We start from the raw sequence: 70,933 nt of genomic DNA on the forward strand, positions 1-70,933 counted from the left end.
TGCTTTGCTTTTCAATGCTAGCATGTTTGATGGTAAAGAGGTGTCCAAGACTACTGGTTCTTTCCTTCGTAGGATGATTGTTAAAATGCCCTTTTCCCCTTTTTCTACATCTCAATCAAGTTAGAGATATAATGTAATAGAAAGAAAATACATGAAATATACATAGCAAGTTTTCCTGTGTTCTCCTTCTCACAAGAAGGCCATAAAGGAAAGCTCGAAAATCTCTGGGTTGTTTCACTTAAAGAAACCAACGAGAGGAAAGGACACAATAAAATCATGTAAAGACATAAAAGAAGAATTAAATAATCTAGGTTTTCATGCTTCTGTTAGGTGTAGGGAGAAATAACCAGCTAAAAGTGAAGTAAGAAAGGCTGATTACATAGTTTGAAAGCCTTCTTGTGATTTAGTTTCAGGCAGGTAGGTCAGATCTACTTTGGTGATACCACAGTAGCAGCACATGGTTATCAGTAGTCTCAAAATGGAAACTAAAAGCTCAAATTATAAAGTAGAGGTTTCAGTTATTTGAGTAATGATTGCTATGGGAGATAATGCTTCAGGGAGTATCTATAGAGCTTGGATTGTTCCCTGCTAGCAACTTTCATTCTGATATAATCCTATGGAAGAGGTATTTCCAGAAGAGTGTGCAGGTCTATTTTCTGATGTCCTTCATGTAATTATTTTTTATATAGTTTTATCTTTTCCAAAATCTCTTCTGGACAGAAAAAAAAAAAAAAAACAAACACAAAAGCCAACAAAACAAAACCAAAACTTATCTAGAAGGTCCAAAATGTCCAATTTCCCTTAAACAGATTTCAGTGACACTCCCTCATTCATCATCATTATTAACCAGGGACAACAATTGTTGTTCATTCATTCTCATCTTTTTCCAGTGCAGGGATGTCATGTTTTCCTTGACTTTGAATTATCTGGTGCTTCTACAACAAAGTACGCATCACTGCACACTGTCACTTTTGGAACAATCACCTGATCAGCACCGAGCAAGCTTTGTACATCCAACATCATTCACTTGGGAGAGGGTTACTATCCTTATGAATTGTGTAGGTAGTTGGAAAGGAAAATGTATTCTCACTGTTAGATCTTGCTTTAAAGCAATCATTGTCGAATGTTGGCTTTAAAGCAATCACGGTCTTGCACTGATCAGTGTAACGGAATGTAACACTCAGAACCTCCAAGCGAGTGGGAACAGGGGTGATCCTGGTGCACATAAAGTTTTGATTTACCCTCCAGCCACATCTGGAGTGGGAATACAGAGATTTCCCAAGCAGAAGCCTTATGGAGGTCTGGATATATTTCTTGAGTATTTTCTGGGCAGCCCTTGTTCCGCAGGTGAAAGGCATAAGTAGTTCAAGTGTTAAATGCATGCACTGATAGGACAGCAAGAAAATTCCTGCAGTACTACCAATGAAGCTGTTCCACTGTTAACAAAGGATTTACTTGATTAGAGTTTGGAGGTTTTTTAAGAAGTTCCACTAGCATTGCTATTTCTTGTATTACTTCTGCTTATATTTTTAAAAGAGTTCAAATAAAACGTGCTACTACATCTCTTCGGAAGGTGAGCTTCAACAGTGTTTCTCCTTTTTTCACCAAATGCCCATGCCAAAGTGTGCCACAGTTTTGCTCCTTCATCTTCTGGTGGTGATCAATCATTTACCAGTGCAATTCCCATATAATCAGGTCTGGTTAAATTATTTTCCAGAGCAAAATCTCCTGCTGTCCAGTGGGCCTGACTTTAACACCCTTGCTTTCTCCAAAAGGATTCCCTATGGAACAGGCAGCTGAGCTTTGGGAACCGCATGTCGGAAAACCTGTACTGCAGTTGGTACCTAGCCCAATGGCATCACTGCCTGCCCACAACTACTGAGCAGCAGAGCCCTCCTGTCCCACTAACCCTCAGAGGCACTTTCAGATTGAAGTTTGTATGACACTGATCTACACACAGCTGTTGGATCTTAGCCTTCATTCCTGGCAGCTCAAGCAGGTGAAAGTGTTTGGCAATCTGCTGTCAATTAACCTAGCATGCAAATCCACTTCCTCTTTTCCCTTAGAATAAGAAGAGGTTGAGGTGCTTGGGTTTCTTTCCATTTCTTCTAGGTTTGGTTTGGTTTTTTTTTTACTTATAGGTCTTAGCACATGCATGGTCATGATCTATATCCAAGTGTATAGTTTTCAAGAGGGTGAAAGCATCTGTAATGTACGTAAGCTTTGCGTACCAGCCTCAAACTTAAGACTCCTGGGTGGGATACAGGTTGACTAAAAGTGCTTTTTCTTCTAGATCAGTTAAGTGTGTTCCTGAACATGCTGTAAGCCAGGCTCTACTGCACCAAGAATTAATTTGCACAGGTAAGGCATGTCTTTTGTACGGTGTACTGCCAGGGTAAGACTTTCAAATGAATGTATTCTGTAACTTATATAATAGGGAAATACCCCTAATAGTACTTAAATAAAAACAATTCTCATCTTTTCCTTGCTCTTATGTTCTAGAAAACAGTCATGATATGATTCATTAAGCAAGCAGAGTTTTAAGTTTAATGGATATAGCTTTCCATTTATCTAACTCAACCCATTTGTAGAAAAAGCAATAGCAAAAAATTGAGCCTTCCTATCTTCGAATTGTAAATTGTGTCACACACCTGATCATCTAAGAACTGGGAACAACTCCAGTAAACTAGGGCTATTAATTGGAACGTCTGAGATGTTTGTTTCACTTTACTTTGTTTTGCTCTTGTCCCCTTTTTAAAAAGCAAAGGCGAGAGAGATAGGATAGAATACAGGTTGTATGCATCATTCCCTCAGATAGTCAATGGCTGAGGTATAAAACATCAATTATTCATGAAAAATGAATGTCTGCTGTTAGTTTTGAATCCTACATTTGGGTCTGTGAACACATCGAATCACTAACAATGATTTAATCCAGGCCCTATGTTCTGGGAAGTTTGTGGTTAGGGCCATAGCACAAGAACTACACCAGGAAGCATGTTGGTTTTGGGGGTGAGTGGTCGCATTTAGCACTGAGATCTTCATGACTTTGCTACATTTAGCAACAGGAAGGGAAAGGGGCTGTGAGAAGAACTCCTGGAAAAATAGGCTCCTTTCTTGACTTTAGGTAAGGTGTATTTACAAAGGGAAGCGTTTCAGAAGGCATGCTAAGGCAATACTTGGATAGGCCTCTTTCAGACTTCTTCTAGCTTCAGGGAAGGCTTTCCAAGGAATAAAGTAAAATCTTGGTTTAGTTATTTTGCATGTTTATACCACAATTTGGATTTTTCACAGAATGTCATTGTGTTAATGGAGTTTAATTTTAGTCCTAGTCAATTTTCCCCCTGTCACCCTAAAGATACAGTAATGTACTTTGTCCGTTTATTTGGTGTACAATGAAGAATGTTGTCTTTCTTGTTCTTTCTGTTTGATTTTGTTTGGGTTTTTTTTTTGCTGGAAATGGTAATATTTGTAAAGCTGACCTGCTTGCTGAGGTGTCCCTGATGAAGAGTTACATCAGGTTTTAAGCATTCCTTGGTGAAAGCTGTGTAGGGGCAGGAAACAGGCTTTCCTTTTGACAAGTCCAACTTGAAGATGGAACATTTCTGTTTAGCTGAATGTTAGCATGTGCAGACGTACTATCCCACCAGAAGGTCTAACCTCATAGTGTTATTTGAGCCGAGGACTCTGTCCCCTTGTCCTCTGTTAGCGGGCATGAGTGCATGTACTAAGTTACTAGCATGGTAACTATTTTTGTTGGGTTGAAATGCTTCCTTTATTTGTGTATGCTGCCCAGTGAGACTGGATAGAAGCAACCTGTCCTTAGGTGTTACAAAAGGAGACAGGGTCTAACTGGCCTAAAATTACTGGGCTTATGGGGGAGAAGGTCCTTTTGCTTGTAAGTTTCAGGAACAAGCTTACTTCTCCTTCCATAATTTAGCCAAGATTTGTTGGCTATTAACCTTGTGTAAGAAATCTGAGTGGTTAGCTTTGTATCTGTTAGGAGTAAGGGAAACCTTGGGTAGATTTGCAACATACAAAGCATAAAGTTGGTTTCAATTTTCAGGTTATTTCTAATCAAAATAAAAAAGAAACAAGCTGAGAAAACCTATGCCTGAAATGTAAATGGTTTTGAGATAGTATTTACATGATGGTTCTGTAGGGACTGGTTTGCAAAACTCTGTAATGCTCATATCAAGATGATTCTGATCTCTGTAGTACTATAGGTGTGTAGGAGGAAATTGTAGTGTTCTCAGAGGACCCCAAGTAGTTTTGATGTAGATCAAAGATAAAACCTAGCACACTAAATTCTGCGTGAACAAGATTTATGTGATAAGCAGCATAATGGAAACTTAATTCTGTTGTAAAGCCAGTATCTAGGAACCTGGCAGATGGGTATGGAGGGTTTGTCTGTGTATTAATGAACTATATTGGACCATGCAAGGAGGTGATTGTGAAAGGGACTAGTAACACAGGTGAACTTAATGAACAGAAAGAGTAGCTTACTCTCTGCAGTGAAGAGCATATATCTGTTTAGGGCATGAAGGCGGTTATCAGCTCTAGATACACCTCTTTCAGAAGAGTGTGAGTTTATTCATTTGCAATTCAGGTGCAAAGCAGCTCAGTAGCCTTCTCAGGCTCGGATCACACCCTCATTAAGAAACAGCTGCATTTAATTGATGTGGTAATCCGTGTCTCTTAAGCTAAAGGTTTCTCTTCCCGGGTAGATGCTCTGAATGCTGGTTTAACCTTTCTGATTAATATTAACAATGTGGTTTATTCATAAAAACAAGGAGCATTGGAAGATGCTATAGATCTGCAGAGTTAGTCAGATATGTCAACTAAGCTTCACACAACCAATTTATTTGTGTAATTTTTAGCAGTTTCTTATGAAAAAAATGCTATTTTGATCAATTTATCAGTTGATACATCTGAAATGTATCAACAGCAGCTGAGCTGCAGCAGCTATGTTTTCTGTATGACTGTCTTCATTTCAATGCTAACACTTATGTCTCCTGTATGATACTCATAGTGAAGTATCTGAAACAAAACAATCTCATTAAGCAAAATAAGGTAAAAATAATACTAGGAGTATACTGTGTGCAATGTAGTCCTCATATAATGGAGTCTCTCCATTAGGAGAACCTCTCTATTTAAAACTGTGGTGATTGAAAGTTGGAAGCGAGATCAAAACTAGACGGAGTTAAGCTAAGCAATTGAAGGTACACTTATGGGATAAGGATAATTTGACTGCAAACTGCATCTAGTAGGATTTTCAGATCTCAAGCAGGGGCTTGAATGCTGGCAAAGCCTTTGGCCACCAAGCAAGATATGTTAGATCTCCATGTGCTAGAGTTCTGGTCTAGACAGTTACTGAATGTTTCTTAATGACTATCATTATTATCCTCAATCAAATTAAGAGTCTCTGATGTAGTAATTAAATGAGACAGATTATCTCCAAGATACACTAAGCACTGCTTTGGATTCTGTTCTCCCCCTGCAATGGTTAATAACTGCAGACAAGTTATAGAACCACATCTTACCATAAGCTTGAGAGTTGCTCTGAGCCAGCATTACTAGAAGGATGTACAGTAATACCCTTTTTATTAACATGACTGGAGGAGCCTTCATTCTTTGAGCATGGTAGAGTTCTTGTGGGTTTAAGAAGTGCAGTTCAGATGGCCTCTTGCATCCTGTTAGGTTTACCTGGGGTTTATGTCTGAGCTGATTCCCTTTTTTGGTTCTTCTGTCAAGACAGTGAAGAAAAGGGGTGGGGAAGCAATGCATGGCCAAAAAAATATGATGGGTTACACCGCTGTCTTTTTGTGTGGTTGAACTATGAACTGCTTGTTCACTTCATGTCACCTCAGAACTCCTCTGCTATTCAAGGTAAAACATCTTTCACGCTTCTGTGGCTGCAGCGTTTGGGTCTTGCTTGTTTGTTTGGGGCTTCTTTTTTAGGTTGTTATTGAGATTCTGGATTTAAAAGCAGCAATGTAGCAGAGAGAAGGGATGTGGAGCAGTATTTTGAGCCTGTCCAGTCCTTGTGTATTACTGTAAATCAACATTAACAAATTGGGAAGCTGAAGCAATTCACTATTCATAAGGTGGTCTGAAGAGTTTTAATTTGCATTAGATTAATTTATGGTAATCTGCACTATAGGAGATGATTGCTTCCACTATTTAGCCTTAGCATCCTCATTACCTAAGGCTGAGTGATTTGAGTTTGGATTTTGTAGGTTCTTTTTAGCACATCCACAACGCATTCTCCCCTAAACATTTCTAAAACATTGAATCATTTAGCTTGAGACAAGGAGGCACAAAATGCAATCAGTTCTAAGTAACATTAAGTTTTATGGCTTTGTAATGGAAAATAACTGAGGTGCTTGAAGATAAAGCTTTGTAGTTGACATAGTTTTAGGTCCTTAGGACCTTAGTATAAAAAGAGTAAGAAAAACAGGATAGCAAAACAGGACCTGGGGATGGGGAGTATCTGGGACTACCAGAAGTCCAGGATGGGAGCAGTTAAACTAACTGACAAGTAGAAGGACAGGATGATTGCTATGTCTGTAATGTTAACTAAGCTGGTGCTTCAAAGGCTGCCAGAAGTGATGAAGATTGTTGGAAGAAGTAAACAACCCTCAGAGACCACCCCCATGTTTGTGTACCCATGTGGGAAACTGTCTGGAAAATGATGTAATTCATACATAGCCTCATGAATATGTATGCCAAGGGACTATATAAGGACGGCTTGTTTAGCAATACAGTGATGCACGTCAGGAGGAGCTATCCCCTATGAATCCTGGCGCTGCAATAAAGAGTACCTGCTTGCCAACTTCAACACTTTGTTGGCCAGTTTGTTCCTGGAGTTCTCTCTCAATCAAGCTGAACCTTCCAAAAACATTCTGCCAATGCAGAGTTTCTTCCTGAAGTTAAAACTAAGGTTGAACAGGAACTTTATATCTAGCAATTATCACTTATGCTTACAATGCAAATAGAGCAACCACAAATAGGAGCCAGGGAAGAAATTAATGCAGTTATGAAATCCTATGTTAAAATGGGGTGGTTTAGACTTGACATGAGGAAGCATTTCCTTGCCAAGAGGGTGGTCAAACACTGGATCAGACTTCTTAGTGAAGCAGCCGATGCCCAAGCCTGTCAGTGCTTAAGAGGCATTTGGAGAATGCTCTTAATAATATGCTTTAACTTGTGGTCAGGCAGTTGGACTAGATGATCATTTTAGGTGTGTTCCAATTGAACTATTCTATTCTAAACACTTAACGCCTTTTAGACAAAATATATGCATATTATGGTCCAACAAAAATCTAAATGATCAGGATTTTTTCCAAGTAGTACTTTTGAGAACATAATCGAACAGCTTTCCAAAATTCCGTGGTTGGAAGGCTCTGGCAAAGCAAGCGATGATCATGAGAATCCCACTGATGTTCCTGAGAAACTGGAATAGCCTTACGAAAGTGACAATCCAGCCTAAGTGGAAAATACGTATGGAATAACTCCTAGAGTTAACTCCACACACAGCATGCTTCCACTTGAGACAAAATACTAGTACCAGAGGGCATTTCTGTATAGTGAAGCCATCTAGTGGCTGAATCCATAGCAAGCTTAGTAAAGGTGGTTATTAAAGGATGTGTTTCCTGGCAGTGTAATTCCTGCTTGTGCAGATGCTGAGTTATCTGAAGTTTATGCTCGAAATGTAGTATTAGTAGTTGGTACTTGATCTCTGTATTCTTATGAGAAGAACTGTTTGAGGCTGTGCCCTTTGCTACTGTCTGAAGCTTTTTAATAAGATCAGGTTTTGTCTGTTCTCTGCGGTGTTTTGCGATCGGCCTTCTAAGTGGGTAAGTCCTTGTTGGTAACTATGTGGAAGCATTCTGAACTGTAAGAAAGACGGGTACTATCCTGCATCAGCCTTTCGGAAGAGGTGAGGTGGGTCAGAGTGGCAAGAACCACATAGTCCCTGCACTGCATCCTGTGTGTGGCTTGTGAGGTTTCCTTACTTTGTACTTTTAATAGCAAATGTCTTGGATAGTTGTCTATATTTTGGAGCCCCTTTCTTAAAAAGGTTTGGGCAAATGTGGCCTCTATCACTGCAGACACTTCATTACTTCCTTTGCCTCCTTTCTGCTTGCTCTCACAAGGGTGTCAGCTTATTCAATGCGAAGTTGGTTAAGAATCTACTCAGGCTTTTGCTGTATATAAGACACTTGATTAAGTGTAAGCATGGGTATCATAGTCATTGGATTTGTCTTAAGGTAATGACAAGCTTCAGAAACAAGGGGAGGGATGAAGTGATTTAAAGCTAATTACAAAGGAATTAAGGCAAGGAGGTCTCATCCACTGCAGTAAAGTCTAATACTGAATTTGCCAGCTATTCTGTACGCTGAAGAACAGATTAAAAAAGCACTTGAGGCAAACCAATACACATCCCTCCCCACACACCAAGAACCTCTAAAGCTCCTGCAGAACTGCTGATTTATATCCTGTCCACTCCATCACTGTAAGCTGCTGTTGGTTAGGAGGAAATGTAAGATTTGGTTATTTTCCTCAAGGACACAATAGTTCTCACTGAACAGAAACATCAGATAGGAAGGCGAAGTAGTAGTATCCACTGAAAGACAATAGAAAATTCCTAATGAATATGTACTTTTATTTTAGTGTAGTTGTGAACCACATAAGAGGACTGGTTATTTCACTGCTCTTCAGTAATCCTCTGCTTTTACTTCCCTTTCCTGTGCACCGCTAGACGGGAGAAGACACAAAGTGAGCTAAACACTTAGATTAATGGCTTTAAAATTTGGACTGAGATAGTTATTCAGCAATTAGTTACAGTTTTTCTTATACTTAATACAGTTCTATAAAGTAAAAAATTAGGTATACCTAATAGGTAGCATTTAGCTTCAGGACAACACTGGTCTTGAGGCTGCCCAATGCCAAGGCTAAGCTGGAGTAGCTCTCTGTATCCTGTCCACAGCCTGCACCTTGTATGTTACGTGAGCTGTCCTATCTGCTTTCAAGTATGAAAGAGGTGGCCTCTACCATGAGAAGACCCACATATTCCAAAACCCTTGTAGAAAAAGTGAAGGGATGGAGAGAGGAAAGAAACAAACCAAACACCACAAACAAATCCAAACCCCTTATCGGACTTAAGCAGAACTGCACGGATCGTCTATCCTCCAGCCCCTGGTGTCCATCCTATGTAAAGGACAAACATCAAACCTAATTATCACTATAAATGTGGCCTAAAAGCAGTTATGTATACTTCATCCTGCTGCATCTTGGATATGGGTTAAACTGCATCATTCAGTTAGGAAAGTAAAATGTCATTGCAAGAATTTAGCATGGCCCAATTGCTAGACTTGAAATGCGTACTTCACCCAGTTCTTCCACACAAATCCTGATTCTGCAAGTACACATATGCTGTTTCACAGAGATATTGTCCACACCAGAAAACTTTACAAAAGGACATGTTTATGTCTATGCTGCTTTTCCATTTGATATATGGGCAACAAAAAGCAAATTGATCTTAATGTGCTGTGACCTGAAAACGAGAGAGTAATGATTAGTGAGTTCATGAGTCAAGAGGTTACACTAGCTTACCACTGATCCATCATGAGATGTCGAGTGAGGTAAGAATTCAGGGAAAGGAAAGTGTAAACAGTCAAATCTACACTTGATAATTTTGATGGACTGATGCTATGTGCTCACTTTCCATTAAGTCCCTAAGGAAGAAAGAGATCAAGTTGTGACTCTCTTGCAGATAGTTTGGAAAGACCTTCCACATTGCAGAAGCTCTTCCTGAAAAGACCTGAAGTATTAGGCAGCTGCAAGATCCTATACCTACCAGTTGTTTACTGCAATGTTAAAAGGCATAACAATCATTTCACTTGGTGTTCACTTGCCAGAGAAGGTATAATTAGGGAATTTCTGTCACCATAAAGGAAGCCACGTACTCAACAGGAAACAGGGGTTCTGGTTAACCAGTCCTGTATAACCAGACTTGGGTGTCATAGTACAGATACATCAATGAACTGCTTCAACCTATAGTTCGACATTACCTTTCGTTACAACAACAGCATGTAGATTATTTTTTCCTGTCACCATCCACTTCTGCAATCTTACATTATCATTATATGTGAACTACGCAGGTTCTTTATCCACTTCCTTGTCAAAATAAGAGATCACGCATAAATTGTATGAAAAAGCAATTCCTTTATTATTGTTAAGAACCATTTTTCCATTACCAAGTGAAAACTTTACAAAGTAAAGTATTTATCTTCCAATAATATTTTAATATAAAAACTTAAATCACTTACTCTGGTTTTACTGTTCTAATAGGAAGTCTTGTGGCACTGCCGGATCCAGGCGTTTTCAGCCTCATTCTAGTATCTACTCACAAGTTCATGACTTGTTTAAATAAAACCATTTCTGTGGCCACTTTCCATCCGTGAAACATCCCTACTACCAAACCAAAAATAAAGCATCTTCACTAGCCCAAATGAGCCTAAACTTTTAATAGCATTATTCCAATGAGAAGCTTTGTTTAAAAGAAAAAAACAAACAAAAAGAGATTTATTTAGCAAGTTAGACACAATCTTAAAAATGTACAAAGACAACAAGCACTCAAATTACACAAAAAGATTTAGCGGGGAGCACAATGCGAACACAACAGTAATTCTTGCCTCTCTTCATATGTAAATATAAATAGAGATTATCCTTGCCAAACTTCCAGCTCTTTCCCCCCCTTCCCCACTCCTAAAAACCAGCTCATTATGCTGCAAAACGATGCAGGGAACATTTGCTGTTCAGCTCAACAGAACTGCTAAAAGGGGCTCTGGCTAAAAATAGTCCTATCATGAGAATATCTCATACTTCGCAGAACCAAGTTTCTCTCTCAACTGAAAAACAGCTTTCTCTTTCACTATGTCAAATGCTTCACCTCCTCTAGGGACCTGACAAATTACAGGCTTCAAAATGCTTAAAATCATTAGAACTTGCTCATGTTTGTTCAAGAACATGCAAGCTGAAACTAACTACGTGGTACATACATGTAAGTAGTCACAAAACAGAGAATGTGCCTGTTTGGATTTTACTCTTTGAAACTGATGAAAAGCACTTCGGAGTAATTTTAGCTGTCAGTTGGCTAAACTAATGTAAGTGCGTAGTCAGAGAAGAAAACATTTCTTCTTTTCCTTTTCTATTACATTTACAGCTTCATATATATTAATAAAACCACCTGGCAAAAGTATCCCTTATAGCTTGTCCCTCCATAAGCACGTAAAATGAAAAGCAGACGTTGCTACCATCCTCCTTTTACTTCTGAGAGTACGCTTTACAGGAAATACATGGAAAAATAATGCAGTGTTCTTGCAGGAAAAAAAAACCAACCAAAAAACCTCCAATGCATGGAGACTGTTCAACAACCACAGCCTCTGTTCTAGGATTTTGCTATTAGGTTTAGATACACCAGAAAACTGAGGCTGTAAATCTTCCCTAAGATCAGCAGTAATTAAACCAAGGTTATGCTTCAGGCAACTATAGCCACACTGGCTCTAAACTTCAGCATTTGCAAGTCTCTGTACCAAGACTGAGTGGAACTATTTTTATTTCTAAAGGAAATAAGGGTAACTGTCTTGTTGCTGATCTGGGTTATGTCCACAAATTAAACTTACTCATTATTCTTTCTAGATTACCTGGAAGTGTTTTATTTTTCATTGGTTTACTCCATTCTGAATCTGTTGCAATGGATGAGAATCTTGATCTTCAAAAAGCTTGGAAAATGCTGTGACTTAAACAAATAGAATAGGATTAAGACACCAGCATCCTACAAACTGCTGTGCATTGGAATTACATCAGTTCCATTCAGAATCCTTACGCTCAATTTTTGCTTCCAAATCGATGTAAGTTGGTAGCCTATGGCTACATTGGTAAGGTTCCTCACCAGACTCCCACCCTCTGCAGTAATTCTGCATTAAAAAAGTGGTACTAGAATAATGACTGACAATATTTACAGAACTGTATCACTTCTCTAAGTTGAGGCTCTGTACACAGACTGCTGCAAGTAGAGTCAAATTCTGAGAAACCAAGTGCTCTAATATTGCTTTGCCTTAATGAAAACAGCTGGGTTTCTTTTTTTTACCAAAAGCTGCTGATGTTGCTGACTTCTGGTTTTACGTAAGTGAAAGGAACTTGGGTTTGGTTTTCTTTCAGTCGTGTAAGAGCTTATTTAATGTTACCATGTAACTTTCCAAAATGTCTCTCAGTCTGCCAGTCCAAGGGAAAAATATACAGCATTGAATCCAATCTAAAAAGGTTATGGGGTACAGCCTCTGAAATCCCATGTTAGCAAGAACTGAGCTAACTAGTCCCAATTTACACCTTGTGATCATGCTATCTTCTCTAAATGCCTTTTCTATTTATAATAGAAGCCTCTTTTCTCAATACTTCGTTGTTTTCTGTTTGCTTGAATTCTAAGATAGCATTCATAAGGTAAGAAAAAAATATAAAGCAAGGCTGTTGTTTCACTGTCATGAAACAGCAGCCGTAAAAGAACACTTTCAATTATTGTCAGGGCAGAAAAAGCTATTGGCAGCGTACCCTTAAATTGGCTTAAGAAGAAGATCTATGAAACAGTTGTAGCCCAAGGCAGTTCATGATGTTAAGCTAAACCCAAGCTCGTGCAAGAGCAAATAGTATTTTGCAAGGCATATTTTGGTATCTAGGTTTAGAGGGGAAAAAAATTACTAACGTTATTTCTGTCTGTAGTTCTAAACTAGCAACCAGTATAAGTGATAGGATTGTTATACCTACATGGAGTCCTGCTATCATCAACAAGGACCGAAGGTGCGGCAGTGTACTTAGCACCCATGCACCAGAACATGTGGGTAAGCAGCCTTCTGCCTTTTAGTTTTGTCCATTTATTCAAAGAGGTCTAATAGCAGAAGGCCACAAGACATGATTATAATGTAACACAAGTGCATTTCTGTAGCAGATAATTGCACAAAAACTAGTTGGAACTTAGTATGTAAGTCTCTCTCAATCCAGCGGAAGAGACTGCTCTAGAAATAGCTAGAGGAAATAGCTAGAGAAACAGAATAAGCAGCTTATTTTGTCTCTTTTTAGGAATTACTTGGTATTGCTGTAAATATCTGGAATAAAGTAAATGCTGAGAAACAAATACTGTGAAACTCTGCTGGGGAAAAGAAGCTGAAAAGAACAACTGTCTCCACCTGAGGGAGTTACAGCATAGTCTCACACCACTGTATCCACTGAGCAGAGGAGTTGTGTGCTACTAGAAGATGCTTGGTGCCTCCTTGAACCTAGAGCACCTTGAGAAAAACTAAAGCAGGTAGAAGGTGGTCTAACTCCAGCACTGTGTACAAAGCTCCCTCATGCCACTCAAAAACTTTATAGAGCGCTTATATTGAGTGGACTACTTGGCATAGTAATTTGGAACAGCTCAGTAACAGTTTACTAGATTTCAGAGAGGGTAACATATTGAAATTCTTCAATTTCCCATTTTACTTTTTGCTAGTCCTTGCTAGCCTTTGTTGCCCTTTATAATAGATATGGCCTTGGCACAGAGTAAGAAATACAGCCCAGGCCCGTAACTCCAGTAGAGCTACAAAGCATACACTCTTTTCTGTTTGCACTTACAGGTATTGAATAGCCTTTCCGGTAACCATCTTGAAAACTATCTTAATTGCTTTACCTCCTTTGCCTAAAAGGCTGAAAACAAGGCCAGAGATGGAGAAGACCTCCAGGGAAAGCTGAAGGAGCCTCTTCTCATCTGCACTGTAGAAAAGCTTTCTCAACTCCACTATTTAGTGCCTCCACCACCCCAATTTAGATCTAGTATCCTCTGTCCTGCTAGTAAGAAAAAGGCATTAATCCTCCCTACTAAGATTTTCACCCGGTGTGAATTTCACTTGCCAGCAGCTGCACTGCAAGCCATTCTCAGTTACTGGTTTGTCAATTCGACTTTCAATGATTGGCATTGAAATTGAAGGGGACATGTTAAACAGAGACAATGAAACTGTGATTTTAGAAGAGGGGGACGGGTAAACATGCAGAACTCCTAAATTCATGAGAACACTAGAGTGCAGAGGTCAATCCAGGAGACCAGCTATTGCAGCCAGATAATGAATACATCCACAACTGCACCAAATAGTATGAAAGAGTATTCTAGAAGGAAAATGTTTCCCATTTTAGAACATAAATTGAACTTGAACAGGAACTTGCAATAATCCTCCTCCAACACAGCAGTTGTTTTAACTAACCATTCTACAGCTTCTTGCATTTCAAATGTGCAGCACTTCCTCTAGATCACTCATGGACCAGGATACTGGAAAAAGAAATCCACTGGCATGATTATCAATCTCCATCGTGTCATATTCCTTGTATATTTAGATGTACAGTTAGGTAAGTGAGGTCCTCCATCCAAGTGCTTTTTTCTTAGCGTCAGGTACAGCTGGACTGAACGTGGATAAGGTGTATGCCAGGTTATATTCCCTACATTCATCGTGAGTTCTACATCAATGTAGCTCGGAAGTCTACAGCAGGGTTAGCAACAGTCTGTGGCATACCACTAAGTTCACAAATAGATTGTCATTTCTACATTAATACAAAATAGCTTGTAAAACCAATATGTAACACTGTTTATATGCATGAATATAAAAATAAACCACACCATCAATATGTTAAAACTTCACAACAATGATGAAAACACTTTTCTTCTCAACGGTCTTCAGTATTGATGAGTTGGTTCTCATTGTCATACCCATCAGGCAGGTATGCTTTCCTTAGTTGGTCTGACTTAGGTATTGAACTGCCATTCTTGACATAGCGGGACAGGAAGGCTCGCACAGATGGATGGTCAGCCTTCTCAAGTGGAATATTAGCTTCCAGGCACATTTTCACAAAGTCCTGGATGACGCTGGTTTTCTCTGTCTGGGCAGTACTGTTGCACTGAAGGGAGGCAGTCAGAGTCCTTTGCTTCTTCCTGACATTCTGTTCTTCAAACTCTGCCTTCCTCTTTGTGTGTGTTTTAGACTTGAGGTGGTCGTTGATCGCAGACTTGCGAACGTGATTCAGAACCACATTGCAGGAAGTACAGAAGAGCTTTCCTCCATCTTCGTGCAGCTCGCTGCCAAACTCAGTTACGCGATCCTGAGGTGTTACGTACAAAGCGGTCTTGGAGCGGTTACGTGACGGAGCGGACTTCACTCCAAACCGTTCCATTGTGCCTTCAGTACACTTTACCTGAAAGCTGGAAAAGAATATTGCTGTTAATATGTGCTTATGATTTCAACTGAATAGTTCTGGATGCAGTCTAGCTGACAGCTAAAATATAATTACATGTAAGATACATATATGAAACTACTATTGAAAGGCTCTTCATCTTGAAGTCCAAAGAACATAGGAGACTGATGTTCCTCATGGATCAGTTTCTGTGACTACAAAGCTCATGAGAACTCTCAAAACTCCATCTGTTCATCACTGAAAGTCAAACAGAAAGGCGCTTTCTTGCAGACTGTTTTTATCCTTTGCTTTTTATGGTGAAGGGTACTTTCTTGGTATCTTCAATATGTTTGACAATTTCTTATGTTGAGTATTTTTCTCTTTACTTCCTGAAAATGCGTAGCAAAAACTTAGTTGTTGAAATTATCTGGCAAGAAGGCCCTTACTGTCACAAAAGCCAGTAAAAAAAAGAACCCAACCAAAAACCCCAAACTTGATCTTTTTCAGTGCTCCTCTGGGAACACCCCTCACTTCTGCCCCAGCTCAAACCACAGCTATTAGACTGAACCTTAACTCAAAGTCAAAACGAAACCATTTTGCCACAGCAGCTATAGACTGCTGAAACAGCCTGATGTGAACAGAAAATGGCAAATTATTTTTCAATGCAAAATAAGAACCTATATTTTCAAAGATGCCACCTTCTCTGAGGAAGGTAACTGATAGCTAAGAGAGCCGGACACTTTTTAACACCACTCCAAATTACACTGTGTTACCAAAGCAGGCAATAACTTGGCCAAGTGTACTAAAATCAAACAGGACTTATGTCTGTCTTAGCTGGTGAGAAATAGAGTAGTTGGTGTAAATCTCAGTCAAGATAATTAAAGTCATTTTCAAAGTAAAGCTGAAATCAAGAAACAGCTGTGTTCAGGTTTGCAGTTTCCTGAGCTGGTCATTACATTAACTACCCACTTCTTTAACTACCCTGCATTGGTCATTACATTAACTACCTACTTCCTTAACAAAAAAAGATACATTCTGGGATATATTTTGAGGGAAATATAATAGGTTGTCCGACTTTAAAAGGCCAGAATTTCCAAACTAAGTTGAGCCTGTCCACCTCTAAGGACTGAATTAAATTTTCCTGTCCAGAATGCCTTTGGCTTGCCCTGGAAATAAAGGCCCAGAAAATTCAGTCTTCAGAATTGTCTTTTTTTCCTTAAACCACTGCTAAAGTAAAAGACAGCAATAAAAAGGAATCAAAGATCTTGCTATTAGCTACTTTCCTAGTCTATTTTTTGTACTATCTGCTACTCTCCAGAACTGCAAGTTTTGACTGATATTGCATAACACCACAAACTAAGACAACTGATCTTTCTTTCAGCATCGATGCAACTTTGTTCTTTCTGTTGCTTTATACAATCTGTCCCCATGAGTTTCCTAAGTGATTGCTTCCTGCAACCAAGCAGAAAACAGTCCTTAACCTCCCATACACTTGTTGCTTAGGCTTCTGAAACGTCAAAACGAATCCCCCACTAAGGTATGTGGCTGCACTTATGCTATACCGAAAGCCGTAAGGATCCCGTGAGCAGCACAACTGGCAAAACAAAGGATTTTTACTGGGGTGGTTTTCGCCTCAAGTTTTGGGGTGGATTCTTTGATGCCTACTAATGCCTGAACTGCTCCTGGGTTCCCAAGCGCAAGGCAGGTGTGCGGGCATACCAGGCACCCAGGGCAGACACCCGACCTGCCCTCTGTCACGCACCGTAACACCGAAGCGGTGGGAGCCCGAGGCTGCGGATGAGCGCGCCGTGGGTAAAAAGCGCCACCGGAGACCGAGCCACGGCGAGCCTGAAGGGGTTGTTTTAGGTGAGGAGGGAAACAGCTCCGGACTTCCAACCGCTAACCGGGTTTCGCTGTTTCCCTACCGGGGAAGCACGCCGGGACCGACAGATCTCGATGCGTACCCCAAGGAATCCTGGGGTTTGGCCACCGGAGAGACGGTGCCGTTTAAGCCGAGAGGGCCTCCGAGGAGCAACGGAGTCCGCGCTCCGCCGGCCGCCTCGCTCCCTCCCGTGTCCCGGGGGGCCTGCGGGCCCGGCCCGGCGGCGGCAGAGCCGCACCCCAGGCCTCGTCCTCCCCATCCGCGGCGGCTGCAGACAGGTGCGGCTCCGCCCCACCCGCATGGCGGGCGTTTCCACGGCAGAGCCGGGAGCCGTCTCCGCAGGGGCGCCGGCAGCCGCCGCCCGGGCCCGGACCCCACCGGCGGCAGAGAGCGGCCCCGGGTTGCCCCCGCCGAGGCAGCGCCGCCTGCCCCCGCCCGCCCCCTGCCGGGCGCCGTTACCCGCTCGGCCTCTGCACGCACCGCCGCCGCTCCTCCGCTGGGCCCCGCGCCGCCGGCCGGACGCGCCCCTCCGCCGAGCCGACGGCCGCCGCGCAGCCAGCGCCGCGCCGCAGCCAGCCGGACCGACCCACCCTGGCGGCCGCGGTAGGCGGGACCTAGCAACCCGCCTGACAACCGCCGCGCCCGCCCGGCGCCACGGAGCTGCCGTGGGAGAGAAACCCCTCAGTGATTGGCTCCCTCCAGCCAGGTCGCCAGAGATGGACTGCACCTCTGACCAATTAGAAGTGGGAGGCGGGTGTAGGCGCCGTGATGGAGGTGTGCTCAGGCCAATCAGCGTGCGCGGCGGTGACGGCGACGTCTAGCGGACGGGGGCTTCGGCCAGTGGTCGGCAGGAGGCTAAGGAGGGAGGTGTAACGGGCGGAACGAGCAGCCAATGGCGAAGCGGAGACAAAGTAACGAAGAGACTTTTCCTCCAATTAGAGGACGCTGCGGCGGAAGGGCGGAGCCAGAGGTCATCGGCGAGTTCGCTCGTCGTCGCCCGTTGATGGTCACGGCGGCCGGCCCAATAGGAGCGCGGCTGGTGGGCGTGGCCGGAAGTGAGGCGGCAGGGAGGGGGTCGCCCCTTCCGGCGTGGCGGGGCGGGTGCAGGGGGGTGCTCGGTACGCGCAGGGCGGCCGGAGCAGCATGGCGGAAGACGAGAGCGATCAGGAGTCGGAGCGGCTCAGTGAGGAGCTGGAGGCGCTGGTGGCGCCGGGCCCCACGGCCGGCCTGCCCGCCCTGCTCAACAGCCAGTATTACTGCCGCCGCTTCTGCCAGGTGAGCGCCGTCCCGCCCCCCCGACCCGCTCCTCGGCCCTCCTCCCCGCGGGCGGGGGTGGGGCGCGGCGGAACTCGGGGTCCCCCGTGCCCTTCGGGGTCCCGGGAGTAAGGGAGGGGGAACACGGGCAGAGACCGGCGCTTCTGCTCCTCAGTCCTCCGCGGGGCCGGGGTCGAGCCGCTCCCTGCCTGGGTCAGTCCCTGGGCAGGGTTGAGAGGGATGCGGCGCGGCCCGGCCCGGCTCGGTTTAGCCCGCTCCGCCTGGGTCTTAAGGCGGAGAAGGGGAACGCAGGCGACGCCGGTCCGTCCGTGGGGCGCAGAGTGTTTCTGTATCGGGGGAGGGTGGAGGCTGCGAAGGGCGCGGAGCCGGGACTGGGAATGGGGCTGGCAGGGAGGTTGCGGGGTGGAGGGAAAGGAGGGGAGGCTCCCGGTGGGGGGGGCGGGAGCGGGCGAGGAAGAGCCAGGGGCGGCCGCGGGTGGCGGGGCTCCGCCGCTGCTGGGCTCGGCGGAGAGGGACACGTGGGGTCGTGGCGGTGTTGCGGCCAAAACAATTCCGGGTGGCATTGCCTGGGCTGCGGAGTTGGGTGGCGGAGAGATGAAGGCAAGGAGCGTCTCGGAAACAGCTCCCGTGGCGGTGGCCGAATTAAAGCAGGGTATGCGTTTTGGGTTTTTTCTTTCTTTAGAATGCAGCGTTTGTTTATGCGGGCCCGGGATTACTGTGTTCTTTGCAACCTTTTCATGTATCCCCTGCAAAGTAATGGAGTGACAACAGGTTGCTTTTCCTGGTTGCTTTCATCAGCAAGTGTTGGTGAAACATTAGTTAGGCTGGGTATATTTCAGCCATGCTACTTGCTGTTTCCTGAAACAAGGTCCAGAGGTTTCATGTATGGAACCATTTCATTTTATCAACTTCTTATCTGTTTATCTCACCAATGCGATTGTGGTTTTCCATTTAAATAAATCTGTATCTATAGGCTTAATTTGTTCTTCCTGTTCTAACGTTTAATGAAACATCTGCTGTGAACATTATTTACTGTAATGTACATTTCAGATGGTCTCGGGTAGCATACTGCACAAGAAGTCTGTGGGCTGCTTTTTTGTTTTATCTATCTTTTTATATTTCCTCCTGTTCATCGATTTCTCTAAACTTAGTATGTGTGAAAAGGGATGGTGAAACCAGTAGAAGGCGAAGTGAATGTTTTTGCAAGTATGGCGTAAAGTACAGTTATAAGAAATCACAGCCATATTTGATTAAGTTGGCAGGTTGGAAAGACATTTGCTTTTGCTAAACACAGAGAGTTTTATCCTAGATTTTTCTAGCTACAGTGTGTCTTGGATTTATTGTGTTATGGAGGAAGTGCGGGCAGGGTAGTAACTTCATATACTGATGCCAATCCCGTTTCCCAGGCAAAGATAGGAGTTCGTAGGGAACAGAAGAGGACAAGACCAGGGAAGGAATTTTCTTATAGAGCAGTTGTATCGCGGTTATTACTGGTAAAGTATCTAAATCATTTGACCTTGACTTCTCCTGCGGTTGCTTTTGTATAGGAAGATTGCCAAGTACTCTCCCCTACTTTGTTTTGCTTTGAGTTTATGAAGTCTGCACATGGGCAGCCAGTGTTCTGAGTATATGAAAGGTTCTGTTTCTTTTCTCTTAAATATTCTTTCTAACAATGCATAGTTTAAACAATCCTGATGAAAGTGAGTTAATGTATTTACACATGGTCTCCAGGGACTTTTTTTGTCGGTTTGTTTAAATTTGGCCTGGTGTCATCGACTATCACGTGCTCATTCAAAACATAATCTTCCATGTTTTGTTTAAGCTTGCTTTTTAGTAATGGTTTCTTCTTCTGATTTAATCATGTAGGCACAAGATCTTAACTGGTGTAATGTACTGGTATGGTAAAGCCCTTCCCTTTGCGAAGCCGAGCCGTCATCAGTTTGTGCTTTGACAACAAATGAAGTTGCGAATGCGCCAGATTAGCTGCCATTTATTCTCATGAGATTGATAGTGGTGTAATTATGCTGGTCTACATATACCTGTACATACAGAAGACTCATAGGCCTTCAGCCTACTTAATAAGTTATGGAGTATATTTATATTTCTTCAGAAATGTATCATGAAGTTTAGGTCAGCTCCTTCTCGTAACATTTGTTGTAAGAAAACTTCTCACTGTCAAATACTCTGCTGCTGTATTAGATTTAGCTGCTCCCCTCTGCCCCAGATGTGTCTGGTTTTAATACAGTTTTTATCTTTGACTCTAGTTTTTGTCTGAGCCTGTTGCTTTGTGCTTTTCTCTCCAGGTCTTCTAGAGGTCATATTAGGCTGTTGTGCAGATCAAGTCTCTTCACCTCATTCTACTCCACACTGTTAACACAGTTTTGCTTGTCTTAATGGTTATTTGGCACTTCTAAACGTCCTCGTTTGCCTCCTGTGTTCCTGGTTTTGCATTCAGAGTTGAACAGCACTTGTAGAAATAGTTGCTTTGTGATACCACCATGAGTTTGAGCTACCCAAAAGAAACATTTTTCTTTTCGCAATAACAACCTACTAAAATACATGGTTGTGTGTCAGTCGTAGTGAAGAAGCTTGGTGTCAGCTGAGAATATTGTTTAGATTGCTTATAGTTATGCCACTATGTGAAGTGTGTGCACATTCACATCTCTCAGTAAGAGCAGTATGAAGCACATTGTAAAGCCATTTCGGTTTGTAGAGCGTTTTCTGTAGATAGAAGCAAAGACCTCTTCAATGATCTTTAGGAAAGTGGCGTAGACCTTGAAAAGCATAGGTGTGCGTGTCCTTCATCCTTGAAAAATGTTAGAAAGGTAAAATATTGCTGTAAGCAGCCAGATTCAGTACTCCTGAGGCCTGGAGTATTCCAGCTGAACTTCACTTCCAGAGAGTAGATTAAATAACAGTTACAGAAGATGATTGGATTATCAGCACATTTTCCTTAAATATAAGTATAATCACAACCTAATGATACAAGATAAAGTCAGAATGCGCAGTCATGTGTAGTTTGTTTTCTGTTTTGTGTTGAAGGTGTACATGGTCATGCAGAGTCATTGCAGTCTGGATCTTCCATGGCAAAGTGGAATTAAATGTTTTCTTAGATTGTTATTTGAGATTGATGACATGGGGGAAATAAAGGTCAACATTTCTGTGGTTGGGGATGAAAAGAGGCAGTTGGAAGATAAGCGCTCAGCTTATGCATCTTACCAGCTGTTTCTATGTTACTTTCTAAAAACTGCTGACGTGGCATTTTTTCTTATTTGAGAAGTTTGCCACGAATTGAAACCACTTAGGCGTTGGGGGAAGCAAGTCTACCATTCCTGGCTTTGGCAAGCGAAAGAACAAGGCGTCTGTAACTGCTTTGTAGGTTTAAAGAAATTGGAAAGGTGGTACCTAGCAGAAACCCCCTGAGTCTAAACATTTGGAAAAGCTTTGTGGTTGCTTCTAATGCTAAATGCGGGATTTTACATTCTTTCATGATTTTTCTCAGGGACCAGAGCCATTGAGATGTTCCTGTGTGAGTGAAATATAAATGATGAAGGGCAGAGAAAATAGCCTAGATGGCTACCATTTGATGAAGGTGAAGGGAGTACTTTTATAGTTAGAAGGATGAGTTTCCAAATTTACTTGTTTTGAAAACAGACCTTAAGAGTGAGCTGGAAAATGGATATAGTTTACTTTCTTGCATTTGGAGTTGGTGTAGTTTTATCAACTAGCTTGAAATGGCATTTTCTTTTCAGCATCCTTTCTCATAACATGAAGTGCTACCAAAATATTACAGGTTACTCCCAGCATTTCTGTAGTTGTCCACATGGCTGCATAACTGTACTAGATGTTGTTTGGTGCTGACTGAAATACACACCAGGTGAGTCTGATCTAAAGGGACATGCTAATACTGTGAGGAGCTAACACTACTTGGTCTGATCTCACTGTGGCATCGGCTTATGGCCTCCAAGTATGACCTGACTTTCTGAAGTAAAGCTTACGTACTTTGCTTACGTGAACCGGTCGTATCTTGTGTCGCCAGTAGAAAAATAATTCTTGGGTTTATAAATGTGAAAGCCAAGAAGTAAAATTTAGTAATGTGCTAGAGAAGATAGTGTTTCCTGGATTTATTTTACTAGACAGAAAAAAATACAGGGGTGTATGACTCAACTTCTTGTCTGTCTGCCTTTGTGGGGATGATGGCAAAAAAATGTACACATCTTTGAATGTTTGTTCTTCAGATTTTGGGTTTGATACATTTTCACCTTTTTTGTGATGTGCTTAAATTGGAAGTACTTGCTTTTGAGTCTGAATTTCAAGTCAATAGTCATTAAGCTGCTTATAAAAAAAGAGAACAAAAACCAAACAAGACCAACCAAAAACCAAACCTCCCCAGACCTTTAGGTTTTGCCAGACTTTTATTTTACTACATTTTGGACCTTGGGATCCATGTTTGATCTCTGTACACTATTTTATTTTAAAGTTTGGCTACAGAGACCTTGCTGGCATGAGTATTAATAGTGGAAAGTGATCTCTTCAATTTCTTTGAAGCTGATTTCTCTTAAGAGGGTAGAATCTGTAATGTGTGACATTGCTAGTTGTGTGAAAGCTTGTAAAGGGAAGAGCAAACCATACATTGCAGGAACTAAATTTACCTGTGTATCAAAGAATACCATGACTACTTGAAACAGTTCAGATTATTTTTAGCCTCTTACTGTGTTCTGTATTTTACTGGGTCTTTTTTTCTGTGCTTGGCTGGTGAAAACAAGCATATTCAGCTTGCTAGTTGGTAGTTTAGTATTGTGCTGCTTGAAAGTCAAGTGGAGTTCAGGTTTAAAAGGAAATCCTTATAAAACAGCAGTGGCAAGCACCAGGTTGTGTTTACTCCCAGGATGAATGCTCAGTGTAGCCTTCAGTTCTGTTGAGGATTACCTGTCTTTGAAGATGGGTGTCCTGGCTTAGGTGGTGGCACTTTCCCTTGACCCTTGATGAGAAACCTGATAAGCCACTATGGTGCAAGACTAGGTAGGTGGTATAAGCATTGCACATGGCTGTTTTCAGTCAGCTTCTTGGGAGATTTCACAATAATAGTTGATTTTCAACCTCTTATTTGCAGATGGGTGGGCTGAAGGCATCAGTCTTCAGTGCTCTTGTCTTGTCATTAACATTATAAAGTCCTTTCTCATTTGCATATCTGCTTCTCTCTTCATAGTGGCTTCTCAGCTCTTGTGCCTGGGGTCCTTTTAGCTTTACCCTGAGAAATTATCTCCCTGTTTTAAAAGTGGGATTAAGGAGTTAGTATTTTTAAAAAGGAAACATTGCAAAAATGTTCACATACGTTGTATTCTTTTCTTGATCTTTGTAATGTATTTCCCCTCCCACTTTGGAACTTTTCTGTTTTGTGTTCAAATATCCTGGTATTGCTGCTTCTCCAGTTCTCAATGCAAGTCCTTTGGGGTAGCAGTTGTGCAGATGAGGTAAAGAAGTAATTGTACTTTGTACTTGAAACGCATCTGAAGTTGTGCTTTACTAATGTTACTGATGATCTGGATATACAAGTTGATGTGTGTGTGTGTGTTCACAGGATTGTCAGTTCCTCAATATACAGTCAAAACAATTCTTTAAATTAGTTGACTTTGGCTCGGTGGGGAGTATAATCTGAAAAGATGAGGAGGATAAATTACTTATTTTCAATATAAATATTTATCTTTCAGTCAAAATCTTACACAGGCTCATGTACTACAGTGCTACAAGTAACCAAAACTGCTTTTCTAGGTTTAGTATAGTTTTCACTATTGTGCAAGTGATGGACTGTAAATATGTGTGGAAACTGGCTCTTTGTGTGGCTAAATGGAATGGGTATATGGAACCCAGTCTTAGATATTTTTGCCTCGAGCAAGCTGAAGAGATGGATGAGATCTGAGTGATTGGGGTGGGGGGAAGCATTTAGCTTTAAGGGTAGAGATTTGGCAGGAACTTGTCTCATAGGATGTGTCATGCTGTTACTGGGTGATGTTTTTTCTTTTGCTAGAAGTGTGATTGTATGATTATGTTTGGTTATTCCTTATGTAATATTCACATGTGAATTGCAGTAAAGACATCGGGTGGGTTTTTTGTTGGTGTGTTTATCTTTTAGTTGCACCATATAAAACCATTTTAAACTTGTATCTGTTAAGTAATACTTAAAATCCTAAGGCCTTTTCTACTCTATTTGGGTAATGGGACTGTTTTTGTAGGAGTATAGTTAGCTTGTTTAAGGAAAAAGAACAAAATGCCTGTCATCCACTAAATAGGTTAAAAAGACAGTAATAAAAGGTGTGATTATTCCTCTGAAGTTTCCAGCTGGAGTGAATTTAGTGTTTCAGAAGTTCTCTTCTAGAACTGAACTTGGGTATTGAAGGTGCTCTGGTACCTCAGCTGAACAGGCAACCATGATTTGTGTTGCTTTTAATGATGGGTTTTAATTTTCAGGAAACTTTTTTAAGCCTGCCCTTTTTTTGTTTGGCTTTTTAAATGCCTTTTGGTTCATTTGATTTGATTCCTCAGTGTTTGCTTATTATAACAAATTACAACCACTGTATTTACCAACTGGTTTTCTTTTTCTGAAAGCTATAAACAAAGTACTCGCAGAACCGTTGTGACTTCTTTGTGACTCCTGTGGTGACTTCCTTTGCTGCTAAATCTCAAAAAGTTATGGGAGTAACTTCATTTAAAATCCCGGTCATGCATAACTTAAAAGTTGCTGGGATTTGTTTCTTTTTGTTGTGGGGAGGAATAGAAAAAGCTGTAGCGACTTCAGGCCTAGTACTGCATAAAACGTTGGTTTCTTGTGCCTTGCGTGTTTGCAATTGTAGTTATTAGCAATGCTGTTTCTCTTAAGCTTTTAGAGTATAGCCGAATGACTCTATATGTGTATATTTGGTCACTTAAAATATGCGTGTATATTTAATTAGTCAAGCCATAATATTAAAGGATTATTTATTTATTTATTTATTTTTACATTAGTTCAGGTCTTTAATCACTACCTTGTTGTTCTCAGGGTGAGATGCTTTAGCTGTGTTCTTAGAAACATCACATAGGAGACTGATAAGTCCGGTCTTGGTTTTTAACAGGCTATTAATAGGATGTTTCTGAATCACGGATTTTCCTATGAGTTACTCAAGCGTGTTACAGAAGGGGAAGTAGTGTATTGGTGTGGGAGAAAGATGGGGTTGAATTGCAGGCAGAAGGTCCAGAAAGATGCTTCAGACTCCCTTGCAGTATCTGTACTGAATGAGAAAGAAAAGACAAGCAGCCCCAAAGTCTCTTCATGGATGGTAGTAATTTAAGAAGTAAAGACAGATGTGGGGATGATGCATGGAGAGACTTTAAATATAGAAAAAGTTGCATCCTAATGGAATTCTCAAAGGGAATTGTTGCAGACCATCACATAAGAATGTCACCTCCGTTACGGTTTTCTGCCCTGTGTACTGGACAAGGTACAGGCCACTTTGTTTTGACAATGTGCTTCTTGTTTAGCTGACTTCATTAGACTGAAATTAGTGTGCTTGTTAAAAACTCTGCAGATAAATGTAAGGTTTAAATAAAGCACTGAGGACTCAAGCAGCATAATCTATTTCATTTTCTGAAGTACTCTGATAAGACTTTGCAACTCGGGGGTCAATATAGACATATCTCTTCAACTTTCGCTTTCCTTGAAAAATGTCAGAAGCAGTAAAGTGGTTTTGGGGTTGGTTTGTTTTGGGGGTTCTTTTCGATACAAACCTTTACCTGTGTTCTGTTTTACAGCCCTGTTTCAAAGCATGACATGTTGGGTATAAAAAGGAAAAGGTTTTAGTTTCTATTACAGAAAAAGCTATTCTGTAAGATCACTTGAAAAGAGACATTGAAGTATACATGAAATTGTAAACCAAAGATACACTATTTCCCAAGCCTCCCCCTTTTTGGTTTGGGATTTTTCATAGTTAGTTTAGCTTTTTCTCACCCCCCCCATCTTTTACTGGTGGTTGTTGCAAGTCTGCTGAGAATTGACCTATTTTAGACCTCTGGTTTGAGGATTTTTGGTGTCTTTTTGTTTTCTTCCTGGGACTGATGAATGCATGGTTTCAGGTACCCATACTCAGAAGACAAGTATGCTGTTCATATTCTTCCTGACCAGTTGGAGGTGCAGAGGACTGTTGCTGCGAACCTTTTGTGGATGCATTTGAGTTGCAGATTAACTGCCTAACTAAGGCAGTGGTGTGGTTGGGGTGCCTTTATTTCTGTGCTGCCTCTGGGACATCTATGATAGGCCAGATCAGAGAACTGATGTAGGTGGTGACTGATGGGTTTTTCTCTAGGAGAGGAGGCTGTCCTGTGCCAGTTAGTTTGTGACCTGGTTTGCTTGGGCTTCAGTGAAGCACTGTAGGGACACCGAGGGCCACTGGTAGGACTGTAATGCTCTTTATAACGTGTGCAGTAGGACTGCACCTTTCAGAGGCTACACTAACTTTAAGCATTAGGATGAACCTTTGTTGTATTGCTTTTGAATGGTGATTATTTGCATTCAGTATTTGGGAATTATTAGGACCAGAATCTTACCAGAAGTTCATATAAGCCTAACCAAAGAGTGAGACAAGCAAATACTTTAACTTTCCCCTGTCTAACTGTTTACAGTTCAGGTATTTGTTGTAGTTAGTAACTCTTAGTGGATATCTTTTCGTCTTGTGTAGCCATTCAACATCCACAGCATCCCTTTAGTAAGAAGCTCCACACCTTAACTGCGCGGTGTGAAGAACTACCTCCTGTCATTTATTTTGATCCTGATTTGCCAACTTTGTTTGGTGCCTCCCCCCTGCACTTGTCATTTCTTTACAATCTCAAGTGTTCTAGATTGATCCTTATGTGAAATTTATTTCACTACTTAGCATTTCTTGCCTTTCTTCAAAGCTTTTTTTAGGCCCTCTCTCTTCTCTTTTGAGAGAGAAACCGGTGGGTAGCAAACCAGCATGCAATTTTATATGTGTGGCAATGCTCTATGGTTTTGAGCTGTTAACACTGCTTTATCTTATTACTCTCCTTATAGTTCATCTGCTTTCTTGGCTATCGGGATGAGCATCAAGGTGATTTTTCATTATAACATCTTCCGTAATAACAGTCTTACTCTTGGGTAGTAATTGTCAGTTTGAAGGCCATCATATTACATGTTTGGATTGTTTTGTTCCCAAAGTACCACTGCACTCTTGTCTAAGCTGAGTTTCAGTGCCCACTCCTATAAAGAACTCCATACAGTTCTTTACAGTGAGTACTTTATGCTACCATCATCACAAAATATTGTCTCACTGCTTGGAATCTCTGACGAACATATCTATACTGTGCCTCTCAGGTGAAAGTGCTGTGAAACAGCGTGGTGGAAACTGATGTTGTATTTGTACCTTTGTTTGATCACTTAGGGGCTAAAACCACTAAAGGATGTTTGTTCCGTCTGCTTTGTTTCTCTGGCGTCTTCTGTGTTTTCTTACACAAGGGACCTTGCTAAAAGTGTTTCGGAGAACATGGAATAGATGAGTGAGGGAAGAGTATCTGCCGCTCTTGCAGTTTTCCTCCATTTCCTCTGGATATTTGGTGTATTAAGTTAACAGACTTTCAAACAGGGGTTATTAAAATCTGGTGGAAAGTCAGGATCTACTTATAAATCAGTCTCAGCTGTTACTGGTGAGGAGACAAAGCTACTGGTCCCATTATCAGTAGCTGCTTTGCTCTGGAGCGGCTATAGCCAAACTGTCAGAAATGGGACACTGGCCTGTTCCTGTTGCAGAGCCATAAACAAAATTAGGCATGCAGAATTTGGCCACTTAACCTGACTTAACAAGCTCTTCATTTACTTCCTGGGAAATGAGACAGGTGGGATTCACAGGCTTAAGTCAAAAAGAAGTCCTGAAGAGGGATAGATCCGATGCTTGATTTGGTCCATGCTTTGCTGGTCAGCCTGGCCCTTGAGATAAGTGACCAGGATTGGTGCTTCATAGCTTTCTTGAAGCCAGTTATTTGTCTCGTCCATATGCTATGGAGTGCTTTACTTTTCTCTTTACTACACGGCTAATGGCACTGTGTTTCCTCATCTGCTTCTTACTTTCTTGGGATGTCAAAGGTCTAGGTTAGGCTTCCTTGTGGAGAACAGTGCCTTACGCCCTGAAGCACAGCTAGTCCACTCTTCTGCTTATATTGAAGCTGTGCCGTTATGATGAAAGAATAAGGCAAGTGAGCAAAAGGGGCCTGACAGTAGTGCAGTCAGATAAGCTGTGTGCCAAGAGTGTAGAAGAAATACAGTTTTCAGTCTCTGCTTAGAGTGCTGCGTGAGTTACATCTTAGCTGTTGATTAAAGCAGGAGAGATTACCCAAAGGCATTCTACCCGCTGGAGGACTGGAATGTAATGACTGGTCTGTCACAGAATTGGTGGGTGCCTTTGCTGACATCTGTTTCATTGCTGTGCTTTGTGCTGAACTCCGTGCTGTGTGTTTTATCTACGGAGTGCTGTAAATAGACTGCCTCTTTCAGAGGATTTCAGTGTAGGGATACACGTGTAGGAATGCCAGGTGGAGCTGGGTTACTGAGCCTGCCCGTGTGGGCATAGGCAATGCTAGGAGTTTGTATTTATTAATACAAAAAAGGATGGACTAGATGACCGGGCAAGGATTTTTCTCCATTTTCTCCATTAAAACACCTGTGTTTCACCTTTATGTTTCCCTATAACTGTAACTTGTAGCCGTAGATCAGGACACGACTATCCTTAGTTCGTTGTATGGATGAAAACGACCAGATGGATGTACTTGAACAGATAAAGGGTGACTGGTATGTTTGTGCCTTTCTCTGCTGATGTCTAGGCCAGAAGAGCACAGGCTAGTTTTTCCCCTCTTGGAAAGTTTTAGAATGGAATGTCTGGATATTGTTACAGACTCTCTAATTTGTAACTTCTTGGAAAATAAACCCTTGTGTTTAAATGCAGAGTGTCCCATCTACTGTGTTTAAATGCACAGGATGCTATCCACTGTGTTTAAATGAAGAGTGTGCTGTCTACCGTGTAAGAAGAAAGTATTTCATGCCTTACCCTCTGAAAAGAATAACTGTAGGTCCTTTGTGCTATGTCTTTGATAGTGTAGGTCATAAAGTTTCTATTTATTTTTTCAGTTTGATAACACAAGATGGTCAGGGTTTTTGGTTACAAACCCTGCTTCTGAGGGGGAAGGAGGGGAGATAAAGCAGGTACAGTATTAACTACTTACTTCTGACTAAAGAGAATGTTTTACATCGTGATATATATTTCAGTGTTTTTGTCATTAGGTTGTTGAAGACTATGCTGGAAGATGGCAGGTTCCTTTGCCTCAGCTTCAGGTGCTTCAGACGGCGCTCTGTTGTTTCACATCTGCCTGTGTATCATTCCCAGCTGAATGTGAGCACGTACAATACGTATTGAGTAGCCTAGCTTTGTAAGTATATGATTTTTTCAGTTATTATTATTATTTCTTACTGTATTTACAATACGGATTGTGTTACTTTTATAATAGCAATAGAGTGTCAAGAGAACCTCAGAGTTTAAGAGCAGTTTTACAGGTGACATAGCTACATGGAACCCTGAATAGCTAACTGAGGATAAGAACCCTAAAATTTAGTCTTTGTGATGTCCTTGTTAAATATTCAAGTTAGGCATTACAGTGTTGTGTCATAAGGGTTTTCTGGCACAATGAATAATGTAAAGAAATAAACGATCACAATATAGGCTTCTTTTGGGGAGAATCTTATTTTGGCGCATTTGAAGACCAGTGTTTTTGACAGTACCTAACTAAATTTATCTGAAGTTTTTACTGTTCTACCTCTAGTGATTTAATAAGCTAAGTATTTGTTAAAGTAAATTTCTTGCAGTGTTTAAGAAATGAATCAATTTTAAAATGAATGTTTATGTCTGAGTCATCAAAATGCCTATGGGAATGGCTTGTTACACAGTTAACTGACCAAAAGTTGTATTCAGCTTGAAAAACTGCAAAATATTAGGTCATAAATCTTGCTATCATCTCAGTTTTCTTAATGCGTTGGTGGTTTTCCCACATGAAGGCTGAAAGCGTCAGGGTAATGATGAGTACATCAGTTAACGTCCCATTTGTTCCTTGCTCTAAAAAACCACTTTTCAGGTCTCAAAACCTCACCGTTGAATGGAAGCAAAAGAAATCTTTAGGCAAGTTAGATATACTTAGCAGAGATGCAGTGTACTTTATCTTCTCTTAGCAGATGGGTACAAAAGCCTAAAAGCTAGCTTTGTATTTTGAGTTTGGTTTGAGCAAATCTTATGTATTTGTCCAGCTGGTTAAATTACTTTCTTATTGAGTGGTGGTTTCAAATACAGCTCAGTATCTCAGTTCAGACTTTTGTGTGGGAATGTCCTCCTGTCGCCTCATAGAGTCATCAGAAGTGAATGCTCTCCTAGTCTTGCTCTCTTACTTGGTCAGGAGGACTGGGTTGCTTATTCTTTCCGCTGTTCTTGAGTTATTAGTACTGATTATGCAGGAGTAAAGGCTTTATTGTATCCACTTAGAGTGCCTACGCTATCTTTAAGTGTTGGTGGAACTTCACCAAAGAGATTTACTGGTTGGTTGTGTGCATGAAACTATTTGACGTGGGACTATTCATAGAATCATAGACCACAATTATAAAACCAGCTCAGGTGTCAGAGATGACTAGCAGTTGGATCAAAACGTGGTGACCTCTCTTTTTTATTCACTGCTACTTTTTTGGAGGAAACCTCATGAGGTTCAAGCTATGCTTTTATATACTTATAAATAGCAATGCTTGGAAGGGAAAAATAGTAGAAATTCGAGTATTTGTTGCATGTGGGGTGGTCGCTTCCTGAAAAGTTACAGTAAATTGGTGACTGAATTCCTGTCACCCTTTCCTGGCTTGATTTGTGGAGCTGGGTTTACTCACTAAGATTTTCTTCCATTCTGGAATGCCAGCTTATTTTGTCGTCTGACTTTGGTTGACTGACATAGTTCTGCATGTGATACTCTGAAGGAATCCTGGGGCGTAGTAGTTGCAGTTACCTGGGAATCCTTAACTCAAATGACTTCTGAAAGTTTGGTGTATATTAAGCCTTAGTTCTTGGACAGCAAAAATCTGCCTGACTGCATTGTCATACTTGAATAAAACTTCCTTGGTAACCAGACAATAAACTATTAACAGCAATGACTGTTGCATTTCCACTACTTAGTAGCCTTGCTGCACCTCAAATGAGGCAGCATCTTGGTTAAGAACCATTAATGTCAGGGGTTTTAATAATTGTGCCAACATGCAAATGTTCTTGGACAATCTTCTGATGCCCATAATATCAAAATAGCAACGTGATAACTCTGTAAGCATCATTATTATAAATGGATGGATGCAAATATAAATGTGCAGTGCTGCAGACTATTTTAAGATAGCTGGGCCAAGCTGGAATTGACTGTAGTAATTTTAACTCGGAGACTGGTCATAAGGGAATAGAAATATTTTGATAGCTTCCTTTATTAGGCTGATAAGAGTGTGAAACAGGTACTTTGACAAGGAAGAAGACTGTAGTTTACACTTGTTCACTATTATTTCCCAGCTCATTTGTCTTTTGCAAGGTTCTATTCTCTTTATTCAGTCAAAGCAAATAAAAAAGGGTGCATGCATCACTTGCTATAACTGGTTTTGTCTTATTGAAGTTCCAGTCTGGCTGCTTTCCAGATCATGACATGACTCATGTCTGACCTTTCCCGAGAGTCAAGTGTGCTACAAAACTTTGTTTATCAACATGAAATGAGATAATGTTTTTCAGAACCAAGTACGTATTTGGATACTGGTTGTTTTTTCAGTCCCTGTTTGAGTTGAGAGTCAAGGACCTAATCTGGAGAAAAATCCCGTCATTGAGCATAATGGATCTGTATCTTAAATTTTCCAGGTCTGCTTTAGGCATAGCTTAGGTTAGGAAAAAAACTACTGGCAGCATAATCTAAAGGAAACCTTATTTCATTACACGTTTGCATTATTCCCATACAAAACTTCCTTTTGTTCATGTGGATGTTAAGATTGTTTAATGCACAGTATTTCTGAGAATGTTATTGAGAGGAAAAATTGCCTTCAGTCTGCTCTTTAACTTCTTCTGAATTAGCTTTATTAAAAATGAAACATTTTGTTCTTTAGGAGTGCTCTGGGTATTATGTTCAAATATATTTAGTTTTTACTTATTCACTGGTAACTGCAGTGAATTTAATTGTTCTGTAAAAGAGTTCCTTGTCCAGCTGTTCATGAAAATCTGCTTTTTGTTTTAAAAGCTTTTGGAACAGAAGATTAAATGCTTTAGTCAGAAAAGAAATTGCCGTCAGCAGGATCTTGACTCAAAAACTTGTAGGTTGGAAGAGTGCTGGAATCTCTTCCAGGAGTCATCTTTCACCTTCTCCCCCTGTGCCTCATAATTCTCCCTCTTCATTTGGGAAAAAAATGTCTAGAAGAACCTTAAAGGAAATTATGCCTATTTTCTGTTCTGAGACCAAAGCCTTTGCTGTTCAGTCCTGTTTCTATAATGCCCTAGATGTGCAGTATTTCTTTTGATATTCTTTCAGTACTGCCTTTCCCTCTGAGAGTTGCTTAGTTATTGCCTGCTGCTCATGACTTTCTCAACCAGTAATTGCAGGTTTAGTGCAGCACTCGGTTGTTACTGTTTCCCAATAAAAGTTAAATTTCTTAGAATCTTAAGGCAAATCAGTAATAGGTGCACTGGAGCCCTCTGCAGATCCATGAGATCCAACTATCAGTGTAGTAGGAAGTCTTAGAATCATAGAATAGTTAGGGTTGGAAAGGACCTTAAGATCATCCAGTTCCAACCCCCCTGCCATAGGCAGGGACACCTCACACTAAACCATGGCACCCAAGGCTCAGTCCAACCTGGCCTTGAACACCGCCAGGGATGGAGCGTTCACAGCCTCCCTGGGCAACCCATTCCAGTGCCTCACCACTCTAGCAATAAAGAATTTCTTCCTTATGTCAATCTAAACTTCCCCTGTTTAAGTTTTAACCCGTTACCTCTTGTCCTGTCACTGCAGTCCCTAATGAATAGTCCATCCCCATCATCCCTGTAGCCCCCCTTCAGATGCTGGAAGGCTGCTATGAGGTCTCCACACTATCTGGAAGTATGCTTCTGCAAGTGAAGATCTAAATTGATTTGAGCTATGGAAAGCTGTTTTTTACCAACCAGCCTCTCTGATTCTGCCATCAAGATTGTTTGTGTCCGTCACTTTATTAAAAGTAGTACCTAAATTAAGTACCTAGATACATATTTTAAGACGCTGGAAAACATTAAGGCCACAGGTCAGTTTGCATCTAGGCTGCTGTTGAAAGGATCAGTCCTGCCTTCTGCTTTATCTGCTACTGGTTTTGAGGCAACACTTGTGAATTCATGTTGCTGCGCATAGACCTTACTTGCTTAAGAACTTGGTAACACTGAAGTTTTATCAATTCATTTGAATGCCATGCAGAAGATGAAGGTAGTTCCATTTGTTTATTGCACAAAAGCTCTTTCTTTGAAAGTCATCTTCAAAAGCTGTTTCTGGAAATACAAAATTAATGGCAAAAGGCTTTTATTTGGAAATATTAAATAAATAGCACCTTTAAACCTGCATTTTCACAGAGAGACTTCAGTGGGTGTTTTGTCAAGACAAGCTGAAATGGAACAGAATATGTTAGTAGAAAGTGCTTATTGCAATTGAAAATATAAATTCTTGGGAATCAGCGTTCACATCAAGTTACTATGCCTTGAATGTAACTCCATATTAACATATTCTACAGTAGTCCTCTTTCTTTCTCACAATTGCTGCGTATGTGACAACTGCTTGGGCTTTTCAGGAGTGTTCACTTCTGGAATGGTGAATGGGGTGCAGCAGGATGGAGCACATAAGAGCTCTTGAGGGAGAAGATCAGGCAAATACCAGGAGTCTAAATGTCCTGAATTGATGAACAAGGTGTGGCAGAAGGGGTTCTAAGTTGTACTTAAATATAAACTGTTGTGTTGTATTGTATTTGCAACTTGATTCCTGATGAAAAATGTGTTTGAGGTGTGTGGGGGGAAGTCTTTAACTGCCAAAATCCAGCACAAAATATCAGACCAACGTAAAGTTCTTCAAATACGAGTTGATTTTGAGAGTGTGGGCATTACCAAGTGTTTTAGAGTGACTCTGGCATGGTCACGGGTCTAGAACTTATGCGGGTCCTGATTTTGTTTTTAGTGCTGTGAAAAGTAATAGACTTACCGTAGTTTCATTTTTCAAATGATCATTTTTAGTTTGACTTGTCACTACTTCTGTTTTTTAGGAGTTTTTTTGAATTGCTGCTGTTCTTTGGAAAGGATGAGTTCTATGAAGATCCTTTGAAAGATATTTTAGGTTCAATCCAGGTAGTGTTGCCTACTTTCATGTAAACCTTTAATACTATTTTACTACATGTAAAGTTAGCTTTTGTGGATATCTAATCTGGAGGAAACATGCCATTATGTTGAAAGGAGGTAGCTGGTTTCCTTACATTTGTACCCCTCCAAAAAAGAGGGAAGGGTATTGGAAGGGAAAGCCATTTATTCTTATATTTATTGTCAGTATTGCTATTTGAATCTATTTGGACAAAGTAAAAAGTACTTCTCTTTGTAATAACATTCTTGTTAAAGACAGATTTTGGATGTTTCCCATCTAAAAGAGGGAAGCTTTGCTTGTTTATACTAATTAGAGCTTAATGCAATCCAGTGTTGCACACCAGTTCGTGACGTGAAACCTCAAGTTTCCCTCTGTGGTTTTAAACAGTTAAATCTAATGAACTCTTCAGGTCAGCATAAACTTGCATTGTTTGAAACTGCTGCACTCTTGGCTGGACTGGGACAATGTTTTGTATGGCTATATACAACTACATAAGATAAACGAGCCTGGATTTAAAGAATTGCTCTTTTTTGCCAGATAAGTTGTTTGGGATTGTTTTTTCTTTACCTGAACCGATTTTGAGAGTTCAGTTCACTGCATGGGAACACAAGTGCTTTGTGCCACTGTGAGAGGAAATTTTATTGTAGGGATAGAAAATACGAACAACAGGATTCTTCCATTTGTTAATACAATAATCATGGAACTGCACTTTAAGAAATAGCTATCCCTTTGTTATTTTTATGTTGATATATGTTTGTGCTGCTACAAATTAATGTGCCAGCACTACTTAATTATCAAACCAAGAGCCATTATGTGCTGGATTAGAACTGGTGGAAGAATGGGGTCAAGGAATTGGCTTAGCAGCCTCAGGAGTGAGTAGGGTCTCTTGAGTAAGAGTAATGGGACATTTTGGCAGGCCTACAATAAGCACTTCTCAAAAACTTTCTCATGAACGAGAGAGACATAGGCAAAAAGAGTGATGTGTAACGCTTTCTCCTCTGTGCTTTTGTATTGCATTTCTCAATTGTCTTGACTTTTAAGCAGTGACTGTATTAAAATAGATGTTTACACAATTTTCTATATGAGAATTTCTGATCAGTTGTGTAATCAAACCAGTTCAGTTACTTACCCATTCCTTACCTTCAGACCTACTCATCTGAATACAAAAGGAAAAACTGAGTTGAAACTAAAAGAATTTATGAAAAAAAAAAAAAAAAGCCATTCTTCAGCTGCACTTTAGTTTTGTCTTAAAATTTGGATACCTTTTGTGATTAAAATTCTACTGTTGATTAACATTCAAGTTCACACTTTTACCAGCAAATGTAAGGTGCGTGGAGGGATGGGGAGAACTTGGCATATATGAAAATCAATGCTGGCTAAAACATGTTGGATTATTTTAGGCAGGCATAATTTCCATTACATAGAGATTTGGAGAAAAGTGGTTGCTTGAGGGCTGGTGACTCACATGGCTTAATTCAGTTTTTCCCTCGTAGAATAAAGACACCATCACTGGATCACAAATCCAGCGGCAACATGTCTAAATCTGTGCAGGCAAGCATGAGGTGAAGGCTTCTACAGCATATGCCAGTAATGCCTCCAATTCAAGGAAAGGCAGTTTTGCATTGTTATGCAAATGGAAGGCTCTTGCGTTCTGGCTTCTACAGTTCTATATTACTGGTTTTAGAGAATATAAGTCATTGCTTTAGGGCTTTGTGTAGGCCTGGTCAATGAACGATTTTGTGGCTCCGTTTGTTGACTGAGGAAATATTGAAACATGCTTGGATTTTCTTGTATCTTTTGAATGACCTAACTTTATTTTTAAACAACTTCTTTGGTTTTTTTCTCCTTTCTAATGATTTTTCTTTTTACATGTAGGAATGTCAGAACCTTCTCAGTAGATACCGAAATATGAACCTGGAACTAGTAACTCGAATCATCCGAGATGGTGGACCATGGGAGGATCCTGTATTACAAGCAATTCTTAAAGCAAAGCCTGTGTCACAGGAATTAGGTACTTCATATGCCATGTTAATTTCTTTTAGAGTATGGAAAATGGGTTGAATTATGCTTTTTTGATATTAGGGTCAGGTGTTGTCAGCTGGCATTGCACATAACTATTTTTCTGTAGTCAAATGTACAGGTCCTTTTTTTATTTGAAAGCAAACTAATTTCTTTGCTAGTAATAGAAGTCTACTTTGACAGTGTAGAGGAGGCTACTGAGCAATTACTTACAAAATGAGTTTACCAAATATAGCTGAACTGAAAGAGCATGGAGAGTGACTTGACCTCAGTTAGGCTACTAAAATAGCATGATCAAGGAAGGACCTGATGTGTATTCCTGTATTCGTGGTCCTTGGGCTCATTTAATCTTTCTTTTAAATTGTTAATACCTGGGCTTGTGGCTTGGTGTGTTTAGAATGATTCTTGTGACTACACCTGATATCTGCTTTGTTTTTATGTATATGTAATTCCTAGAGTTGGGAGTAGGAGAAAGATGCAGTGTGTGGAAAACAAGATTACTGGAATATTAATGGAAATTCACAAGGGGAAAAATATCCAGTCTACAGTGAAGTCTTCACTGACATCTTAAGCAACATATTTGCTAGCAGTGTTCAGAGAGGACTATCTATTTGATAATGATTAAAAAATACTAATTCATGTCTGTGTTTATGACAATGTGTTCATTCTGTAGAGTGAGGAAGAGGACTATAAAGTCACAGCAACTGAGCAAGCTGCCTTCTTAACCAGGAAAAGTATTTTGCTAGCAACATGAACATGATTAAGTGTGTAGTCTTTGTTTTGTCTCTCTTGTGAAGCAAGTGCTTGAGCAAAATAGTTTACATGTGATTTATAGATCAAATAAACTTCTGGTCAAATACCTACAGAAACAGAATGAAAACAGAGATTATCCTTGATCGTTGTGATGCTTCTGTATGATGGGTAACAGTTTGAGGACTTTTACGTAGTTTTAACCTGGCAGAGTAGGAATGACACTGCCTGTTGTCACTAGATGATTAGCTTGTTTCCTTTTGTTGTAGGCCATATCTCCTTCCCCTCTGCTGTGAGGTATTTTTCTTCCTTTTATCTTCTAATATCCCCACATACCCCCTTGACATATTCTAGCTGTGATGACAAACATTTTAGGTAATAGCTTTTGGAAGCTCTTCCTTTCTTGTCTCATTTCCTCTAAAATCTGATTCCTCTGAAGTCTTACACAAAGCAAACATTCTGTGCTGCTTATTAGGCTAGCAGTATTTGGTGTATATTTTGAAACTTGGCCATATAGTTCCCTTGGGGATCAGTATTTGAAATGAGGAAAACTGCATGTTATTGCTGACTCACCAACCATTACTTGCAAAAGTCAGTTTGAAAAATACGTACTGTGTGAACTGCATAATCCTGTCTTTGATTCATTAATTACACAGAGAAGCTTAGGCCAAGACAAACCTCCCTGGGTCTGTTTTTACATGAGCTGTATGCTTCGAGATGTTGCATTCTATTTTGAGATGCCTGGAAAGGAAGGCAGTCTTCGGATTTAAAAACAATAGCAGACTTGAAATATAGCAGCAACGAGCTTCTAATAGATTAGGGAGTATAAAGTGGCCTGCTGTGAACACCTAGAAGGGAATACTGTAGGCAGAGGTATGCTCAGGTGTAAGCAGCTAATTACCTTCTAAGCTGATGGTTGGCATCTGTTGTTTTAAAGCAAAGCACCACACATGCTGGACAGGAATAGCAGTTGTTTTCCCCAAGCCTCTTCGTATGTATCACCTACTTGGCTAAATGCTACTATAGTTAGCACTGGTCTTTTGCTTGGGGGGTTAGAAGAGCTATATGCTCTTCTAGATACATGCTTCGGAAAAGAGAGCATTCCACGACGGGGAAGGGAGCACAATCCTGCCAGTGGTGTAGCTGGAACTCTCAGTCTCTTCAGAAACAGCGTTGGAGGGTGTAGGAGACACCTTCCCTGGGAGATCGTGTTGCTGGAAGTGGGATTCTCACTTACAAAGCAGAGGGGCATACTGACTTCAGAGTTCCCCACACAGAAAGTGGGAATGATTTAACAAGTTAGCTTAGAATCATAGAATCAATTAGATTGGAAAAGGCCTTTAAGATAATAAAATCCAACCTTTACCCCAGGACTGCCAAGTTGTCCACTAAACCATGTCACTAAGGGCCTCATCTACATGTTTTGTGAGCGCTTGCAGGGACGATGATTCCAGCACTTCCCTGGGCAGCCCGTTCCAATACCTGAGCACCCTTTCAGTGAAGAAATTTTTCCAAATATCCAATCTAAACCTCCCCTGGCACAGCTTGAGGCCTTTTCCTCTTGTCCTATCACTTCTTACTTGGGAAATGAGACCAGCCACCTCCTTACTCTGTCTTCTTTTCAGATAGTTGTAGAGAGCGTTAAGGTCCCCCCTGAGCCTTCTCTTCTCCAGACTAAGCCCTGAGGTCCGTCAGCCGTTCCCCATCACACTTGTGCTTCAGGCCCTGCACCAGTTTTATTGCCCTTTTCCAGACCCACTCCAGCACCTCAGTGTCTCTCTCGCAGTGAAGGGCGCAGAACTGAACACGGGATTCAAGGTGCAGCCTCACCAGTGCCCAGTACAGGGGATGATCACTGCCTTGGCCCCATTGGCGACGCTGTTGCTGATACAGGCAAGGATGCTGTTGGTCTCCTTGGCTGCCTGGGCACTAGCTGGCTCCTGTTCAGCAGCCATCAGTCAGCACCTCCAGGTCTTTTTCTGCTGAGCAGCTTTCCAGCCACTCTACCCCAAGCCTGTAGCATTGCATGGGGTTGTTGTGGCCCGGGTCAAGGATCTGGCACTTTACCTTGTTGAATCTCATTCCGGTGGTCACAGCATGTAGATCCAGGCTGTCCAGATCCCTTTGCAAAGCCTTTCTATCCTTCAGCAGATCAGCACTCTCAGCTGGCTGGGTGTTGTCTGCAGATTTGCTGAGGGTGCACTCAATCCCTTCATTCAGATCATCAGTGAAGGTATTAAACAACACTGGCCCTAACACCAAGCCAACAGGAAAGCCACTAGTGACTGAACACCAACTAGATGTGACACCGTTTACCACCTCTTTTTGGGCTCTGCCATCCAGGCAGTTTCCAGCCCAGCCAATCTCTCCAGGAGAATGCTGTCGGAAACAGTGTTAAATGCTTTACTAAAGTCCACGTAGACACTGTCTACAGCCTTTCCCTCATCAACCAGGCAGGTCACCTTGTCATAGAAGGAGATAAGGTTGGCCATGCAGGACCTGCCCTTCATGAACCCGTGCTGACTGGTCCTGATCCCTTCTTTTCCTGCACATGCTTTATGAGCTCACTTAGGATGATCTGCTCCGTGATGTTCCCCAGCACTGAGGTCGAGCTGACAAGCCTGTAGATTCTGGGGTCCCCGTTCCTACCTACAAGAGAGGTGTCACACTGTGGTCTGCAGTCTTTCCCCATTTGAGTGATGAGGATGATGCAGCCAGTGGTTAGATATGCAGCATTTTCTTAACATCAGTACATATAAAAGCTAAGTATTCCCAGTGTAATTTTTCAGTGTGAATAGTCAGTGATCTGTTGGGTAATGTTTGCATGTGAAACCGGTGATGGGGTTTATTAACTTTTTCATGTTAATTCAAAAGGAGAGGCCTTTACTTGGCATAAAGGATATTTCCGTATAATCGCTTTTTGTTGCAGTTGATGACTGCTGTTAGACACTGGCTTTTCTTTCAGTTGTCTTTACTAAATTTATCCCTAAAAGTGCTAATGGATAGTGGGAATGAGATTCTCTCTTATGGTGGACTTTATGGTACATCTATTAAGAAACCTTATCTCATCTTGAATAATATTCTTTAAGTGTTCATTAGCATATAATGCCATTAGGTTTCATAAAAACAAAGATCTTACAGAAATCCTTTTTCTGAGCGCAAGAAATGTCTTTTAAACCAGGCATCCTTATTAAACAGAAGAAAGTTTAACTGTTGTTATATACATGCTCTTTTTATGGGGGGGGGGGGGGGGGGGAGTGTCACTTGGCTGCTCAGAGGTTTTCAGTAACCACTTTGTTGTTAAATCCTATTAATGTCACTTTTAAGTTGCTTGTAGCTTTCTTAATACATCCTCCCTCTAAGTTATAAACTTCAGCCTTTGTTGAATCTAAATTGACAATCTCTTTTTCTTTTTTTGTTTAATATGAAACACTGTACAGTACTACAGGGAATGCACTAGAAATTATAGGATTCTTAGGGCAGCTGTTGAGAATATGAGGAGGATCAGCCCATATTGTTCAATACATTAATGTTAACACACTGTTAACACCTCAAAGTGTGCATTTACTTGACAAGATGCAAACAATTCTCAAAATAAAAGCAGCATTATTGTATTTTGTAGTCTTGAATCATATTTTATTCTTAAGAGATACTAGAATTTCTATGAGCTATAAAAGATCTCAAGCATGTCTTTTATGTATTTCATAATTTCCCAATTACTTAAATGTTCTAAGTATTTTGACTATCTCAGTACAAACATTTTCATTCAAATGTTAACTTAAAGATTAGCTTTTAGATCTGAAAAACAGATTTCCAGAAATCAGGGGTTAGAATTTAAAGGTATTTAGGGATTTAGATGAAGAACTGTGCCCAGTAGCAGTTTTAGAAGAAGAAAAAGTTATTTTCCACTTCACCAACAAAATCCAAGTGTTCAAAACTACTTAAAGCAACAGCATGTGAATTGCAGTCAACTTTCTGATCACTCCGAGCTCTTCCATTTTAATGGGTAATGAGTATACTGAGTTGTTTTAAATATCTATAATTCTAGCCTTGGAAGTGATGTCAGTCCTGTACTTCTGACAATCACCCAGTGCTGAGAAAGGAGGGAATTTTCTGTCTCAAAGATGTTCATATCTGCTTCTATGTAGTGTATATTTTACTAATCCTTTGCAGCACAATGTGTTAATCTGTTAGAAAGAAAATACTGAATTAGATTACTGGTGTAAGAAGAATAATTATTTCTGTTTCCAAGCCGAAGGACAGAGTCTTGATGGTATTTAACTATTTGATAGCTTCTTTAGCAGAGCCTTTTTTATATATTATTTGTTGACATTGCACTATTGAAAACAACATTACATTTAAATATATTTGTTGTTTGGACTTCATATTCTAATTGCCTTTAAATCTTTCTTTTCTGTACAGTTAACAAATATTTAAGCTCTGAAAATCCACTGTTCTTTGAACTGCGTGCCAGATACCTTATTGCCTGTGAACGCATCCCTGAGGCAATGGCTCTTATCAAATCTTGCATAAATCATCCAGATATCAGTAAAGATCTGTATTTCCATCAAGCTCTTTTCACCTGTCTTTATATGTCACCATTAGAAGATCAGCTATTCCAGGAGGTATTGTTTGTCAGTATACATTTTGTTTAATTAAATACTTACTGTATACGAGTTGTCAAGAGGAGCATATGGAACTCTGTTTTTGTAGAACCAAATGTCATAAAATCAGGCAACTACACTGCTGTTGCTTAACTTAGTGCTTGCTTAAGCTTTGAAAAGTTAAATGTTAAGTGCCTACAAATCTTGTTGACCTAGATTCAATTTTTGGTCAAGTTTACTTGTAGATATGTTCCCTAAATAACTCGAATCATTAATATTTTGTAACTTCAGTGTATTGACTATTTTACTATTAACTATTATTTTAGTAAAAGCACTTTAGCCTAACTGATGTCAATCCGGTGTTCTGTGCGCTATAGATTTTGAGTAGCCTTAAGGTTTTTTAATGGTGCCCCCCTATGTAAAATAACACTCTAGCTGAATGTGGCCCTACTTTACCACTGATAGCACTAGATAACGCTTGCTTTTCTTAAACTTGTTTTGAGAACAAGCTAAGTCATGCAAAGAAAGTGCTTTTGTGTAGTGTTTTAATTTCTTGGCCAATTAGTCTGATTGTCATTGCTCTAAGAAATACGAAAGAACTCTAAATATCTCCAAAATCTCAATTTACAGACCTACACAAAAGCTGTTCCAAATAAATCCTATGTCGCTAGCAATTCCTGAAGTTTTCAGTAGCTTCTTTAATATAGCAAGGTCTGATAGGGTTTTATTTCATGTTAGCAAATTTATCTAAATTGATTTTATTTTAATTGTATAGCACTTGTTGAGGACTGATTGCAAGAGTGGAATTGAGATCATCTGCAACACTGAAAAAGAAGGGAAGACTACCTTAGCCTTACAGCTATGTGAATCGTTCCTAGTCCCTCAGCTTCAAAATGGGGACATGTATTGTATATGGTAAATACTTTATTTCTGGTGAAGCGGCTTGGCAGATAATCAGTGCTTATTGCCAGAATGACTCATCTACTTTGAGGTGTAGCTCAAGTTTAAAATACAAGATAAAAACATCCTAATGTCATCTTTAAACTTTCCTGCTACATCTGTTATGCCTGCTTGCCTTTTTACACACAGTCGTGCACAATGGTAGCCTACGTGGTACATAACACGTTAACTGTTTCAAAGTAACAGAAGGGTGGGCCTTCACATACTTTAGGCTGTAAATACCTAGAAAATATGGCATTTGTTATTAGCAATGTGTAACAATATGCAGACTGTAGACTTTCTGGCAATGCAGATATTTTTCTGTCCTGCTAGTTTAATGACACTGCTTTGTAATAACAAGGGGGTAATATATCATCAATATGTCTAAAGAGGATATATGATTCTGAAAATGTGCTACTTGTTATGGGGCTTTTATTTCGTAAACAGAGCCATAAAATAAATGGTGGTACTCTAGAAAACATTTAAGTAATAATGTCTTCATACACACTAAATTATCTTGATGGTTGAACGCTTTTATGTTTTTAGAAGCGTTTTCTAAAGAGTTGTCAAAACAAATTTCATCATTTGGAGGACCGAGCGATGGCTAAGGAAGATAATCCTTCTGTTTAGCCTGGATAATTTCTGTATCTAAAGCAACATCTGCATTCGCTGATAAAGTATGCTCAATTTGTTTGGTTGCGTAGTTGAAGGAAAAAAAAGCTTATTTAGGAAGGATTTATTTTTTTCTTCAGTCAAATAGAGCTCTTATTAAGCTTGTAATTGATTTTAATACAGAGTTTAGAATCTGTATTGGGTTTCTATGTTCCCAGATTTCGGGGAATTGAGAAGTAAGAAGTGGTGGGTTTGGGTTTTTTCTCCAGGAAGTAAGGAAGGTCAGAAATTACAATGTTTGGTTTGTTAATTTTTTCTCCTAACTGTTTGAATAAGTGATTGCATTGCATCAAAACCTTTGGAAAAATGATCAACATACATTTATAATACAGTATATTGTGAACTCTTAGTGTCAGTTTTAATTCGGTCTGCCCAGGAAAAGGTGAACATGACTGTCCCCATAGGACAGATGAAGAAATTAAACCAAAAAGTGACATAGTTTGTGAATGCAATCCAGCTTTGCTGATTCCTGCCCAAATGCTGCACCTCCTGACTTCTTGGGAAGTTTGCAGATGTAACTTAAACACATTAGTTACGTGTTAGTTACTAATTCATGATTAGTGCTTTGTTTTGAGGATTCAGTCTTCTAAGAAACATATTTTAAATCAAACCTACTTTTTATATCTTTTGCTGTAGTTGGATGTTAACCTTGCTTTTAACCCACTTTATAATCAAGTTTTGCGTCAGCCATTCTAAAAATCACTAGTCAAAAAAGACCTCTTTTGTGCTGGCAAAGTGGATGGCAGAAATGAAATTCAGAAGAGGCTAAAGTACTGTTTGATACCTGTTTATCAAGGAAGCTGTTTTGGCATCTCTCAGTATTTTGATCTTCTGTTCAAATCACTTCTGTTCAAATCTTTGAAAGAGTTCAGAGCAGTTATGTCTGGGCAACTGGAACAGCTAGTTCATTCTTTACAGATGCTCAGCCTTAACAATTGCAGACCCAACAAGAGAATTATACGTAATGCTTACTAGATAACGTAATCTGGAGCAAAGCTTGTGAAGGCATGTCTGTATTGTACATCAGATATTTGAAGAAGTAGGAGCCAGGTTAAATTAATCCACATCATGTAGAAGATTTTAACCTAGCGCAGCATAAATCATCTTGCCTTGTGTGGAATTGAGGACTTTGCAGATCTAGCAGACATCTAACAGCAAACACTACAAGCAATGATAAACATCAAAATAGGTTAGAAAGATGTAAATAACAGATATTAGTTACCACTTCCTGTGAAGCAACCTCTCTGAAGTCTTCAAGGTGAAACCATTAGCTCCATATTATCTCAGAGGAAGATTAGCTTTAAGCAGCTCTGTCACAAAACTCTCACTGTTTTCATTGATGCTAAGAATAAACTATGATCAGAATTACTTTCCTGAAGTGAAAGCCCACTGACAAATGAATCACAAAGCCAGCTGGGCATGATCAGACTAGAGAAATTTCTTTGTAAGGTATTGTTAAGTGAAGAGTCCAGTGATGAATGACTTTGTAGTATCAGTAAGTGACATCTCTTTAGGAAGACAGCCAAGGTTTTGATGGAACAAGCATAGCAGAATGGCTTGCCTTCTCTGCCAGGCAATTTTTAAGTGCTGTTTTGTCTGTTTTCAAGTGCTTCCTAATTAGTAAATTCAGTAAGTCAAGGAATTTTTTCCATGTGTGTAAGTCTTTTGCATCTAGGTATTTTTTGTGAACTGGATAACTATTTGGTGAAGTGTGCTAATCTGTAACCAAGGAAAGACAGACTTCCTTCTTTTCAACAGTAGTGAAGGTTTTCGATCTAGCTAAGGCAGGGCGGCTTTTATGTTGCTGTTGGAGGCATGCAATTGTTGTGTTATCTTGTAGGGGGGTACCAGGCTGGTTGCCTCTGATAAAGAGTTATGGAGATCTGTGGTCTCACAGTAATGATTTAAATTGCCCCGACACATGTGTATAATAGTTTAAGCACAGGCTTCAATGTGAACTAAGTTAGACTATCCAAGAAGTAAATGTCATTAAGTACTGTATTACTGTGCTATAACAAGCAAGCAAATAGAAAACTGCCCCTGTCTACATTATCTCAAGTTTCTTATCTGTGCTGTTGTCAGTGCCACAGAAATACCTCAAATGTTGCTGACTCCTGTTTCACATCAGGGTTTAATCTCATGGTGGTTAAACTGAATTAACAGCTTGTTCTTCACCCTGGAGCTGTGGCTTCTACTTTCAGTTTTCTCCATTCCTTTTTGAGCACTTTCGTTGTACCAACTTGTTTGAACACACGGCAAGCCATTTGAACCACTAATCTCTCAGAAGAATAATCTGGTTTTTCTCAGTTTCTCTGGGATTAGTGTTGAAATGGGTCGTTCTGAAATGGTGTGAGGCAAAGCAGAGAGTAAGTTACTTGATTCTGGTAACTTTTAACAGCAAAAATGCTCACTTCTTTCTTTTGTGCTTCAGCTTGAGGCTTTAACTGAATTATTTGAATGGTTTGGTGCAGGAAGTTTCAAACTTGTATGTGAAGTTTGCAAAGACTTCAGGTGTTTTGATTTCAGCCTGGTAAAGGCTTGTATCTTTAGAACACCTCTAAGGCTGATTTATGTTTTTGTGGGTAGAGCTGCTTATAGAGCTCCTTTTCACAGTTTTTCCCCATATAAGCTTGATCTCTTTTTTGACTTCAGTTTTCTTGGGTTCTGAATGAAAGAAAACAATGATTTTCTTTTGTCTAGCCCTTAAATGTCAGGCAGAATTGCAGAGCTGCCTTAAATGTTAAAGCAAAGTTGGTGTTTTGTCACGGGCAGTTCTGTCACTTCGCTTCCTGCTGGCACTCACCTCACTACACAACTTCAATCTCAAAAGGTTTGTCTGATTTGTATCTAGCACAGACTAGAGACTCTGGAAGATCAGCTAAATAGTGAGTAACTGGGTTTGTGTTTTCGGAAGGAGGAGGCTGGTGGAAAAAAGAAGTGTCTTCCTTCAGAAAATCCAAGTGACTGGTCCCCTGTTTCCATTGTAACATTATGGCAGGATTTCTGCCTGGTCCTAACTTTATCTACTCCTATGTAAAATCTTCGTGCTGGCAAATTTTCTTATAACTAAAAGTGAAGTCCAGTTGCCTTTTCCAAGTCTCTGAATTAAAGTACATAGAACTTACAGGCTGTAGATTTCAATTAGCTATATTTTATAGACTAAATGCATTACCTGTGCAGGAGCTCTGCTGCAGGGTCTAGCAATCTATTCTTATGTTTCCTTATATCAGTCAGAAATGCTGTTTGACTGAAGATCGGAGAGATACATGAATAGCTGTAGAAACTGATGCTTTCATGTAGCTGCTTTTGGCTAGAAAGAGTAGTGATGACAGCAGTAAGAAACTCGTGTTGTAATACACACAACTGGAGAACATCAGTATTTCCTGTCAGTGGACTGTATCAGAAGCTAGCTTTCTACAACGCTCCCATTTTGCACATTCAAACGCTTCTTTTCCTGGAGGACTCTTTATCCTTGCACTGAAAGTAACTTAATCCCAAGAGCACACAGAGCTTGCTGTTCAGCCTCACGTTTATTGCCTGTGGTGTTAAGGGCTAGATGCTGTAGCGTCTGATTTTGTTATGCAGTTCTCTGATACTAAGCTGAATACATTAATATTTTGTTGAATGATTAATTGGCTCAGTGATAGGAGATACCCTGAATGCTTTAACAAAGTCATTAAGTTGCATTTTCCATTGTGCACGTTGTGTACAGTTGTGATGTTAATGAGTTTGGTATTACACCCTCAAATACAATTTTAGTTACTGAATATGCAAATAGTTGTTCTTAGTAACGCATCATGCTTAGTGATAGAGTTCTAAAACTAAGTCTTAACTATAAACTGTTTTGTTCTGTACTTATAGGGACCTGATCTTCATTTGGAGCAAACTGCAACTTAAATCTAACCCATCAAAACAAGTATTTGTCGACCAGTGCTACCAGCTTTTAAGAATTGCAACCAATGTCAGAGTAATTTTCCCTTTCATGAAAGTCATTAAGGACGAAGTAAGTTTCGGTTCTTTGTTTTTACCCTATCCCCCATTCTTTTTGTAACTCAAGAGCAGTGATGTTTATGTTGTGTAATGGCCACTTTTTGTGTAAAGGTAAGAGGGGATAGGGAAGAGCACACTGTTCTCTCAAAAACCTGTCAAGTTCCAGAATGCACATCAATATTACGATTGCCCTTGATCTGTTCTGTGGTTTTGAGATTGGCTTTTGATTTTTGATTTTGATTGGCTTTCTTGAATCCTAAGGTTTTTTCTTTCTGCTATAATAAATTTGAGGAATGTCATCCCCTATAAATAAATGGGGAAATTAATAATAAACACATGGAGTAAACGTGAAAAATTCACTGGTTTGTTTTGTGGATTTTTAGCCTGGCTCCTTAAGGAAATCGGATTTGCCTGACGCCATTTTACCTGCCTTTCACCCTCATGAAGTTTTGCATCTTTCCACCAGTTCTAACCAAATCTGAAGAAATGCTTAATGTAACGAAGGAAAAGCTAGGCTAAAACAGGAGAGGACATAATTTTGCTTCAGGAAAGCGTGATGTGTTTCATGCTTCAGGTGTTAGGCTTACGCTGTCCCATACAAACACGTGCAAAAGATGTCACATGCAACGCTTCGCACATAGGCATGCAAGGTGTTTCCGAATGTGTGTTTTATCATTACCCTGACTGCACAGAGCTCCTTAATATTGTGTGCTCTAAGTGAATTATGAAGTATTTGGTCACGGGTGCTGCTGTATGGTTCTAAATGAAGTGATTTGTTACTGTTCAAGGTTTTGATCTCAGTATGTATTCTAAAACACTTGTGGTGAAATGAATAACTTTTGTGTTTTCATCTGAGTGAATATATATTTTTAGTAACCTACTACATATGCAGCATTGTGTGTATTTGTTAATGCACATTTAAATAGAGGTGGGTATGAATTTTTGAACTTCCTGAAACTCTTTTTACATTAATCTGCTGCCTGTTGGGCAGTATGTTTCTGATCATCCATCTGAATGGGAGGGCCTGCAGCCTTTAGCGTGGAATAGGGATTCTGCTCAGTGAAAGGATAGTCACTCTGAAGACTCAAGCCTTTTAGAATGCTTGGCCATGGGTTGTTAAGGCTTCTGTGGTGGTTATTGTTCAGAATTGAAGGCAGTATTATATAGCTTCTATTTTTATGCAGCGCAAGTTAAATGAGATAGAACAGGGATGAAATATAGAATAACTGCCCATTTATAGCGCGGAACAGCTTAGGCAATGAAGATGTAGACAGGATACTGCTAGAACAGTATTATGTGTTTTTGCTGCAGTCTTGTTTTATATCTCTAAATAAGTAATTGTCTTTTAATTACAGTGCTGCACATGGCAAAAGTATCTGAAGCTTTGCTGATAGTGACTACATAGCTTTCAGTGCAAACCAGATGTTATGCAAAGATGTTATGTATATACAAATGTCTTGTTTGAGCATTAGTCTAAAAGGTACAAGCTTTTAGGTGAAATATGCTAGCAGGATGCTTTCCGAATTGCTATTTTGAACGTAGATTAATACAAATACCTGGGAAGTTGATGTATGGGCATTGTTTATAATAGCTCTTTTTTTTCCCCCTGTGAGTCTGATTCTCTTGTTTTACTTTTAAGCTGTAGAGGTCTGTAAGCCCATTAGGAAAACACCATTATGCATACTCTATAATTACGTATACTGTGATTTCCTTTCTACAGGTTGGTGATGATGGTCTTCAGATATGTGTTGAGATATGTGGTTGTGCCCTACAGTTGGACCTCCGTGAAGATCCCACCATGCAAAGTCTTATTTATAAAGCAATTGCTCATTTTCTGCCAAATGACTTAGAGATCCTCAGAATTTGTGCTCTTTCAATCTTTTTTCTTGAGCGCACCTTGGAATCTTACTACACTGTTGAACATTTATATAAATGCGCAGATGAAGAATACAACGAGTGCACTAGTTCTGTTCAAAACCGTGTGCGTTTTGAACTGCTTCCAATTTTGAAAAAAGGTTTGTTTTTTGATCCCGAGTTTTGGAATTTCTTAATGATCAAGCAGAATTGTTTAGCATTGTTGGGGGATAAAGCCTTCGTTAGCTTAAGCGAAAATACACTGGAAAACTCTACTGCAAATACAGAGAAGATAACGGAGTATAGGGCTCTGGGTGACGAGCGTGCCTGTTTAACAGATGTTAGCAATGGTGAGCTTGACCCAGAAGACCTCTCTGAAGCCCAGTCCAAAGGTAATGCCAAAAAGAACGATGAAGCTCTTGAGGCATCTGAAATGTTAGATCAAACTGTACCAAGGCACCGCTGTGTGATATGCAACAAGGAGTTTCTTGGTGGTCACATTGTAAAACATGCACAAGCTCACCAAAAAAAGGGCAGTTTTTCCTGTGTACTTTGCACCAGAAAGTTCAGGCAAAAAGGACTTATGCTGAAGCACTTGAAAAATCATGTCAGGAAGATAGAAAGGCAACACCTTGCTGCAGTTATTGAGGCTGGTCGGCAGGCTTCTGTTCTTAATGAAGTAGAATGTTCTGATGTCACTCCGTCTCTTGAAAATGGGAATTCGGATGGTTCCAAAGATGATGAACCAGAGACTGCAAGAGCACCAAGTGCTGACCAGGTGGTCCAGGCGGAGGAGCAGAACACGGACCAGGTATTTGCGGTGGGAAACCATCTAAGTGACCAGGATGATGCTACTGAAAATAGTAGTGACAGCTGTTTTAATAATGTTCCTGATGCTTTAAGTACAGAAAGTTTGCCTGAAGATGATGACAGTTCCAGTAAAGAGTCACCTATTCTGCATAAAGTTAATGGAGCTTTCTGTTCTCAAAAAGGTGCTGATGCTATGGATCAGGAAGGAAGCTTTAAGTGCCCTGCTAATGGTTGTGCTAGAGTGTTTAAAAAGATAAGATTCCTCAATAAACATGCGAGAAAAAGTCATCCAACTGATTTGAAGGTGCAGCAGCATATAATGAAGTGGAATAAAGGAAAATGCCGTTTCTGTCAGAGAAAATTCGCTGATTCCCAACATTTTATAGACCACCTGAAGAGACACGTGTATCCAAATGTTTACTTTTGTTTACACTTTAATTGTAATCAGAGATTTAAGCTGTCAACTGAGCTTGCAGAGCATACAAAAAGTCATAGTGCTTTTAAAGCGCAGTGCAATTTTGCAGAGTGCTGCGAGCTGTTTGAGGAGCTCCCTTTGCTATATGAACATGAGGCTCAGCATTACTTAAATAAAACACCGGAATGTTCTGAAGAGGCAAGCGAGAAAGAGTCTGCAGATGATCCTTCAGAACTTTGTAGTTTCCAAGATGATGAGGAATCCATTAATGAAAAAGAAACTGTCGATTTACCAATTCCAACTTGGAAGTCAAGGAAGGATTCTACAGAACCAAAGACGTACATTCAAAGTGTTGAGAAGAAAGCAAATAATGTAATTCATAATGGAAATGAAAGTTCGTCTGAGGGTGGCACTACAGTTTTAAGTTTGACAGACCAAAAGACGACATCTGTGTTACAGCCAAATTCTGACAACTGTAATGCCGTTAGTGACCAACTGGTCAATGGGCACAGTGACGTAGATCAGACATCATCAAAGTCATCAGAAATAACTTTGGACAGAGTGTCAGATGAAACAAGGACAGAAAATGGGTCGGTGTTACCAGTGTTACAGAATTGTACAGATACACCACAAAATAATCCTGCTGCCTCGCAATTACCTTCTAAACCAAATCCAACAACAGAGAATACTTCATATGGTGTCATCTTAACAAAGCCGTATGTTAGACCATTGCCTCCAAGTTACCTTGATGAACGCTACATTAGCATGCCAAAACGCAGAAAAATTTTGGCTGATGAAGTAGATGCTTATTCTGAACAAGATAAAATTTGTAGCAAATCAACAGAAAGATTTAGATGTGGCAACTGCTTGACCATCTACTGTAATTCAGAAGCACTTGAGGCTCACCTTGCACAAAAGAAGTGTCAGACGCTCTTTGGATTCGATTCAGATGACGAAAGTAAGTCTTCCATTCCTTCTGGGTTGGTTGGTTTGGAGGTAAATCCCAACCAGAAAATGATGATGGAATAGATAAGACGAACATAACTTCCAAGCAATTGTAGTGTACCAGAACTTAGACAATTATATAGGAACACTGTGTTAAATTGGAAGTTCAAGTTGAACGCGCTGTTTCGAATAAGAAAGGGATAGTGAGAATTGTTTGGCAACTGTAATGGAAAAGGCTTCACTTAAAACAGAATGGGCTAATTCAGTATGTGTTTCCTTGCAAGTTTGAAGCTAAACATGTTAAAGAACATAAGCAGTGTTCTAGATTAAGGAATGATTTACATGGGTTAGTCTTCCTTTTGATCCCAGTGCACTGTTTTTTTTACAGGTGCCTGATTCGATGTTGTGGGAAAAACGCAGCAAATGAGGAGTGGTGTAAGAAAACACTACATGAAGAAGCATCAGTTCGTTTCCCAGTTGGCCTTAATCATAAAGCAGTCTCAAATTACTGAAGAAAAATATGACCTTGATAAAGACAAAGCACATTTTCTAAACAAAACTCACAGAGGAATAATAGGAGCTCTGCAGGTCTTTAGTCCGGAAAGGTTGCTATGAAATCCCCAAAGTACCAGTTATCCGAAAAGCCACATTCATTCCAAAAGTGTGATTGAAGCTTAGTGGCACAGACTTTCTAGCATGAAGGTTTAAGGAAAATAAGGCATGCAGTTGAGCAGGCAAAGAAAGCAGAGGTGTTAATTGCCTTATGGAAATAAAACCAGCCGATTCTGAAAGCTCTTTTAGTTGGAAAATGTGTGGTTAAAGGGTATCCATCCACAGAACCGGGAAGGAATCATTCAAGAAAGTGTTACGTTAGTATACTATGGATAAGAAATGTGTAGAAGAACCATGCATTCTCTTTTCAAAGTTTGAGCGTGTGATTCCATTATGTGCTCAAAAGTATGGAGCTTACTTAATAAACTTATACTCAGAATCCAAAAAGAGGAATGTAGAAAGAAGTCTAAGATGGATGGAATGCTCAAATAGCCATAATCTTGAAGTACAGAGTGTCCCAGGAAAAGTCAATTAATGTGATACTAAATGTGAAAGCTGTGCACAGTGGAAATCAGATGCATGCAAGAGAAGCCCTTTTCAAGGCTATGGTAAAGGTGTGTGTTAAGAGTGTCCTGTAAAACATCTGTTCTAGGTGCAGGAAGACTTAATACAAGCAGTACACGTACAGATTGTGTGGATGTCAACAGAAGCAGATTGAAACAAACCCAGAATGTGAAGGGGGTTAAGCTTGCATTACAGAGCAGAGATGAACTACACGCAAATACGGAGGTTCTTCAGCTGTTTGTATGACCGAAAAGAGGTGGCTTCCTGTTTTAAAAAGGGTGGTGGGGAAAGGGCAGACAAAAGCAGAGCACGTGTCCAGTTGGAAAAGATTGGGAGGAGCCTGTTTCACATGTGATATTACTTAATGGTGGTAGATTGCAACTCAGTACTGTCTAGAGGAAGGGAGAAAATACATACTGACTCAACCTTAAGACGCGTTATGACCGTATCTCATAGCATCTCTTGAAAAGATAGCCTTTCCCAGAAGAAAGTGAAGGAGTTAGGCTTAACTGTTAAGCACTTTATCCCAAATTCACTGTTCATAGAAACAATCAGAATGTGAAGGCAGGAAATTTGACTCATTCAGCTGTATATGTAACATTGAAATACAGGACATTTGGAAACCAAAAAGGTGCTGTTGTAGTTTTTGGTCTTTCCACCCCAACCAGAGGTGTGGCAAACACACACGTTGTCTAATTACTGTGTTGATTTAATTTATCTTACACTGTCGTGCCACTAAAAAGGTTTTATTTGGGATCCTGTTCTGTGCGGGTAACTGCAAAATTTAATGTGACTGTAGGCATGGAAAATGTAGTGGTAAAACCTGGTGTGTACTGGCAGAGTCATCACAGCAATGCAGGCCAGCCAAAACCAACTATTCCTGCTCAGCTAGTTTGCTTACCAAATAGTTCATCACCACGCTTGTGTGGCATAGTAAGATGATCAAATTGCTTAAATCAACAGATACGTAAAATCTAATGAGCAAAAAATCAAGAGGTACATAAAAGATCTGTTCATTGTAGCAATGGCTCACACTTGCGAACCTAAGAGTTTAATTGTAAAATAGGCTGTTAAGTAGTTCTGGAACTTAATAGTTTTCAGTAATGCCTCTGCTAATAATCCTCTGTGAAATTAAACAGACGTTTGCATTAATTCTGCTTCCTTTTCCCCTCCTGGGAGGTCAAAAGAATGCAAATTCAAAAGAATACTCTTCTGAATTGTAGAACATTCTTGCCTTAACTTTGAGTTGGATTAACATACAAGGTTATAAAATTATGATCACAGGTATGTGTGCATTACATTAACACTGATGACTGGCCCACTTTGAGATTTGTGTGACGTTTGAGGCACCAAAGAATTATTTTTGCAGTTGCAAAAGAACCTGATTTAAATGCATCATTCATTATGTATACGTATATACACACACTATATATATATTTACATGTATAAATACATTAAAAGTTTTTAAAGCTTAAAATTAATGGGGACCTTATCAGTCAAATGCACTTTCACTTTTTTTTTTGCTTCCAATTGATTTTTAAGGACCCAGTTATATTGAATGTTCCCGGGCTCCCCTTTCTTTGCGTAACATGGTTAATTTAGTTAAATTTGCTTAAATATATTTGAAAAGAAGGAAAAAAAAAGGGTTAATTTTAAAGTATTACAGTTTGAAGACTCTGAAAACGCAGAGAATAGATATTACAAACATGTTTGTATAAAGTCTTTTCAATGTACCTTTAATCTTTGGTGCTTTTTTGCCTTTTCCTCGAGCTCCATGTGTTGGAAGATGCTTTAAAAACATGATTTGAGACCTGTATTTTCTTTAAGTGTGTAGATACATGCATCTATGTACATGCATAAACTGTGACCATAATTTTTTGTACCTGCATTAAACTAATTTTTGTTCAAAGATGCTTTTCTTGGACACCACCATTTGTTTATACTCTGTGTTCAATGTGTATGCTTTGGAGAACTGGAAAAGTGAACTCTTCTGTAGGTGGGCATCAGCATCACCTAACACCCATCAGAAATACACTGAATTGACTTCAAGTAGCGAGTGGGTGATAACGTTTTTGGTTTAAGTAATGATCTTTACTTCAGAAGACATTGCATTTCATACAAACTACTCTCTGATACCTGCTGGTATTCTCAGATAGTTGCAGTATTAAGCGACTTTAATTGTGAGCAAAGAGATACTTGTAACGTGTGGGTGATAACTCTACATGCTTTTTAAGGGTTCTTTAGTATGTTGAGTATTACCCTATATTAAGCCTTGAAACTTCTAGAGCTGAGAAAGGTTCCAGATCTAAAATAGAAAGGGTTTGGTTTACGCAGGCATTAAGCATTGGAAATGCTTCTTCAAGATGTCACTTTGATTCAATAAATACGGAAGTACATGTGTAATGTAAGCATGCAGATCTCTTAAAGCTGCCTCAAGTTACACATGAGCTTAGGAGCTTTGTTGGATCAAAATCTGTGCATTTCATTGCTGATAACTGTATTCTAATAACATTCCTCCAGGTGGCTGTAACTTTGATTTAGACTTTCCTTTTAAGACTGTCTACTCTAACCCGAGCACAGGTCAATGTAAAGGTCATGGAAGTGCTGATTTTCAAAGAGCTGCCGCTTGATAGGCACCTTTCACAAAAAGCAGAAGTCCTGAAAATAGGTTGAAAGTGGTCATATCTGTGGGGAAAAGGTCACTGGTACTTTGGTTATTTAGCCATATTCATTAAAACTCTCTAAATTGTATAGTTTGGATAATTTATAACATTAAACTTTGTGATTTTAATATCACACGGAAGGTTCAGCTGTACTCATTTCTTTTACTGTTTTAACACCAGTGCTATGGACAAAAGACTGAAAGGGGGTGGTAGTGTTACTATTTTCTTAATTTATTTGGTACTGTATAACACCTTTCTGATTAAATGCAATGGATGCATTTTTGGGACTCTTGATTTGTAAACGCTGTTACAGGTTCAGCAAGAAAGGAAATTTGTGCTTCCTTGTTGAATGTTAAATTATTTTACTTTGCATTTTATATAAGAGTACAAATTAAAACTGAGCCATCAAACTGCAATAACTCAACAGTAGTGTTTCATTTGAGAGACTTTTTTGTACTGTACATAGATTTGTTCAATAAAACATGGTCTTTGTTGTTGATAGAAATCGATTTTGTCTTTTGGGGAATCGCTCTGAAAATACTGCTGCACTGTGTACAGCTACTGTGTTACGTTTGGTATAGGATTGCTGCGCAGCATCTCTGTCAAGCTGCCACATCTTGATGTTCCAGGTGACCAGGTGTGTGGGTATTTGGATTTGAATAGACTAAATCTAGTGCAGTGGATCCAAGAACACCCAGAATTGCTGAGGAAATTGAACCAGAACTCTTGGAATTCCCATCTCGCTCTCCCTGCCTTGCCTCCCTTTTTGTTTCTTCTAACTAATTGCTTGCTCTTGTAAATTTGGGACCTCTTTGTTCAAGAAGTCCTCAAAAAGGCATAGGATTATTACAGATAACTGCTGAAGAGAGAAGCGTGCCTGTGCATGAGGGACAGGGATAGCTCTTTTGGTCTTCAGTCTGAGATGCATGAAGAACACACCTGCGGATAAAAGCTTCCATCGGATCTGAACCTTAGACACCATGCAGTCCACCCCTCAAGTCTGCCTCTGAGCGTCTTCACAACACTGGCAACTTTAAGATGAATTAAATAGGCACATACCTTGGGACAGACTTTGTCATTAGTGCATTTATCTCTGGTTTACAAGTGTAGAGTATCGTTTGGATGATTCGCTCCCCCAGTAAAGGGAATCAGCAGGAACGCAGTGGGAAATGGAAATCTGCTCACCTGGGATCTCTGGGCAGGACAGGTGCTCATCCAGTGTTTTGTAACATGCATATGGAGAGGAGCATAAGGCTGGCAGGGCAGAGGTGGAGGGAGTAGGGGTGGAGAGGAATAAAGCTTGCAAGGAAATCTGCATGTGCTATTTAAAGCAATCAGCAGAGTCAAGCTCCTTTTAATGGCTTGTATGGTGTTTACCCCTGGGGGCAATGGCTTCAAAATGCAGGGATGTTAGCCACTCCTAAGCTGTTGTGTCAAGGGCCCAAAAGCCCAGTGTAGGGCTGCAGATGAGGCTGGATGCAGCAGTTCTAAGGTACCACTGTTTCTAGTTGTTTTCTTCCTCCATCATCAAAGCGTTGAAGTTCCTCAGTGGGTTTGCATTACAAGTACCAAATACTAGCCTGAATCTCTCAGGAAGATGTGCTGGCATTAGTACATAGAGCTGAGCCTCAGTTTTTGCACTTGATGACCTTGTCTTTGTTTCTGATGCTGCTGCTGTTAGAGATAGTAACCTCTGGTGTGATACAGTTGTTTTCTGTTGCTTTGTTTAGTCCCTTTGATTGAATGCTGTAGTCCAGAGATAAAGACAGTGCAATTGCTTTTTAGTTGGCTTCCAAAAGTTCAATACTGTTATCAAAAATGCTGGATTATTTCATTTTTATTACTCCCGGTCTCTAAATCCGTAGTGTTCTTTGACAGCAGATTTTAAACTGTTTTCTGCACAAATCTGCAATGGTGACTTTTGGTTTTGGTGTAGCTTCAAGCTTACCTTTATTTTCTGGTTTGTGTAATTTTGACAAGGCCCTTGCTGAAGCAAGTTACTAAGTTTGGTCGTAAGGGTAAGGGTTCTCAGATCCCTGGTACTACAGTATATGCACGTTGCAGGCAAAATGGTTATCAAAATGGCAGTGTATGTACAAGCCATTTGATAAATTCATTGCAAAAGGCATTAACCAAATACAAACTTCTGTGCCCTGGATATTGTTTTAATCCCTTTGCCTGAAATGTTGCCATGTCAGAAGTAACAGTTTCTCTGTAGAACCACACCTGAAGTTGGTAGCCCAATGGTAAGTTTTAGAATCATAGAATCACAGAATAGTTAGGGTTGGAAGGGACCTTAAGATCATCCAGTTCCAACCCCCCTGCCATGGGCAGGGACACCTCACACTAAACCATGGCACCCAAGGCTCTGTCCAACCTGGCCTTGAACACCGCCAGGGATGGAGCATTCACAGCCTCTCTGGGGAACCCATTCCAGTGCCTCACCACCCTCACAGTAAAGAATTTCTTCCTTATATCCAATCTAAACTTCCCCTGTTTAAGTTTGAACCCGTTACTCCTTGTCCTATCACTGCAGTCCCTAGTGAAGAGTCTCTCCCCAGCATCCTTATTTCTCAGTGGTCTGCTTGGCAATGGGTTAGCGTGGCTGGAAAACAGGGCAGGGGAAGTTAGGTGTCCAGTGTTATCCAGCTGGATTGTACTAAACACTGAGATTTGAACCCAAGGAGAGGTTAAGGTTCCTGGATGAATGAAGCACCTAACAATTAGAAGCAGCTCAATGGATTAAAGAGCTCAATGGTGTGCTTGGAATAGTCTATGTAAGTTTTAAGAGAAATGCTAGTTTTGTGGTTGTTGAGTATGCAGATACCTTTGTACATACTTGAATTTCATATATTGAAACGGTCATATTGGGAACTAGATTTTTGTGATCTGTAGAGTTATGCAAGAAATAATTATCAATGATGGCAGGTCAGAGGTTTAAAATATGAGTTCAAGGTTATGGAATGTCTTTGAAGAGGAGGTACAGTTCAACTGAATGTGCTTCCTATTATAACTAGCTACTGTTGTCCATTGTTAGAATCAATTCTTTCAGGCCATACATGTCATCTATCAGCATCATCAGCATTACTGCAGGCTAACTTACTGCAATATATAGTGTTGGGTGGCAGTGGTAAAATGAGTTAATTCAGTGGCCAGTGTCATTTAAGTATGTATGTAAATATCCTTATTCTAGTTTATGACTGTGCCCCCCTATGAAACAACTACTTCTACAGGTGACACTTAATTTTATACCTGTCTTTTCTTGCATTGTAGTCAGTAATTTCTCATGTATTTTGCTTAGCTTTCAAAGGAAGGGGTTAAAAAAGGCAAGCCTGCAACTAGTGTTTCAGTTCAGTTCCTGCCAATCCAAATCACCTTGGATGTATTTGTACTGTCTTGGTCTCAGAGCAGTGCCTGTTTGACTTGGAGCAGCATCCAGCACTGCCCGAAGCTGTATTCCTAAGTATCAGTATCATTAAATCCAGTATTTCCTGTCTCAGTGCCTGACTTCAGCACTGTGCTTGTAGAAGTAAGGGGAAAGTTGATATTTCAAGGATATGGAAACTGCAAAAGCACTTTGAAAATAAGGGGGTGATTGGTGACAGCCAGCATCGTGCAAATCGTGCCTGATAAATCTGGTGGCCTTCTAAAACAGGGTGACAGCACTGGTGGATAAGGGAATAGCAACAGACATCATCTACCTGGATTTGTACAAGGCATTTCACACTGTCGTGCATGACATCCATGTCGCTGAACTGGAGAGACCTGGGCTGATGGATGGACCACCCGCTGCATAGGAATTTGGCAGGATGGGCACGCTCAGAGTTGTGGCCAAGAGCTTGATGTCCAAGTGGAGATCAGTGCCAGAGAGACGTTCTTCAGGGGTCCATATTGGGACCAGCGCTATTCAGCGTCTTTATGAGCAACATGGACAGTGGGATTGAGTGCACCCTCAGCAAGTTTGTCAGTGACACCAAGCTGTGTGGTTCGGTTGATACACTGGAGGGAAGGAATGCCGTCCAGAGGGACCTTGACATGCTTGAGAGGTGGGCCAGTGCCAAGCTTGTGAAGTTCAACAAGGCTTGGTGCAAGGTTCTACACCTGGGTCAGGGCAATCCCAGGCACAGCTACAGGTTGAGTGGAGAAGAGATGAAGAGCAGCCTTGAAACCAGCCATATCCTGGGCTGCATCGAAAGGAGCGTGACCAGGTCAAGAGAGAAGATTCTTCCTCTCTACTCTTACAAGATCCCACCTGGATTACAGCGTTTAGCTCTGGGGCTCCCAATACAAGAGGGACATGGACCTGCTCGAGTGAGTCCAGAGGAGGGCCATGGAGATGATCAGGGGGCTGTAGCATCTCTGCTATGAAGACAGGCTGAGAGAGCTGGGCTTGTTCAGCCTGGAGAAGACAAGGCTCTGGGGACACCTTATAGCAGCCTTACAGTACCTAAAGGAAGCCTACAAGAAATGCGGGGAGAGGCTTTTTTATAAGAGGATATATAACAGGACAAGGGGGAATGGCTTTAAGCTGACAGAGAGGAGATTTAGATGAGATGATAGAAATTCTTCCCTGTGAGGGTGCTGAAGCGCTGGCACAGGGTGCCCAGAGAAGCTGTGGCTGCCCCATCCCTGGCAGTGCTCAAGGCCAGGTTGGACATAGGGGCTCGGAGCAAGCTGCTCTAGTGGAAGGTGTCCCTGCCCGTGGCAGGGGGTTGGAACTGGATGAGCTTTAAGGTCCCTTCCAACTCAAACCATTCTATGATTCTATCATATAATATGCAGTAAATAAAATAATGGAGAGGGAGAGTATCTCTTGTAGAGACTCTCTGAATTACGACAGCAATTTAATCTTACAAGAGTGCTACTCACCTTTTGTTTATATAGGCTAATTTTCCTGTTTCTTCCCCTTTAGGAATGCTAGTTTAACATCCCTAGTCAATTATCAAAGTTAGTCTGAAGTTTGGATTAAAACTCTACTGGGAATTCTGAGTTACAGGAAAGACAAAAGAACTACTTCCCAGATTTTCTCCCCTTTTCCCATCCCCACCTCCAAAGAGGAAGTACAAGGTATCAGTATAATCATACTAAAGGGGCTGGCCTTGGTTTAAGATAAGGAAGAGGGAGGGAGGGAGAGATCAATTCTGAATATTAAAGAGCCTCTCCAGTGTCAATGATGACACTGCACTTGTGGTGGGTTCATCTTAGCTTGAAGCCACCAAAGCTGCTCTATCACTCCCCCTCCTCAGCTGGACAGGGGAAAGAAAATACAACAACAGGGTCAGGTGTTGATAGAAGGACAGGGAGAGATCACTCACCAATTACTGTCACAGGGAAAACAGATGTGACTTGATGAAATTCATTTATTAATCAAATCAGAGCAGGGTAATGAGGAATAAAAATGTATCTGAATACACTTTCCCCCACCCCTCCTTTCTTCTTGAGCTTAATTTTGCTCCTCATTTTCTCTACCTCCTCCCCCCCCCAGAAGCACAGGGGGATGGGGAATGGGGGTTTTAGTCAGTTGATCACACATTGTCTCTGCTGCTCCTTCCTCCTCAGGAGAAGACTCCTCATACTCCTCCCCTGCTCCAGCATGGATCCCTTCCACAGAACACAGTCCTCCACGAACTTCTCCAATGTGAATCCTTCCCACAGTCTACAGTTCTTCACAAACTGCTCCAGCGTGGGTCCCTTCCATGGGGTACGGTCCTTCAGGAACAGACTGTTCCAATGTCGGTGCCCTGTGGGGTCACCAGTCCTACCAGCAAATCTACTCCAGACTAGGCTCCTCTCTCCACGGGTGCACAGGTCCTGTCAGGAGCCTGCTCCAGCACTTGCTTCCCACAGGGCCACAGCCTCCTTTAGGCATCCTCTTGCTCTGACGTGGGGTCCTCCATGGGCTGCAGGTGGAGATCTGCTCCTCTATGGACCTCCATGGGCTGCAGGGGCACAGCCTGCCTCACCATGCATGGGCTGCAGGGAAATCTCTGCTCTAGTGCCTGGAGCATCTCCTCGCCTCTTTCTTCACTGGTGTCTGCAGAGCTGTTTCTCTCACATATTCGCACTCCCTTCTGGCTGCAATTGCTCCTGTAAAATATATAACTCCTGTTATATATATCTATATGCTCCTGTAAAAGATATATATAAAAATACATAATGTATATAAAAAATAACTTTTTTCCCTTCTTAAATATCTTATTCCAGAGGCACTACTGTCTTGGAGCTGGCTGGAGTTGGCTCTGTTGGGCACAGGGGAAGCTTCTGGCAGCTTCTCACAGAAGTCACCCCTATAGCTCCTCCGCTACCAAAACCTTGCCAACGCGCTTTTCTTCTCTCAGGATTAGTGGGAATATGACCATTCCAAGGCAACCTGCTTCCTTTTTTCTCCCTGAAAATAATGTAAACCACAGTAAGCATCTCAAAATAATCTGATGGTTTAAATGGCATTTGATACGTTTCCCCTTGAATTTTAGAATATTCAGGTAGATGTTATACCCCTGAAGGCAGCAAATCTAAACAAGCTTATTGAAACATAAGCAAAAGGAAGGAGAGGTCATTTGTTCTTCTCAGAAGCATTTCCTAACTTTAAGCTTATAAGGATTAATTTTAAAGTCAGAATTTCAGCAGCAAAATTAACTTGGTGGCTTGTAGGTAGTTCCATTTGTGATGAACCAATTTGGCTTTGTACACTAATACGGATATGCAGAACACTGCGCTGCATATAGCAGTGGGAGGTCTTTCTTCTACATGAAGAGCTTGCAAGTAACTGGTCTTAAAGAACGTGTAACAGCTCTATGGCAAGGCCACTTGTTCTATACATGAGACTGCTCTTGTCAGTGGAAGCTGTTATATGTTGCTCTAACTGCATAAAGAATATTACATCAGTATAGACATGAGGGGAAATCTGGCACAGCAGCCAGCAAGCATTATTGTGTTGAATCCTTCCAGATGCTTTAGGACTGAATTTTTTATCTTAAAGTTGGACTCAAAATCCATGGGCAAAACAGTTTCAGCTGTTTCTGGCATATGTTAAATTCATTGCTATAGATCAAGAGAATAGCTATTGCTCTAGCTGAATGCATGTTGGATTTCCTCTGATGAGCCTGGAAGATCTGCATGGACGGTGTTTTAGGTCTCAAAGAGGAAACAATCATCTCAAACATATGCATAGTAGGAGGGGGTAGGAATGTGTTCTCTGCTCATGTACATGTTCTGTCTTAGGTTTACAAGATCGTGAGGGCAGGCGTTTGTTATTACGGGTCTGAACAGAGCCTACCATAAAGAAGCCTTCAGTTGTTTGTGCAAAAGCGTCACCAGTCATTTTAACTCCTGTCTTTGACAGCCTGCATGTCCTTGAAGAATCTAGGTCTTCCTATTTTTGAAACCACAGGCAGCTTTAGCACCAAAAGGTGGCCTTCTTATGCTACCCATATTAAAGTATGGGTTTGATGAGTGTCTGCTTTTGCTGCCACAGCAAGGTCAAGCACTAGCGGCACCTGTATTTTTCTCAGAACCAACTCTCACATGGCTTATGGTTCTTAGCTCAACTGAGGCTTCTGCTCTCTTCTCTGAAACATGATTTTTTCTGTGATAACTAGTTCATGTCTGATACTTTAATACTGTATACCTTATCTATAATTCTGTCTATTTAGATTAGATATTAGGAAGAAGTTCTTTACTGTGAGAGTGGGCAGGCACTGGAACAGGTTACACAAAGAAGCTGAGGCTGCCCCCTCCCCTGGCAGTGTTCAAGGCCAGGTTGGATGGGGCTAGTGGAAGGTGCAGGGGGGGTTGGAACTGGATGAGCCTTAAAATCCCTTTAAACCAAACCATTCTGTGATTCTATGATTTTTTTTCCTTTTTCTGTTACTTCCCTCCTTTTGTTTTTCTCTCCCCTACCCATAAAGTGACCATCGCTGGTTATTTCCGCTTGTCACAGAGAAAACACTGACAAGTGGCTCAACCCTTTCCTGTTGTAGAAAAGCAGCTTTGGCTTCTAGAACTTCATTTCCTTTGGGCAGGTGCTGTGCTGTCGTATTTCCCACTCTCGCAGAGAGATGTGACTTGGTTGGTGTTAGTTCCTAAGGTGTTCAACAGCTTGTCCTGGTCTTGACAGGGCTACAGTTTATTTTCTTCCCAGTAACAGTGCAGGGCTGTGTTTTGGTTTTAGTGTGAGAACACTGCTGATAACACACCGATGGTTTAGCTGCTGCTCAGTAGCACTTACCCTGATCAAGGACGTTTCAGTTTCCCACGCTGTGCCAGTGAGGAGGGGCACAAGAAGCCAGGAAGGAGCAGAGACAGGACACCTGACCCAAACTAGACAAAGGGGTATTTCCATACCACAGCACATCATGCCCAGTATAGAGACTGGGGGGAGTGGGCTGGGAGCCCCTGTTTTGCTGCTCAGGGAAGGGACGGGCATCGGTCAGGAGGTGCTGAGCAATTCTGTTGTGCATCACTTGGGTTTTCTCAATTATTTTTTTTCTCCTTTTTTTGCTGTTCTCTATCATTATTATCAATATTATTATTTCTATTATTGCTATATTTCACTTAAGTTATTAAACTGTTTTATCTCAACCTGTGGGTTTTACCTTCTTCTGAGTCTTCTCCTCATCCCATCCGAGGTGGTGGGAGTGAGCAAGTGGCTGAGTGGCGCTTAGTTGCCTGCTGGGGTTAAGCCACGACAGTCCCTTATACACTGCGTTACAAATGGCAGACTGACTCAGAACCTTAGGGGCTGCCTCTCAGCTATCCAAAGACCCGCCAGTGCAGCTGAAGTGACTACTGTAGGCATTACCACAGCTTGAGGCCTTTCAGTAGGCTTCCAAAGGTTGTTTCCACCAGCAGCATCTGCATGGACCTCAGCAGGAGCACCAAGCCATTCCCAAGGATCTGACGGTGGCTGCTGCACACAGCTGGATCCCACCAAGAGCCTTGTTTGTGGAAGGCCTCCATCTCTAAGCAGCCTGGATGTGCTGGATCCCACCAAGAGCCTTCTTTGTGGAAGGCCTCCATCTCCAAGCAGCCTGGATGTGTGGGTTCTGCATGAATGACGAAGTCATCATTAAACACATGTGGGACATTCACTTTCCGTTCTCCTTTGCAGCCTTCTTTGCTTGCTTGAGGGCAAGCAGGATTAGTGGTCACCGTGGGCCTGGGGGCCAGTGCCTTGGGGCAGGACAGGTTGGCCTGGCAGGGTCACCTAGCGCAGGTTACACAGGAACGCATCCAAGTGGGTTTGAACATCTCCAGAGAGGGAGACTCCACACCGCAGCTGGGCAGCCTGTGCCAGGGCTCTGCCACCCTCAGCATAAAGAAGTTCTCCCTCATGTTGAGATGAAACTTTTGGAGGCTTAGTTCATGCCCATTGCTCCTTGTCCTGCACTGGGCAGGACTGAAAGGAGCCTGGCACCATCCTCCTGGCACCCGCCTTTGAGATATTTATATGCATTAACGCGATTCCCTCTCGGTCTCCTCCAGACTAAACAGGCCCAGCTCCCACAGTCTCTCCCCATAGGAGAGATGCTCCAGACCCCTGATCATCCTTGTGGCCTCCGCTGGACCCTCTCCAGTAGCTCCTTGCCTTGTACTGTGGAGCCCAGAACCGGACACAGCGCTCCAGATGTGGCCCCACCACGGTCAGTAGCCGAGGGGGGGATCACCTCCCTCGTCCTGCGGGCCGCACTCCTCCCGATGCACCCCACGATCCTATCGGCCTTCCCTGTGGCTTTCCCCCACCTGCAGGCTACCGCGTCCTCCCTGCCCGGCCCTTGCTCTCCGCTGACGGCTATGGGCTGCCCGGGACGGGGGTACGCACCCCGGTGGAGGTTTCCCTACGCGCCGGCTCCCGGGCGGAACCTCAGCGCCAGCCGCTGTTTCCACCCGGCGCCTCTCGGCCGTTGTGTCCCCGGGGGCACAGGAAGCTGCCGTTGCTAGGGCTTCACGTGGGGATGCGGCAGCGCTTCTTCCCGGTTCCGCTGGGCCCGGCCTGGCGATGGCGTCGCTGGGGCTGAGCGAGCGGGAGCAGGCCGGGTGCCGCCAGCTCCTGGAGCTTCTGGAGACCGAGGAGCTGCTGGCCCTGACCGACACCGTCACCAACCGCCTGGTGCACCCGGAGAACCGGCAAGGTTCGCGCGGCCCGCGCCGGTCAACGGTGCCTCCTGCCGCGGCCTTCCCGGCCCAGCCGCCGCAGCGCCTGTGCTTGGCCCGGGGCCGGTGTGTTGCAGCTGCCGGGGGTGTTCTCACCGCCCTGGGGAGCTGTGGGGAAGCGCGCATTTGCGTTTGGTTGGGTTGTAGGTGTGGGGAGCCTTTGCCTGCGGCGGCCGGTGCACGTTCGGCTGCTGGGAGGTGGTTGTGGCCGAGGAACTGGCGGCTGCTGGTGTTTGTAGCGGGCTTTCGGACCTCAAGCACTTGTTTTTGCCTCTTAGGCATCCTCTCCCCTGCCCCTTGGGTGGGCTTCGAGCGCTGCTGTGGCCCAGCTGTGCCCTGCTGGTGTTCAAAAACGTGTTGAAAACCCAGTTTCCCTCTTGCTGTAATGGCGTTTGCTTTCAGGTTTTGAAAGGGTGAAACACAGACCTAATATTGAGCTTATTTCTGTGTAGAAGGGAGCACTTTCAGGTATGAGCACCCCCAACCCATCGCTGTGTAGATGTTGAGATTTGTTTTGTAAAGCTTACTTTTGTAAGTTTCCTGAGGTGTCTCAGTGTGCTGCCCTGAAATATACCCATCCAGAACCCTTGGCTGGGGTTCATGTGGCACAACTCAGACCTCCCAGATTGGCCATACAGGTCTTATACTTGTAGTTTTCATTCCTGAAATAAACCAGGTTTAGTTCCATTTCCATCAGTCTTCAGTAATCTAAATGGAACCTCACTTTCCCAAATTAATGTGTGTTGTTTGAAAAGCTCTAGCCTTCCGGTACTAGACCTCTTGTTCAGCATACAAGGAATCACAGGTTACCTTAGTTACCATTCTGCCTGCATTTCTGTCCATTTTCTGTTTGCAGGAAGCGTTTGATAACTTGTTGAGGAAGTTTATTCTTCGTAGGCTTATTTGAAGCTTAATCTTCAACATAACGATGTGTTCTGTGACCAACTGATGTGAGCTGCCCATTTGATGCAGAAATTATGATTCACATTCCATAGCCAGAAGACCCATAAAAGATTTGCCTGGTTCTTCTTTCTCTGTGTAATCTTGCTTCCAAGAAGACAGGCGGATGTCCTCTATTGAAATGTCCTAGAGCTTTCCAAATGGAGGGCGAAACCAAGCTCAGCATTTGATGAGTGGAGGTGCTGTATGGTGACAAACAGCAGAAAGCCCTGAATGATGGTGTTAAATTAACTTCTTTGGAGGTTAAGGCTAGGTGTATCTTGGGGAACTACAGGTGGAATGCATTGTATGCAAGAATCTTTATCCTTCTGCAAGCACTTGAGGTTTCCAAACAGCTTGAAAATGCTTGGAGAAGATTAGTAATTTCATTTGGAAGAAAAGGTTGCATCCTTTTCGTCAAGCTCAAATAATACATAATAAATTCCAAGCAGTCATTGATGCTGGCAGTAGGGATTATGAGATAGCAAAGTCTTCAGTAAAAACAGCACTGTTTTGCAAGCATGTTCCCAAGTCTTTGGGTATTGTCTGTGTCTAATATCATTAGGTCAGATTTCGGTTTGCAGACAGACTTTTTCAATATGCATTTCATTTAGGCTTGTCTTGTGCTGGGTTTGGAGGTGGGTAGGAGTTTACGAGATGGCATAGTTGTGTTTTAACTGCGAGAGAAGCCACGGCTAACTTAGATTTCTTTACTTGCAGAAGCCATTCATGCCATTGTGCTTTACAGCCAAAGTGTAGAAGAGCTTTTGAAACGCAAGAAAGTCCATCGAGAAATAATCTTTAAGTACCTGGCAACACAAGGAATTGCAGTGTCTCCTTCCTGTGAGAAACATGTGCTCATCGATCGCGTAAAGCAGCACTGGAGCGGGCAGTTAACAGCACATGCCTCAGCATCAGGGGAGAGAAAAACGCAAGCAGAGGTGAGTGCTGCTTTCTGAAAGACCTGAGGATGCTTAGCATTGCTTTTGCAGCATAACCAGCGTAAATGTTCTGATGTATGTCCAAAATGTGGCTCTTCACCTGGCTTTAGGAAGGTACTGAATCTCTTTACTCTTGGTTTGTTTGGTTTTGATTGTTTTCTTGTTTTAATTACATCATTTAGTGGTGTCTGTGCCAAGGCATCACTTGCAGAGTCTTCTGCTCTGTCTTACAAAGTATATTAGTACCTTGAATTCTAATGTGTGGGGGTTTCTCCATGCTTTTAATATTTAAGTTGTACTGTAAGCTAAAGTATAGGGTATTCACAAATAAGTCTGTGGCTTCAAGGACATCTGAAAACAGTGCTGAAGATACAGAAGCCTGCATAGCACCTTATCATTATTTTAACGTGGTTGATCATCTTAAACTTTTTGTATAGATCCAGGGTTTCCAGTCATCCTTCAACTATGCCAGGCTCTAGCAATACTGTTGGTAGGGCAGTTCCCAGAGCTGCCATCTCCCAAAGAGATGTTGTTGATGATAGATCATAGGGCAAAAACATCTGACAAACTATGGACTAAAATGTTGCAGGGCTGGAAGGGAATGGGGAAAAAACTGGGTTTTTGTAGGTGGCCTTGATCTACTCCTAGAGACAGTGCAGTCAAAGTAGCACTGTCTGCAACCTGTTTTCCTTCTTACCTCATGTAGTTAGAGTGCAGAATGGATTTTAGCTAATTTTTATGTCTTTGAAATGTACAGTTTGTAGCACTGCCAAGTCCATGTGATTTTTTTTTCCCTTTGATATTAGAAACACATTAGAAATAGTGCAGCTATTATTTTTTTTGGCAGCTATAAGTTATTTGGAAGTTCAAAATGATGATATTTAGCAAATCCTTGTGGTGTAATTAACTTCCAAGGTTTTATTTGTCTTGGATCTCCACCATGTAGTTCTAAATAACCACCTTTCAAGTGTTTCACTTCAGCGACCAAATGGGCAACAGCCCCACCAGCTGGACTGTTAGAGCTCTGTAGCTGTTGATAACCTATTGCAATGAGCTTTCTCTCTGGGGTTACCTGTTGAGAATTACGATGTAGCTGAGAATTGTTTCAGAACAACTTTTTGTTTGCATATTTTGGACATAAAATGCTGTTCTTGCAAGAGTACTTCCCAAATATCACTGTATTACTATTGCTGTTATGTAATAACGAAGTTTTGTGATTGAAGGTAAGTAAAATAAATTCTCCTAAATACTTAAAACACATTCACAGGGAATGAGAAATTCAGCTGGTTTATTTATCACAAATCTCCTTCTTTGCCTTGTCTTTCTCTTATTTCTTGTAGCCCTCACCATTTTGAAGAAATGGGTATCATGAATTGGAAAGAAGTTACAGTTTATTGTGAAACAAATACAGCATTTCCATATAAAAGTCTCCAACTTCCCATACTTATTTCATTCTTACTTTAAGCATGTTTATTTTAATACTTCCTAGACTTCAGTGTTAGCAAACTTGAAATTTGATTTATTTCTAATAGTCTTGCTGTCAAGTTGCAAATACTGAGAAACCCGACAAAGTAACTATACATTTAATTCTTGTTCAAAAAACCACGTCACCTCAAGTGATGGGTCTTTACATTGGAAAGCTTGGGTTATTTTTCTTAAGACAAAGTTCTAGCTGTTGTAGGAGAAAGCAGAGGATAAACAAAGTACATATGTGTACATTACATAGGCTCACAGGACTGTTACTTGAGCATCCAGTTTTTGTCTTTTACAGTGATGCTTCCTTTAGAAAGAAGTGGCCTCTAAACCAGGTGCTTTTATAATTGACTTTAAAACCTGTCTTAAATATCTAATTGCTAAACCATTTTGTTTCCTAACTATTTGTGCTTAACTTTTGCTATTCTTTTACACATAGTTATAGACACACCAAGAATTTAACTGCAGGGAATAGTTTTGGGGTTTTTTTGTCAGCTTAACTTGTAATAGTGTCCAAAAAGTTACTGTGTACTTTATTGGAGTGCATATCTACTGATACAACACTTGGAGTGGCTTGTCACCCTCTTCTGATAAGTTTTCAACTGCATGACCATTGGTTGCACACTGATACTTGCTTTTACCACTTCCTGTGAATTTGGCTTCAAAACTTAAACCCATCACTCTGTTGTCTGTCTCAGCAACCCACTGTTAAATGTTATTCTGAAGTACTTATTATCCCCCTGCATCTTAGATATTTATTAGGGGTGTGTGTGTGTCATTTTGTGTAAAACAAGGGAAAAAAGGGCACAAGTGGCTTGTCCATGACCTATGGGGAACTAATGGAAGATATGTTTCGAGTAGTCATGCTTATTTTTCCACTGGCCCATCTTTCTCTAAGGCTTCTAAACAAGACAAGAACCTTTGACTGAGCCTTTGCAAATTACTCTTCGAAGGTTTGGCCATCTGCTAGGATGTTTACCTCGTCCCACTACTTAAAAATACTTTCTTTACAGATTCAGTGTTGAACAAAGGGGTTTATGACAGTCCGAAGGATGGATTTTCTGACAGGCTGAATGGAGGTGCATTTATTCCCAGAGTTAGCCTACGCTGCTGTGTGAAAATCGCACAGCCCTTCTATCCCAGTGCCCTATTGTCTCAGTCTGTACAACAAGTGATCAGTTGTACAATGAGAGAAGTAACTGAGATACCCCATGACTTCTGTCTGTTTTGGAGCAGCAAACGTAATGTAAGTTAGGGTCTGCTTTGGTTTGGGCTCTTTTCCTATTAGAAATATGGTCAAGACTACAAACACCACTCGTGAATGTGACCGAGCATCTTTTAGTTGATTTTTGGCAGCCTTGCTGCCAAACAAGGTTAAATTCATGCACATAATCTGATGGAGAAAAAACTCTGGAATACATACATTTTTTGACTTTCAGTCCTTTCTGGATTAATTATGCATTTTGTTAGTGAGTTCCACTGACATGGGTAAAATACTCCATACATCAGAAGTATTAGGTCAGCTTCAGGATGTGCATATTCAAAAGGGGACTTCCAACCAGTACTATTTTATTTATCAGCCAAAACCAATAGAATTTACCGAATTAAAAGGTACCAGAAAGAAGATATTTAAGGCAACATGGAGCAGGAAAAATGCGACGACCTAATGACTTATGTATAAGCATGTTTTAGTAGACGTGCCTTAATATGAGATTAGCCTTTCAGGTTGGGTCTTTCTCGTTCTTGTTTTTCTGTAACCTTCCTTTGGAAACATAAAGGACAGTGAAAAGTTACTA

At 41.1% G+C, this 70,933-nt stretch overlaps 3 protein-coding genes across 9 annotated transcripts in view; 2 read left to right on the top strand and 1 right to left on the bottom strand.

The window, feature by feature from the left end:
* Nucleotides 1-10,207: 10,207 nt before the first annotated feature.
* CGGBP1 (CGG triplet repeat binding protein 1) lies at nt 10,208-17,792 on the bottom strand. Of its 4 annotated transcripts, XM_080612542.1 has the most exons (3): nt 17,597-17,792; nt 17,018-17,103; nt 10,208-15,283 (listed from the first exon to the last, which is right to left on the bottom strand). In XM_080612542.1, the coding sequence occupies exon 3, from the start codon at nt 15,253-15,255 to the stop codon at nt 14,752-14,754; it is 504 nt and encodes a 167-aa protein (XP_080468668.1). In that variant the 5' UTR covers nt 15,256-15,283; nt 17,018-17,103; nt 17,597-17,792; the 3' UTR covers nt 10,208-14,751. The 4 variants fall into 4 exon arrangements, with proteins under 4 accessions (XP_080468668.1, XP_080468667.1, XP_080468666.1 ...); XM_080612541.1 differs by lacking the exon at nt 17,018-17,103 and having other exon boundaries at nt 17,618-17,792; XM_080612540.1 differs by lacking the exon at nt 17,018-17,103.
* A 446-nt stretch (nt 17,793-18,238) lies between these two features.
* ZNF654 (zinc finger protein 654) lies at nt 18,239-56,100 on the top strand. 3 transcript variants are annotated; one of them, XM_080612446.1, is made up of 9 exons: nt 18,239-18,412; nt 29,730-29,875; nt 34,764-34,845; nt 36,731-36,866; nt 42,047-42,249; nt 43,004-43,143; nt 47,701-47,842; nt 49,550-51,866; nt 52,242-56,100. In XM_080612446.1, the coding sequence occupies exons 1-9, from the start codon at nt 18,281-18,283 to the stop codon at nt 52,247-52,249; spliced, it is 3,306 nt and encodes a 1,101-aa protein (XP_080468572.1). In that variant the 5' UTR covers nt 18,239-18,280; the 3' UTR covers nt 52,250-56,100. The 3 variants fall into 3 exon arrangements, with proteins under 3 accessions (XP_080468572.1, XP_080468574.1, XP_080468573.1); XM_080612448.1 differs by lacking the exons at nt 18,239-18,412; nt 34,764-34,845 and adding an exon at nt 18,991-19,064; XM_080612447.1 differs by lacking the exons at nt 18,239-18,412; nt 29,730-29,875 and adding an exon at nt 34,367-34,414.
* Nucleotides 56,101-65,488: 9,388 nt separating this feature from the next.
* LOC308218861 (uncharacterized protein C3orf38 homolog) overlaps nt 65,489-70,933 on the top strand; it is a 7,703-nt gene continuing 2,258 nt past the window's right edge. For both annotated transcript variants that reach the window (XR_013956429.1, XM_080613285.1), the window contains exons 1-2: nt 65,489-65,762; nt 67,444-67,664. Coding sequence is in view for 1 of the 2 variants with exons in the window: in XM_080613285.1 (XP_080469411.1) it covers nt 65,630-65,762; nt 67,444-67,664 (354 nt within the window). In the remaining variant the exon portion in view is untranslated. The remainder of the gene's footprint in view (nt 65,763-67,443; nt 67,665-70,933) is intronic.

Source organism: Psittacula echo, assembly GCF_963264785.1.
Source record: "Psittacula echo genome assembly, chromosome: 3".
Lineage (NCBI taxonomy): Eukaryota > Metazoa > Chordata > Aves > Psittaciformes > Psittacidae > Psittacula > Psittacula echo.

Coding starts and splice junctions, on each gene's coding strand:
- CGGBP1 (XM_080612539.1), bottom strand. CDS start 15,434: ATGTTCTTTGGACTTCAAGATGAAGAGCCTTTCAATAGTAGTTTCATA. Junction 15,284..15,372: donor TTCATATATGTATCTTACAT/GTAATTATATTT, acceptor ATTCTTTTCCAG/CTTTCAGGTAAAGTGTACTG.
- ZNF654 (XM_080612446.1), top strand. CDS start 18,281: ATGGCGGAAGACGAGAGCGATCAGGAGTCGGAGCGGCTCAGTGAGGAG. Junction 34,846..36,730: donor ATATTTTAGGTTCAATCCAG/GTAGTGTTGCCT, acceptor TTTTACATGTAG/GAATGTCAGAACCTTCTCAG. Junction 47,843..49,549: donor TGAAAGTCATTAAGGACGAA/GTAAGTTTCGGT, acceptor TCCTTTCTACAG/GTTGGTGATGATGGTCTTCA.